Raw genomic sequence first — 62,507 nt, 5'->3', positions numbered from 1 at the left:
CTCTCTCCCTCTCCCTCCCTCTCACCCTCCCCCTCCCCCCCTCCTCTCCCTCTCCCCCTCCCCCCCTCTCCCCCTCTCCCTCCCTCTCCCCCTCTCTCTGCCCCCCCCCCCCCCCCACTGTTCGCTGCCTTCTCAGGGATGCCTTCCCTGGTCTGCCCAGACTCCGGCGGGCCGCTCACCTCCTCGTTCCTCTCTTCAGCCAGCACGACTGGCTGACAACTTTAAAAAGCAGGTGTGATAGCCGGCATCATAACCTGGCGTCACGACGTCGGGACTTCGGCCCATCCGGGCCGGAGAATAGCGGGGGGCCGGATGGTCGGCTGTTTGGCCGTATCGGGGTGTTTGACGAGGTTATCTGCGAGAAAACCGATGTATAAATTTTGCGCGTTTTGGAGAATAGCGGGAGTGAGTCGGACCGGCGTCGTAGAGAAAAACCGGCGCGGCCCGCTATTCTCCGAACCGGCGTGAGGTCGGAGAATCGTGCCCTATATGTCTACTAAAGCCGTGATTAATGGGTTAACAGCTAGGCAGGCTGTGATGTCACGTAGGGGAGGGGCTTTGTCTTGTTTTTAGTTTCATTTTCAGCCCTGCCCTGTGTCTGTTCTTTTTAGTTTCATGATAGAGTTCTGCTCTGGTTTCTGAGGAAAGGTGGTGTGTTTCTCAGACTGACTTCTGAAAGCTTCTCTCTCAAGGACTTTGTGCAGAAATCTGTAAGCCACTGAGTGTTAACTGTATTTAAAAAAAACATTTTATGAAGGCATTTATAATTTTATAACAATGAACGATACCGATACAAATGTAAACATAGTTCAGTGCGTAACCCATCCCTCCATCTCCCACTGTTCCCCCCTACTCTAAACACAAAATAGCCTAACTCCCCCCACCCCACCTTGTTGAATCTGCTGACAGTTTAGTTTTCTCTGAAGAAGTCGATAAACGGCTGCCACCTTTGAACGACCTCTAATGTTGATCCTCTCAGGGCGAACTTAATTTTCTCAAGCCTGAGAAATCCAGCCATGTCGTTAACCCATACCCTGATTTTGGGGGCTTCGAGTCCCTCCACACTAGCAATATCCATCTCTGAGCTACAAGGAGGCAAAGGCCAAAATATCAGCCTTGATCGCCCCCTGTACTCCCGGATCTTCCGACACTCAAAAGTCGCCACCTCTGGACTCGGGGCCACCCTTGTTTTTAGCACCGTGGACATGGCAAGCGCAAATCACTGACCCTAAGCTTCGGGCATGCCCAAAACATGTGGGCATGGTTTGCGGGCCCTCCCGCGCATCTCACACACCTGTCCTCCTCCGGGTCACTGTCATGTGTACCCGGTGAACCACCTTGAATTGAATCAGGCTGAGTCTGGCACATGGTGAGGACATGTTGACTCTGCTCAGGGCATCCTCCCACTGACCCGCCTCTACCTCCCCTCCCAGCTCATCTTCCCATTTATGCTCAAGCTCACCTGTCTGGGTTTCCTCCCACTCCATAAGTTCTTTATAGATTTCCAAAACCTCCCCCACCCCCGTTCTAGAAACTATATTGTCCTGTATCCCCTGTGGTGGTAGAAGCGGAAAGGTCGAAAGCTGCCTTCGCACAAAACCCCTTATCTGCAGATATCGAAATCTATTCGCTCCCGGCAAATCAAACTCCTCCTCCAAATCCTCTAAACAAGCAAAGCTCCCTTCAATAAACAGATCCCCGTGGGTCTCAATACCTGCTCTCTGCCACCTCCAAAACCCTCCATCCAGCCTCCCTGGCACAAACCAGTGATTGTCACAAATTGGAGCCCACACCAATGCTCCCTCCACTCCAATATGCTTCCGCCACTGCCCCCAAACTCTCAGAGCCGCCAGTACCACTGGGCTTGTGGAGTACCGGGCTGGTGAGAATGGCAGAGGAGCCGTTACCAATGCCCCCAAACTTGTACCCTTACCCTCTCCCACATCAACTCCTCCCCCACTACCCACTTCCTAATCATGGCTATATTTGCCACCCAGTAATAGTTGCTAAAGTTTGGCAATGCCAGCCCACCTCCCCCCACTTAGCTCTGCTCTGACAGCAATTTTTTTACTCACAGGGTTTTACCCGCCCACACAAAACCAGATGTCACCTTAATCACCCGCTTAAAAAAGGCCTTTGGGATAAAGATAGGGAGGCACTGGAAAACAAACTGAAATCTCGGGAGGACCGTCATTTTTACGGTCTGTACCTTCCCTGCCAGTGACAACAGGAGCATGTCCCATCTCTGAAAGTCCTCCTTCATTTGTTCAACTAACCGGGTCAAATTGAATTTAACTGCTCCCATTCCCGTGTCACCTGAATTCCTAAGTACCGAAAACTACCTCCCACCACTTTAAACGACAGCTCCCCCAGTCTCCTCTCCTGCCCCCTCGCCTGGATCACAAAAACCTTGCTCTTACCCATGTTCAATTTGTACCCCGAGAACCGGCCAAATTCCCCTATAATCTGCATAATCTCCCCCATCCCCCTAACGCAGGGGTGGGCAAACTTTTCCGTGCAAGGGCCACATTCAGAAATTCACAATTCACAAAGGGCCGCATAGTATATTAAGTAAAATAATTACTTCACCAGGTTATGATTCTGGGCGCCTCATATAGAACATCGAACAGTACAGCACAGAACAGGTCCTTCGGCCCTCGACGTTGTGCCGAGCAATGATCACCCTACTCAAGTCAACGTATCCACCCTATACCAGTAAGTAACCCAACAGCCCCCCCCCCCCATTAACCTTAAAAAAAAATTTTTTTTTTATAAAAAAAATTTAAAAAAAAAAAAATTTTTTTTTTTTTTTTAATGACTTGGTGGGCCGCAGACATACCTTTGGCGGGCCGCATGCGGCCCGCGGGCCGTAGTTTGCCCACCCCTGCCCTAACGGGTCAGAGATATATAGGAGTACGTCATCTACATATAACTAGACCCTGTGTTCCCCCCCCCCCCCCCCTCCCCAGACTAGCCCCTTCCAGTCCTTTGACGTTCTCAGTGCCATCGCCAATGGCACCAAAGCCAATGCAAACAACAATGGGGAGACGGGACATCCTTGCCTCATCCCCCAGTGCAGTCTAAAGTAGTCTGAACTCACCGGTTCGTCCGCACACTCGCCACCGGTGCCTGATACAGCAACCGAACCCAGTCAATAAAGCCCTGCCCAAACCCAAACTGTCCCAGGACCTCCCACAGATAATTCTATTCCCTCCAGTCGAGGGCCTTTTCCGCGTCCACAGCGACCACTACCTCCTCCTCCCTCCCCTCGGAGAGCATCATGATCACATTTAGGAGCCTTCTGACGGCCATTATCTGCCTACCTTTAACACACCCCGTCCGGTCTTCCCCTATCACCTCTGGGTCACAGTCTTCTATCCTTGAGGCCAGAAGTTTGGCCAGCATTTTGGCATCGACATTCAGTAGGGAAATTGGTCTGTATGACCCACATAGCTCTGGGTCCTTCTCCCGCGACAGGATCATTGAGATCGAGGCCGATGACATTGTTGGGGGAAGGACACCTCGCTCCCTTGCCTCTTAAATGCCCTCACCAGCAGTGGGCCCAACATCCCAGAAAACCTCGTGTAAACTTCCACAGGGTAGCCATCCAGTCCTGGGGCCTTGCCCGACTGCATGGCCTCCAATTACTCTACTACTTCTACAATCACGATTGGGGCTCCCAACCCCTCCATTGACCCTTCCTCCACCTTCGGAAGCTTCAACCCTTCCAAAAACCGCCTCATGCCCTCCGCCCCAGTTGGGGGCTCCGACTCATACAGCCGATTATAAAACTCCTTCAACACCCCATTCACCCCCGCTGGGTCCAAGACCGTGTTCCCCCCTCTGTCCTTCACTCTTCCTATTTCCCCTGCCGCCTCACTCTTACTGAGCTGGTGTGCTGGCATCCTACTGGCCTTCTCCCATACTCATACCGTCCCCCCTCGCCTTTCACAACTGCCCCACCGCCTTCCCTGTGGAAAACAGACCAAACTCCATCCGCAGCTTTGGCCGCTCCTTCAACAATCCCTCCTCCGGGACTTCAGAATACCTTCTGTCCACCTGGAGAATCTCCCTAACCAGCCTATCCATCTCTACCTGCTCCACCTTCTCCCTAGAAGGTCGTATCAAAATTAGCTCCCCCCTAACCACTGCCTTCAGTGCTTCCCATACCATTGCTGCCAAAACCTCCCCTGTATCATTTATCTCCAAATAATTCTGAATGGCCTCCCACTGCTCCCGCGCACCCCCCTACATCCATTCTCCGTTGCGGGCACTGAACCCCCTCCTTGCTCACCCGTAGATCCACCCAGTGTGGGGTATGGTCCAACACAACAATCGCCGAATACTCGGTATCCACTAAGCCCGCCAGTAGACTTGTTCAAAATGAAAAAATCAATCTGGGAGTACACTTTATGTACGTGGGAAAAAAAAGAAAACACCTTTGCTCTTGGCCGTCCGACCCTCCACGTATCTACACTCCCCCACCCCCCCCCCCCCCCCCCCCCCACCCCCATCTGTTCCATAAACCCATTTAGCTCCTTCGCCGCGGCTGGCACCCTTGCTGTCCTTGAACTCGACCAATCCAACCTTGGATCAATGACCGTATTGACGTCCCCTCCCCCCCATGATCAGCTTATATGAGTCCAGATCCGGAATCTTCCCTCACACCCGCCTCATAAACTCCGCGTTGTCCCAATTTGGTGCATAAATATTCACCAATACCATCGGCATCCCACCCCACCCCCTGCTGATCAACCATCACCCTTCTTAGGCCAGCCTCCAGCTCGCATCCCACGCCTCCGCAGGCCCGCTCTCGGGCGCTCACTGTCCTCGATCTCCAATTTGTCCCCCACGTTAGACCCTCCCCTGTCAGCAGAACAATTCCCCCCTCCCCCTCCTCGCCCCACCAATAACAAACAACGATCCCAACCCCCCATATCAAACTAGTCACCTGCTCACCCCCCACTGCGCTTCCGTGAGCTAGCCTGCCCAGCTAGCCTGGTAGCCCTTGCCCATGCACCAAGCATCCTACCACCCACTGATCTCCCTCCCTCCCGCTCAAATATACCTGTGCAAAACATCACAATCCCGAACAAACACGAGGAAGAAAATTCCACCCACCAAGAACAAAGTTAATCCTCATACAAAGCTGAGCATCTGCCTGAACAAATTTGGTACAAAAACAGTGCAAACACAGCCCATAAAGAAAATAAATTTAGCAGCATAGGTACAGAGTTACTTCCCCTAAGTTCAATGTCCTCCATCACCTGCCAGACCCTGTCCTCAACAAAGTTCATCGCCTCATCCGGCGATCCGAAAGACAGTTCTGGACCTTTGTAAGTGACCCACAAACGAGCTGGGTACAGCATGCCGAACTTTACCCCCTTCTTGGAGAGGGCCGATTTAACTTTGTTGAAGCTCGCCCTTCTTTTGGCCAGCTCCGCACCCAAGTCCTGATAAATACTCATCTTGTTGTTTTCCCTGTTGCAGCTTATCGTTTGCCTGGCCCACCTCAAGCTCTGTTCCTTATCCAGGAACCGGTGCATTGGTACCACCATCGCCCTCGGCAGCTCATTCACCAGCGGCTTCCTCGCAAGCGCTCGATGCGCCCTGTCCACTTCCAAGGGTCAAGCAAACACACCTTCCCCCAGCAGCTTCTCGAACATGCGCGCCACGTATGTCCCGTGTCCGATCTCTCGATGCCCACCGGGAGGCCAACAATCCTCAAATTCTGCCCGCGCAACCTGTTCTCCAGATCCTCCACCTTCGTCTGCAGCCTTTTCAGGTGGTTCCTCATCAGATCTATCTCCGCCGCCATCGCGGTTAGCTGGTCCTCGTGCTCAGCTACTTTCTCTTCCACCTTCTGGATCGCCAGTCCCTGGGCTTTCAATCTTTGCTCCACCAAATCAGCCCCCATTTTAATTGGGTCCAGGTACTCCTGTCTTTGCTTGGTGAAGCTCTCCTGAAGGAATTTCACCAGCAGCTCCGTTGATTACTGGGCCAGCAATCCCAGCTCCTGAGCCTCCGCCATGTTTTCCTGTGCTGCAGACTCCACTCCCTTCTTTGCAGACCACTTCTGGTGACAGGTCCCAAAAGTCCACCACGAGCGGGAGCTACCAAATAAGCGACCTCTCACTCCATGGCTGCCACCGGAAGTCGAGTATTAACTGTATTAAGTGCCATTTGACCCGTGTGTGTGGATTTTGCTTAATTAAAATTTTAGCCCTCCCGGAGGGCTGGTTTAGCTCAGGGCAGGGGCTGGTTTAGCACAGGGCTAAAGAGCTGGCTTTTAAAGCAGACTTAGGCAGGCCAGCAGCACGGTTCAATTCCCGTACCAGCCTCCCTGAACAGGCGCCGGTATGTGGCAAATAGGAGCTTTTCACAGTAACTTCATTTGAAGCCTACTTGTGACAATAAGCGATTTTCATTTTTCATAGTAGATGAGAAAGGAAGCTCAAAGGCCTTTAATTTTTTTTAGAGCTGTTTAACTGGTAATTGAAAAGCAATTTTTGTCCTTGGATATTAATGGGGTTAACCCTGTGTTAATAATAAAATTTGTTTTAATATAAAAGATCGCTAGTTAGCGGTATAATCGCTCCTGGAACAAAATATCTTTCCTGACAGTTTACAAATTGAAAATTTATAGTGGTCTTGTCCAGTTTCTTAATATAAAATGGAGTCTGGTTTTGATACCGTAACAATCGCCTCCCACATCATGGAAGAGGATGAGGTCCATGTCCGACAGCGTGACCCACCAGGATATCGTGACTCCCTCTGTGACCAGGGGTGAAGTTGCCGGAGATAGTGAACATCAGGGTGCTGGGACAAGGAGGCTTTGAATGCCTGCTGTCTGGTGAAGCAGGAGGGTGATGATGACTTGCAGTGAGGAAGGTCTGTAATGCTCCTCAGATATTCCTTATGTCTGACTCCTGTCTATCTGCTGCCAGGCCGCTGACTCCCTGGCTCATGTCTGAGTGAGGCTCTGCCCTAAATTCCTTTGTTCCTTTGCTCTGGAGGGGGATTGGGGTGAGGGCGTAGGGTTCCCTGAATCATGCCTGAGTTCTATCACTGAAACATTCACACTGAGTGGGCATAACTGTCTGGTGGGCATGAGGGCCAGTGGGACCAATTGTGTACCAATAGGAAGAAACGCCATGCCACTGGGAGGAGGGTTAAGGTTTTTTGAGGCATTAAGGGGGTGATCAACAATAATATTTAATTCAACAAATGATAATGCCCTCCAACTACATGTACCCAACTTCACCCATGCCCACATTGTGCCCCTACAATTCCTTGCACTCGTGTTGCCTCCCACTATGTCTAAATGTCTTCCCAGGATGCACATCAGAGGTGGGGCCTGCTGCTTTGCACACCCTGATGCCTGAGTGGCCCTTGGCGGACCTCTTCTAGATGAACAGGACCTGGAGGGCCCCAGCCTACCTTTGGGTGGCACTGGTGTTGTTGTGCACCCTGTTCTGCCCACTTTGCCTTAACTGGACCGATCTGAGGAAGGGGAGATTCAGATTGGCTGGTAACTCCCAGGGTCTCCTGGGTGGAAGGCCCCAGGATGGGCCCTGGTGGATCCTCTTCCTTTTGGGTGCTTGTGGACCCTTGGGTTACTCCATGCAATGGAGGGGCAGCTGGAGTGAGCTCCAGAAGCGTCAACACCAACTGGTGCTGCCGGTCCTGGAGACCCACCATTATTTAAACCATGCAGTTGAAGCCCTCAGCCATGGTCCTCAAGGACTGAGCTATGCTTCGGAGTTCTCCCATCATGGATCTGATAATAATAATTTTTATTGTCACAAGTAGGCTTACATTAACACTGCAATGAAGTTACTGTGAAAAGCCCCTAGTCGCCACATTCCGGCGCCTGTCCGGATACACAGAGGGAGAATTCAGAATGTTCAAATTACCTAACAGCACGTTTTTCGGGACTTGTGGGAGGAAACCGGAGCACCCGGAGGAAACCCACAGAGACACAGGGAGAATGTGCTGATTCCGCAGTGACCCAAGCTGGGAATCTCACCTGGGACCCTGGCACTGCGAAACAGCAGTGCTAACCACTGTGCTATTGTGCCTCCCTTACTTCTTGCCCCAGGCTTTCCTTTGCAGAGTCCAGCCTTGCAGTGTTGGCCTGGGTGTCATGCATCGCCGGCACCATCTCCTGTGACCAGAAGGCTGCGGGACTCTGCCATTTGGCCTTGCAGTCACAGGAATGTTGACACCCCCTCTTGTTATTCTTGGCTCTACCTTTACATGTCCAGCAGCAAAGGCATGGCACCTGGCTGGGGCACAGCTGAGTGCCTTTACATCTCCAGCAGCAAAGGCATGGCACCTGGCTGGGGCACAGCTGAGTGCCTTTACATCTCCAGCAGCAAAGGCATGGCACCTGGCTGGGGCACAGCTGAGTGCCTTTACATCTCCAGCAGCAAAGGCATGGCACCTGGCTGGGGCACAGCTGAGTGCCTTTACATGTCCAGCAGCAAAGGCATGGCACCTGGCTGGGGCACAGCTGAGTGCCTTTACATCTCCAGCAGCAAAGGCATGGCACCTGGCTGGGGCACAGCTGAGTGATTTTACATCTCCAGCAGCAAAGGCATGGCACCTGGCTGGGGCACAGCTCAGTGACTTTACATCTCCAGCAGACCTCCAAATGTCTGATCCCTGGGGCATTCCTGCTTCCAACTGATGTGCATCACATGCAGTGTGGTGCTCACCAGATAGTGACCCAGAAGCCTGTCTGCTATGTTCGCCCATGGAGGCGTGTGTCTCTGCGATGGAGGATGGTGTGGGTGCCCCACATTGGGATGATGTGGAGTTTATGAGATGAGTATTGGACCTGAACTAGCACCGGCTGATTATGGGGGGAGGGGGGGGGGGTACTTTAACATTGACCCGGGGATGGACCGGTCGAGTTCGAGTTCAAGATCGGGGAGAGTGTCAGCCATGACGAAGGAGCTGAAGGGGTTGATGGAGCATATGGAGGGGGGGGGGGGGGGGGGGGGGGGGGGGGAGTGGATCCATGGAGGTTTGGGAGGCCGAAGTTTCAGGAGTTTTCATACTTCTCGCATGTGCATAAGGTCTACTTGCGGATTTTTTGGGGTGGATAAGTCGCTGTTGGCGGAGGTGGTGGACTTGGGATATTCGGTGACCGTGGTCTCGGACCACACACCGCATTGGGTGGACTTGCGAGTGGATCAGGGGGGTAGGGGGTGCTCAGCACCCGCAGTGGAGGTTGGATGTGGGGCTGCTAGCGGAGGAGGAGGTGTGTGAGTGGGTGAGGGCTGCCATCCGGGGGTACGTGGAGGTAAACGACACAGTGTGAGGTCTCGGTCACCACGCTATGGGAGGCGATAAGGCAGTGGTCGGGGGTAGGGGGAGTTTATATCAAGTCAAGCCCACAGGGAGAAGGAGGAGCGGGCAGAGATGTCAAGGTTGGTGGACGAGATTATGTGTGTGGACAGAAGGTATGTGGAACCCCAGAGGTGGGATTGTTGAAGGAGACGTAGAAGCTTCAGATGGAGTTTAGGTTGGTGGCCACAGGGAAGGTCGTGGGGCAGTTGCGGAGGGCCAGAGGGTATGAGTACAGGGAGGAGGCTACCAGCTCAGGAAGCAGGATGTGGCGAGGGAAATTGGCAGGGTGAAGGATGGCAAGGGTGGATTGGTATTGGATCCGGTGGGGGTGAATGGGGTGTTTGAGGAGTTCTGTAGGAAAGTTTATGAATTGGAGCTCCTGGCTGGGTGGAGGAGGATCTGGTGGAGGGCCTGGGAGTTCCCATTGGAGGGTGGATGTGCTGCAGAGTATGGGGGCGATGCAGGCAGGGAAGGAACCGGGCCTGGACAGCTTCCCAGTAGAGTTTTAGAACATAGAACATAGAAAAATACAGCAAAGAACAGGCCCTTCAGCCCATGATGTTGTGCCGAACTTTTGTCCCAGATTAAGAACAAATTTATCTACACCCCATCATTCTACCGTAATCCATGTATCTATCCAATAGCCGCTTGAAGGTCCCTAATGTTTCCGACTCAGCTACTTCCACAGGCAGTGCATTCCATGCCCCCTCTACTCTCTGGGTAAAGAACCTACCTCTGACATCCCCCCATGTCTTCCACCATTCACCTTAAATTTACGGGCTGGTTTAGCTCACGAGGGGCTGGTTTAGCTCACTATGGGCTGGTTTAGCTCACTGGGCTAAATCGCTGTCTTTTAAAGCAGACCAAGCAGGCCAGCAGCACAGTTTGATTCCCGTACCAGCCTCCCTGGACAGGCGCGGAATGTGGTGACTAGAGGCTTTTCACAGTAACTTAATTGAAGCCTACTCGTGACAATAAGCGATTTTCATTTTCATTTTCATTTCATTTAATTTATGTCCCCTTGTAATGGTTTGTTCCACCCAGGGAAAAAGTCTCTGACTGTCTACTCTATCTATTCCCCTGATCATCTTATAAACCTCTATCAAGTCGCCCCTCATCCTTGTCTGTTCTAATGAAAAAACCTTTCCTTGTAAGACCTACTCTCCATTCCAGGCAACATCCTGGTAAATCTCCTTTGCACCTTTTCCAAAGCTTCCACATCCTTCCTAAAATGAGGTGACCAGAACTGCACACAGTACTCCAAATGTGGCCTCACCAAGGTTTTGTACAGATGCATCATCACCTCACGGCTCCTAAATTCAATCCCTCTGATAATGAACGCCAGCACACCATAGGCCTTCTTCACAGCTCTATCCACTTGAGTGGCAACTTTCAAAGATCTATGAACATAGACCCCAAGATCTCTCTGCTCCTCCACATTGCCAAGAACCCTACCGTTAACCCTGTATTCCGCATTCATATTTGTCCTTCCAAAATGGACAACCTCACACTTTTCAGGCTTAAACTCCATCTGCCACTTCTCAGCCCAGCTCTGCATCCTATGTCACTTTGCAGCCGACAACAGCCCTCCTCACTATCCACAAATCCACCAATCTTCGTATCGTCTGCAAATTTACTGACCCACCCTTCAACTCCCTCATCCAAGTCATTAATGAAAATCACAAACAGCAGAGGACCCATAACTGATCCCTGCAGTACGCCACTGGTAACTGGGCTCCAGGCTGAATATTTGCCATTCACCACCATTCTCTGACTTCTATCGGTTAGCCAGTTTGTTATCCAACTGGCCAAATTTCCCACTATCCCATGCCTCCTTACTTTCTGCATAAGCCTACCATGGGGAACCTTATCAAATGCCTTACTAAAATCCATGTACACCACATCCACTGCTTTACCTTCATCCATGTGCTTGGTCACCTGCTCAAATAATTCAATAAGACTTGTGAGGCAAGACCTACCCCGACAAATCCGTGCTGACTATCAATAATCAAGCAGTATCTTTCCAGATGCTCAGAAATCCTATTCCTCAGTACCTTTTCCATTACTTTGCCTACCACCGAAGTAAGACTAACTGGCCTGTAATTCTATGGGTTATCCCTATTCCCTTTTTTGAACAGGGGCACGACATTCGCCACTCTCCAATTCCCTGGTACCACCCCTGTTGAGAGTGAGGATGAAAAGATAATTGCCAACGGCTCTGCAATTTAATCTCTTGCTTCCCATAGAATCCTTGGATATATCCCGTCAGGCTTGGGGGACTTGTCTATCCTCAAGTTTTTCAAAATGCCCAACACATCTTCATTCCTAACAAGTGTCTCCTCGAGCTTACCAGTCTGTTTAACACTGTACTCTCCAACAATATGGCCCGTTCGTTTTCTTTCCCCAGACTGTAACCCAGCTACTCTTGTCCTGTACCTTGGGTGTGGCTATCTCCCTGTAACTCTTTTCTATTACCCCCTCTGCGTCCCAGATGATCCGAAGTTCATCCAGCTCCAGCTCCAGTTCCCTAACACGGTCTCTGAGGAGCTGGAGTTGGGTGCACTTCCCGCAGGTATAGTCAGCGGGGACACCGGTGGTATCCCTTACAACCCACATCCTACAGGAGGAGCATGCAACTGCCCTAGCCTCCATCCCCTCTTACCTTACAGAATATAGCTGCACTGTGGACCAACTGGAACTCCGCTCTCCGACTCTGCTCCCAGTCAGCTGTACTCTCTGTAAACTCTGGGCTCCCTTCACGCTCTTTGAGGAAATGTAGGAAATGAAATGAAAAGGTGCACCTTACTCACTCCCCACCTAACTCCCTCAGTCACCAAACTCTCACTATCGCACTCAAATGCACCCAAATTCAGCACTCAGTGCAAAGTCTGCACTGTAACCAGCTCAGATTTTTCTAGAAAGTTATTGGGTGACTTAGGGCCCCTGCTGTTGAGGGCATTTAATGAGGCGAGGGAGAAGGGTGAGCTCCCCCCCCCCCCCCCCCCCCCCCCCCCCCCCCCCCCCCAATGTTGTTGCAGGCCTCAATATCTCTGATCCCGAAGAAAGACAAGGATCCGGAGCAGTCTGGGTCCTACCATTCAATATCACTGTTGAATGTGGATGTCAAGTTGCTGGTTAGGATTCTGGGCTCGCAGATTGAGATTTAAGGGGGGACCAGACATGATTTGTAAAAGGGAGGCACATGACAGGCAATGTCAGGCACCTGCTAAATGTCATCATGATTTTGTCATCATGGATGAAAGGTGGAGGTGGCGGTCGTGATGGATACAGAGAAGGCCTTTGATTGGGCGGAGTGGAAGCATTTATTTATTTTTAAATAAATTTAGATTACCCAATTATTTTTTCCAATTAAGGGGCAATTTAGCGTGGCCAATCCACCTACACTGCACATTTTTGGGTTGTGGGGGCGAAACCCACGCAGACACGGGGAGAATGTGCAACCTCCACACGGACAGTGACCCAGAGCCGGGATTCGAACCTGGGACCTCAACGCCGTGAGGCGGTTGTGCTAACCACTAGGCCACCGTGCTGCCCGGAGTGGAAGTATTTATGTGAGGTATTGGGGCGGTTTGGGTTTGGGCAGGGGTGTGTGGATTCGGTTTGATTGTTGTACCCGGCGTCGGTGGTGTGTAAGAATGAATTGGGTGAGTTTGGGGTACTTACGTTGTACAGGGGGACGAGGCAGGGATGCCCACTCTCTGTGATTTTCGCCTTGGCGATAGAGCCACTGCCGATGGCGCCTAGAGCATCTAGGGGCTGGAAAGGGATTGTGCGGGGTTGGGGGGGTGAAGATGGAGTATAGGGTGTCCCTGTATGCTGACGACCTGCTGTTTTGGACCTGCTGTAAAACATAGAGAATAGTAAGGACATTTTGGTGAAATTTGGTTGGTTTTCAGGGTATAAATTAAACATGGGCAAGAGTAAGGTCTTCCTAATCCAGGCGAGGGGGCAGGATAGGAGGCCGGGCAAGCTGCTGTTTAAGGTAGTGGGGGTGGGTTTTAGGTATCTAGCTATCCAGGTGGTGTGGGGGTGGATGCGATTACACAAGTTGAATCTGGCTCAATTGGTGCAGCAAATGAAGGTCAAATTTAAAAGGTGGGATTTGTTTCCGTTGTCATTGGTGAGGTGGCTGCAGTCTGTGAAGATGATGGTGCTCCCGAGGTTTTTGTTTGCATTCCAGAACCTCCTGATATTTATCCCCAAGGCCTTTTTCAAGAAGGTTAACTTGTTGATATTGGGAACTGTGTGGGTGGGAAAGGCTCCTTGAGTAAAGAAGGTGCTGTTAGAGCAGAGACAAGAGGGTATGCGTTGGCCTTGCCAAATTTAATGAATTATTCTTGGATGACATAGCCATGGTAAGGAAGTGGGTAGTGGGGAAGGGGTCAATATGGGAGCAAATGGAGGCAGCGTGTATAAGGGTACTAGTTTGTGAGTGTTGTTGATGGCGCCTCTGCCATTCTCGCAGGTCAGTTACTCCACAAGTCCGACAGTAGTGGTGGCCCTGAGGCTGTGGGGACAATGGCAACAGCACTTGAGGCTTGAGAGCGGTTTGGGCTCCGATCTGTGGGAATCACAGGTTTGCTCCGGGGACGGGACCGGATGGGAGGGTTTCAGGGTTGGCGGCGGGCAGGGATTGAGCAGTTTGGAGATTTGTTCGTGGAGGGCAGCTTCTCGAGTTTGGAAAGACTGGTGGAGGCGTACGAGTTGCCCAGTGGAAACGGGTTCCGATACTTACAGGTGTGGAACTACGTGAGAAAGCAGGTGCCGTCCCTTCCTGATCTGCCACCACTGGGGTTGCAGGACAAGGTGCTGTCAAGAACAGGGGCTTAAGAGGGCAGGGTGTCAGAGATATACCCAATGGGAGTAGGTAGGTGAAAGTGGGAGGAGCTGGGGTGAGCGGGTGGCTGAGTTATGGGAGGAAGCTTTGAGGATGAATGAGTCCTCCTCATGCGCCAGGTTGAGTCTCATCCAATTTAAGGTAGTCCATAGGGGCATATGATGGTGGCTAGAATGAGTAGGTTCTCTGAGGGGGTGGAGAATAGGGGCGGGTAGTGTGCGGGGTGGGGGGTGTGGGGAATCATGTCCACGTGTTTTGGGCCTGTCCGAAGTTGCAGGATTTTGGCGGAGGTTTGCTGACGTGATGCCGGAGGTACTGGGGGTGAAGTTGGTCCTGAGTCCAGAATTGGCAGTGTTGGGAGTGTCAGAAGACCCAGGAGTCCAGGGGGTGAGAGAGACCGACGTTCTGGCCTTTACTTCTCTGGTAGCCCGAAGACGGATCCTGTTGGGATGGAGAGACTCGGAGCCTCCGAAGCCGGGGGGTATGGGTGAGCGACCTCATGGATTTCCTTAGGCTGGAGAAAATTAAATTCCCTTAAAGGGGTCGATGGAAGGGTTTGCCCGGAGATGGAAACCATTCATTGACTTCTTCCAGGACAGTTAAGACAGCAGAAGGAGGGGAATTAGGGTTCACGAGAAAAAGTGGAGGTAAAGAGGGTGGGGTATGGTACGGAGGCCAGGTTGCGGTTGTTGGCCATGGATTGAGTTATGCTGTGATCTCCTCTTTGTTATCTTTTGGTTATCTTGGCTGTGGTTTTATTTGATGTTTATTCCTGAATGCCTTAATAAAATATTTCTGATAAGAAAATAGCGGAATTCTTGATACAACGGATAATCCAATGTCGTCCAGCAAAGGGTGCCAATTCTGTTCCGATGCTTTGGTTCCCCCACAGGCAGTGGTATCGAGATTGACCCATTTCCATCCAATAATGGGCTGGGTACCAGATTCTCCAAGCCCACGTGATTCTCCAAGCCTCTGGGTGGGTATTCATGTGGGTGAGAATTGGTGCAGGTATTTCCCAGAGTGGCCCCGGCATGGTGTACTTTGTGGTGGGGCTAAGGGAGTAACTCTTGCAGGGAGTTGCCCCAAAATCCATCAGGAGGGTTCTCCTTCCTTTCACAATGCAAATCCTGCCCATTCCACCTCCACCAGGAAACCCCACCAGCAAACACCTCCATAAGTGAGACCACTACCAGAAACCCCCCTCCCCCTCCATTACAGATACCTTCCTACTCCAGAGACCCCCGCCTAGAAGCTAGAGAGCAGTCCAGAGATAGAGAAAAAAAAATCACTTATTTAAAACTCATCTGTGCAATACACTTACTGGCTCAGGCAGAGAAAGCAGCCGTTTTACATTCCTAGAAAGTGAAAACTATATCTTCAGGGTTTAAACCCCCTCAGATCTTTGATCGGCAAGGCTTTCATTAATATCAATGGGTATTGGTTTTACTGAGCTGTGATTGACAGCTTACAGACAACCAGTTTTCAGGATTATTTAATTTTGCTGCCCTTCACTCTTGAATGGATCTCACATTCACAACTGTGAAACTATCTGCAATGTTTAGAAACATCCAGCTATGATTGACAGCACTTGGACTACATCAAAGACAGTTAAGTGCTTTCTGCAGAGAAAAAGAGGCAGCAAGAGGTTCCTTGTGGGGGTCTCTGGAGGAGGATATCTCTTATTGGGGGGGTCTCTCTGATGAGTGATCTCGGATCACCATTGTGGGTGGGGGTGGTGACCCAGCAAAACCTGTGGTGGAGGTGAAGGGCAGAATTGTGTTGCTGGGGGAAAGGGGGACCAGCTGCTGGACTGCTAGCAGGCTGCCTGCTCAAAATGGTGTCTTGATAGTGGGATTTGCGTGGGAATCCCTTGTAAATTACAACTGTTGAGTCTCTTGTTTTACCTTCTTCGAATAAAAGCCGATTGGAGGTGTCAAAAATGCAACCTTTTCTGCTAATTATTCACTTTAATATACTCACATAAGAACGGAATCAGAACATGCCAAAAAAAGCATTAAACACAAAAGCATAAAGAAATCACTTTAAACACAAACAGATAGATAGGGGTTGGTTTAGCACAGTGGGCTAAACAGCTGGCTTGTAATGCAGAACAAGGCAGCAGCGCCGGTTCAATTCCCATACCGGCCTCCCCGAACAGGTGCAGAATATGGCGCCTAGGGGCTTTTCACAGTAACTTCATTGAAGCCTACTTGTGACAATAAGCGATTATTATTATTAGATGATGTACAAATTCAGGAAGTCAGGAATTCAGGAGCGATTCTCACTTACTCTCATTGGTTTCTAATCCTCAGCTGTGACCTCCTGATTTGTTCAAATGGATGGCTGTTACTTAGAGGATGATTTATTAATCAAACATTTAGCATAACTTTAAAATTGACTGGTGTCCAAAGTTAGTTCAGCATCTACGTGCACATGAAAATAGGTTTCTCACGCCACCGCTGGCCGTAGACCTTGCTGTAACTAATTAGTTGATAAATTCTTATTGCTAAATGCACTGAAATACAATAGTCAATTCATTGTATGAAACATTCACTGAAACAATGCTTAAATCTCCACAGTCAAGATGCTAGAGTTCAATAGTTAATTCATTATCTGAAACAATGACTGTATTCTCACCATAAAGACACTTTTAATAATTTCACTCTGTAGTTATGCATTCAATTAGCACCTCAAACCATGAATAAATCAATAACCTATCACCCAATTATAAATTTATATGGCAAGGGATAGTGAATCATCAGTGGATTCTCACTCCTAGCGCCAGGGCAAATCAAAGGTAATTCATCTCTGACAGGAGAACATATTCTCCATAATGGGAGAATTTAGCCCTATAAATTATGAATAAAATACACATTTTAAGAAATATATACTTTTCCTTTTTTAAAAACCCATTTTAGTTTAGCTTCCATCTTAATCTAATCATTTGTGGTTGAAAATGTTTTAAGTAGACGTGCTTTTGATGCCCTGGTTGGCTGTCTGTGAACATCTGAAGATTACTGGCTGCTTACATCACAGCTGTTGTATGCCAAGATATCCCCTAGACCTGGTGCCACATTTAAACTGTCATTGAGAGGGAAAACCATGCCAGAGGTAACTGGATTTATGTTGTCAGCTTCCTTTGAAGTCAGTAACTAGCACCCTTGTTTTGTTGTTGACTCTTAGATCTGGGGACAATGGGGGAGCACTCCCAACAATGCCCAAGCATTGCTAACCCAAGTGATGTTCGACCCTCAATTCATTCCTAAATGATGAAACTGTGAAACCAGAGATACATGTACTTTGGTTGATAAATGTTAAGAACCCTGCCGATGTTAAATGCTAGGATATTCCAAATACCAGAAGGGAAACTTGGACTGCTGGTTCCTAGTTTTGCAACTTGATATAGTATTAAGAAAGAGATGAAGACCAGTGAGGAATGTCACAATATTAGAGTAATAATTTAACAAAAGTAAATAGTAAAACACACAAGGGAGGCAACAATAAATGAAATAATTGCACAGAACTACAATGATGGTTACACACACATTATACTTAAATTGCCCCTTCGAAGTTCTTCTACTTTCCTAAATTAAAACACATACACCCCCGAAACAACATCCCATGGCTATGAGCCAAATCCAGCCGACAACCCCTCCCCATCACTGCTACCCCCCTCGCAGGCCCCCTTCCCCGCCCCCTTGCAGACCTCCTTCCCTGCTCGCCAGCTACCTTCCACCTCACAGATCCCACTTCCCTCCTTGCAGAACCCCCTCCCATCCCATGCCTCCTCACAGATCACTTACCCTTTGTAGACCCATCTTCCAATCCCTGTCCTCCCCTTGCCCTTCCCCCAATCTCTCGCAGACCCCCTCCCCTTCCATCCCCCTCACAGAACCTCCTTCCCAGCTGCCCACCCCTCCCCCTCCCTTTCCCTACACTGATGCCCACCGTCTGATCTATACAAATTTGTGTTTCATGCTGTTTCCAGCTCCAGAGCTCTCCAGAATCCAGCCTCGGATTGAACGAGTTGGAAACAGCACGAAACTTGCATTGTCAGATAGGCCTGAACTCCCGTAGACCCCCAGGGAGGCTCTTTCGGAACCCTGTTTGGGAACCCCTGGATTAGACTCGTACTCAGCCAACACTCGCAAACATTCAACACAGCCTGAATACATAAATGATCGATGTGTTTTTTCTTCAGTTTAACAGTTGTTACAGGTTCCGAACACAACCAGTCACCAAACATTCCTCGAGCACTCAGTTAGTTACAGAGTGTTCTTCCATGTGTTCAGTTAGATAATCTTGCATACTATGTTCTTCCGCCAGAGGTGAAATTACAGCTCAGCACTTCAACATCACTCGAGTGTGAAGATGGGGGTGGGGCGGGGGGAATTAGAATGAGCTTAACTCTCTTTTGATGTTTGTGAACATTATGGTTACAGCACTTAAGAGTTCCTCATCCATGAAGCAAGATTAATGAAGCAAGGCTGACACCTGTGTGTGGAAGCTGTCAATCACAGCCCATGAAGAGAAATGAATGAATGACTGGCAGCTAAAGGATCTGAGGGGTTTATACACAAGTCATTGTTTTTTTCTTTTCAGGAATGGGCACCGGGTGCTTCCTCTGTCTGAGCTAGCAGGTGTAGGCCCAGGTGAGTGTTACAATGTGATTCCTTTTCACTGCCCCTATCTGGTGTGCTCTGCAGATTCCAGACAGTGGTTTCTTTTCTGGGGAGTTCTGGTGTGGGGGTAGTCCCTTTATTTAAGGGGTGTCTCCCTATTTAGTGGATCCTGGGGGGGGGGGTTCTCTCTATTTGTGAGGTCTCTGTGTGATGACCGTATTTAGGGGTTCTGTAAGGGGGCGACATTGGAGGAGGGGGCGACATTGGAGGAGGGGGTCTGGTAGGGGAGGGTTGAGCAGGTCATGCATTATGGTTGGGTGGGGGGGGGGGGGGGGGAGGAGAAGGATGGCCCTCGGATGGATGTTTGGGGACACTCCCTCCAGGAGTTACCTCCTCGACCCACCGCGAGGTCCAGAATGTTAGGTACACGTTTGGTAATACTTGTCGCGAGTCCCGCCCATGTGCTTCCAAACCCAGAGAATCACTGGGACCTGCAGACTCTGGTGCCTAGCCCGCTAAGTAGCTGCAAATGGGTCATTAGGTCCATTAGCATCTTACCGCTGCTGCCCAGTGTGAACCTCAAACTTCGGCTACACGCCTGATTCTCCCCCCAAACGCTATCCCAGCGCTGCGGGGTGGAGAATGTATACAAGAGCTAGCATATTCTATGTGCCGAATGATCTCCCGCCGTGATGTAGTGACTTCACACAAAAATGAGTGAATTCCTTGCAGCTCCTGGATCGCTTGCTCGTCGATATTCCAACCATTTCGATTCATGAACAAAGAGCATGCAGTATAGATCCGTCAGCACCTCTCAAGTACCACACATACCAACGTTCACACTCCAGTAGAGAATCAGTCAGGACAATCATCAGGGTGTCCCCAAAGCCAATGGATCTCATGTTGAATCTGCAATTATGTATTTGATTTTCTTTCGTTTCATATATTTGAGTTGATGTAATATCATTGGCAGAACAATTATTACTAATAGAGCCACCAGAATAAAACTTAGCATTCTGGAGCAATCAAGTGGAGGGTTTGGCTTCAGGCTTGAATCTTCTGAAAGTAGAAATTTAAAAACAAAAATGGGAAAAAAAGTTTTAGTCATTGAATATAAAGGAATCATTAAAAATAAGAGAGACAAACTCCGTATGATTTTATCAGCTCTCATTTCAGCTTCTGAAGCAAAAGCAATTCATTGGCAAATTATTTAGTATTCTATCTTTTTAAATAATATATTTATTGAATTTCATAAACAAACATTAACCCTGTTAACAACAATGGTACAGCCAAGAAATAGAAATACAGAGTCAAAAAGTTATATATACACCTTTCCTTATAATTGTAACAATTGTAATAATGGTGTACAGCACAGTAGCATAGTGGTTAGCACAATTGCTTCACAGCTCCAGAGTCCCAGGTTCGATTCCCGGCTTGGGTCACTGTCTGTGCGGAGTCTGCACGTTCTCCCCGTGTCTGCGTGGGTTTCCTCCGGGTGCTCCGGTTTCCTCCCACAGTCCAAAGATGTGCAGGTTAGGTGGATTGGCCATGCTAAATTGCCCTTAGTGTCCAAAATTGCCCTTAGTGTTGGGTGGGGTTACTGGGTTATGGGGATAGGGTGGAGATGCGGGCCTGGGTAGGGTGCTCTTTCCAAGGGCCAGTGCAGGCTCGATGGGCCAAATGGCCTCCTTCTGTACTGTACATTCTATGATCTATGTAACAAACAAATTAGCCCCACTATTAGCTAACCCCCCCACCCCTAACAATTGACGGTATCTAGGTCTTTAAGAAATGAGATAAACGGTTGGCACTTCAGGCAGAATCTCTCCACTGATCCCCTGATGATAAACTTCACTTTCTCCAAGTGCAGAAATGAGATCAAATCGCCCAACCAGCTAAGCAATATTCACCTCCTGGAAACTAAAGTGGCAAAGGCAAGAATGCCCGCCCCTACCCCAGAGTGAAACGCCAGTGTGTCTGTGACCCCAAATATAGCTATTAAATGGACACAGTTCTAGGGCAACCCGCAGAATCATATTGAATTAAAAAGTAGCTAGCAATTTTGGGACAACACCAAAACATGAAGTGCGGTTAGCTGGCGCAAGCGAGCAACGGTCACACTTGTTTTCCACATCCTTGAAAAACCCACTCATCCTCGCCTTGGTCCAATGCATTTTGTGCAATACTTGCCGGGAGCAGGATGAAGTGGAGTTCACCCTGTAGAGCGCCTCCCTACAAGCAAGTACAGGACCTAGTTTCTTATCCCATCTTTCCCTCACTTCCTCCAAAGGGGCGGGATCCGGTGAGGGGATAACACCATACAAATCTTAAATAGATCCCCTGTCCGGTTGCGCCAATGACAAAACCATCCCCAACAGGGAGAGGGGGGGGGGGGGGGGGGGGGCTAAGGCCAGGGGAAAATAAAAACTTGAGAAGAGAAATCTCAAATTTTAAAATAACGAAACAGGTTAGAACAGGGCAACAGAAATGTGTCAGTGAGCTTCTCAAAGCTGGCAAATCTCCCCTCGGAGAATAGATGCCTGAAATGCACAAGTCCCTTTGTCCCCCTCAAGACCGGAACAATGGGTCCGTGCCGGAAGGCAAAAAGAAAAGGATTACCCCAAAAGTCAGGGCCAAAGTAGGCAGGGAGAGAAGGTTGCAATGCTGCTGAAACTATTTCTAAATCCTGAGGGAAGCAATGATCAGAGGACTTGAGGAAACTCCTGCGGGGGAGAAGGGGCAGCACTGCAGTAATGATGGCACAGAGAGAGGTGGAGGTGATGGTGTACGATCAAGCCTCCATATGTTCCAACTTGAGTCAGGGTCACTAAGCAATGCAGGATTTTCGGATTGTTGGCAGCCCAAAAATAAAACAAAAGATTTGGGCGGGGGGGGGGGGGGGGGGGGGGGGGGGGGGGGGGGCAGACCTCCCGATCCCCTGTCTCTCTGAAGCAGAGTGTTGTGGTCTCTGGAATACCTGGCCACCCAAATAAAAGCAGAAAGCCATTTATTGACCACAATAAAAAATTATTTGGGAAAAAAAAGGAGGGGGGGGTACATTGAAAGAAAAAAAAAAGAGAAATCTAGGAAACATATTCATTTTAATTGTTTGGATCCTACCTGCCAGGGACAAAGGGAGGCTACTCCACCTCGGCAGATCTGCTTTGACATGACTGAGGAGGCTTGAGTAATTCAATTTCTGAGGTGATCCCCAGTTATGGACTATACGGATCCCCAAGTAATGGAAACTAGAGTTAGAGAGGCAAAACGGCAATGAATTAAGTTGAGCCCCTCTCTAGCAGGTAGATCACAGGAATACACTCACTCTTCCTATATTTAGCCTGTAACCAGAAAAAGTACCAAACATAGTGGGCGGGATTTTCCATTCCACGGGATTATCGACTCCGATGCCCAAATCGGGGCCGGGGCCAGTTATCCATGCTCCACCCCCTCCGAAATGGCGACATCATGTGCACCATTGCAACAGCATTGGTGCGTCACCGGCAGGCCTCCTGCGATGCTCCGCCCCCGATGGGCCGAGTTCCCAGTCACGCGGGACATGTGTGATCTCAGCGGTCGGGAACTCGGTGAGGCGGCTGCAGGCTGTGTCCAGCGCCACCCCACTCGGCCGGGATCCATGCTGCTGCCCAGGAGGGCCTGTGGGGTCGCGGATGGGTGAGCTCGGGTCCACGCACGGCCAGCGCCATGTTGTACGGCGCGACCGCTGCAGGTCGTCACCGTGCGGATTCTCAGCCAGGGACCCGGCCATTTTCTGGCCGTTTTTGGCACGGGAGCCGGGAGTTTCATCCGGCGCCGCTGCTAGCCCTTCACCGGTCCCAGAATCGGTGAGGGGTCGTCAGCAATTATTTTATCTTAAAACACCTGCAAACACCTGTTTGCGTACATAAGGGGCCTTGTACAACAAATGAATCCAGGAGGTAAATTACGGGCCGAATCCATTAGTCCCTAGAATCTGAAGTAGATTGTTCCACTCCACCCTATCAAATGCCTTTTCCGCACCCAAAGACACTGTGACATAGGGTTCTGGAGCATTGGAAGGGGAGAGGACGATGTTGAAGAGGCGTCGAACATTGGTCAACAATCCTTCACGAAACCTATCTGATATTCAGATATTATAGCTGGCAGACAATGCTCCAGCTGTGATGCCAGGGCCTTAGCCAGCAGCTTAACGACCGTATTACCCCTGCCCTGCGGCAGAGATGGCCCTCCCGGTCAACGAGCTTCCCCGTTGTTCACACCCTCTGCCGCCTGAGGCAGTGAGTTGCCGTTGGCAGGACGGGAAGCTCCTGCTGGTGGGAAAGGCCGGAAAAATCCCCCCCCATATCTCATCCTGTTGAAGTCAGCCTTATCTAAATCTATAATTTTAGTAGCTGTTTCATGTCTCTACCTTTCAAACAATACATTGGACTTGATCATATTATGTCATATAAATACCCACGTGCTATTAAACTGTTAATTAAATCTTGCTCATTCCGAGAATTGAATATGGTCCATCTCCTTTTTGGTTCGAAGACCAATTTTTTGCAGAGAGGCAACTATCCCGGACATACTTGAATTTCATTACCTTTGACATGCACCAGTCTGCTTACCCCAATTTATCAAAAAATTAAAGTCCCCCATTAACCCTTCTTTGTGACGTCTTTGTCTAATTTCCACAATCAACCAATTCACAGCTGTTACCAGAATGCTTCTCTGCTGCAGTCTAAAAATGCCCTCGAATTTCTTAATTCTACCCATCAAGTTACCATTGCCTGTTTAGTTCTCATTATATCCTCCCTTTCAAAGTGGATTGATCTTTAGCTGCTGAGGCCACTGCTCTCCCTCTATCATTTTGCACACCTACAGGCAAGTGTTGAAGGTACATTTACTGACCTCACGCCAGACTTTTGGAACTTTTTTTCCAGCACTCCTCCTGTTTCTTGGGAGGACCAGACTCAGGGAAGTGACCAAGTGTTGATAGCGGCCTTGTGCCGGGAGGGACAGGAAATTGGTGAGAAAACAGCAAAGCTTACCTCCAACGAGCAACTTAAGTGTCCTGGAGATAGTTTGATTGACAGCGGCATTTCTTAAAACAAATGTATAGGTTGAACTTCTTCCTGTGACATTGATTTCCATTGTGCTTCGCACTGTGTACAGGCCATCAGCAGCTTGACAGTAGGAACAATTGGACAAAAAGGAAGCAACTAGGTTGCCTCCATTGTACCAAGAAATATCAGCCTTTGGGTAGCCGCTCGACTCAAACATTAAAATGGTGCCCAACAGTTTCTGTCTGATGGTTAGCACTGGTTCACTGTAGTATGCTGTGAAACAATAATAGTCATCAGTGAGTGTCATTGGTAAAGATTTTTGGTGCAAGCGATGCAGGCAAATGTCATGTTAACTACTAATTATAACAACCTTGGGCATCCTGAAGTTAGTGCAACACTCGCACTACTTAAAACGCGACTCCACTTCTAAGGTGTGGTGTATTCTGGCTGCAACAGGGTCTGAATGCATACACGCGATTCTACAGGCACGGCATCTCAAAAGGGAAATGTTACAAAACCACAAACATTCTCAGATAGCATGCAATTGCTGTCCGATCATGCACAGCACATCATGCTGGTACATGCCTACTGTCCCGGCAACAGTCATGAGAAGTTCACTCTGTACCAGGATCCGGAGAAATTCAGGGCAGCAGTCACCGTCAACAGTCCCTCACAGTGCCATCCTCGTACAGCCCGGAGGCTGTTGGGACTGGTTCCGGACTGGTCCCAAGTGAGAGGTAATGTTGATGTGGCCACCTTCTTAGTGAATCACAGGCAACAAAGACACTACGACCCACATGATAATAATAATAACTGCTTATTGTCACAAATAGGCTTCAATGATGTTACTGTGAAAAGCCCCTAGTCACCACATTCCAGTGCCTGTTGGGGAGGCTGGAACGGGAATTGAACCCGCGCTGCTAGTCTTGTTCTGCATTAGAAGCCAGCTGTTTTAGCCCACTGTGCTAAACCAGCTCCTAAGTGGAGGCAAGATTATTGTTTCCAGGAAATTAGAGGTAGATCAGACCCCCATGCTGATAAGCCTTCTCCCTACCGCTCCTCTCCCCCACACATAACCTATCTTTCTACCCCTGTGAGAAACTGGTCTTCTTATTTGCCACCAGTGCATCCTCTCCCTCTCATGCTGCAATCAAAGGAGGATGCTGGGAATGTAAATGCATAAAATGGCCTTAGCTTGGTTTGAGGCACTAGAGATTGATCAAGTTGCTGGACCTGATTGGCATCTGGGACATGCCAGAATCTTTACAGTCAAGTCACAACCAATGTCATTCCCATGTGCAGTACCACTTCTGGCGAAGCTCATCAACTCTAACCAGCTTTTCAAAGCACCCGACTCTACCTTGAACAAACAGAGCCAGTCAGAGGTGGAGTTACAGTTCATGGGGCCCAGTGCTTAGCTTCATTTCTGGGCCCCCACACTAACCCCAGGATCGGAAGACTGGAACTCACCGCTCGCACACAGTGTCTCTCCTTCTCCGCCTCTCACACACTCTCTCCCCCTCTTGCATACTGTCTTCCACTCCACCTCTTGCATACTTTCTCTTGTCCTCTGCACCCAGAGTACACACTCTTGTCCTCTCCACCCCTAGTACACACTTCATACTCTCTCTTCCTTCCCACTCCTCGCACATCTTTCCTCCTTTCACATTCTCTCTTTCTTCTTCTCCACTCCTCGTGCCCACAATCTTTTCCACCCAACCCTTTGCGCACTCCCACCACCTCACACTCGCTCTTCCCCGTCCTCACCACCACCACCAGCAGTGGTGTCAGGGGAAACTTTGAGGTCCATGAAGTGCGTTGGCCATATGATTTCTCAATACTCTTACATTGTTTCCTTATGTATTAATCATTGGAGTTGCCAAATGTCAGTAAACCATGCATTTTAAGTGAAAAATGTTCATGCCGATTGGCATTTTACTTCAAAGCATGAATCAATAATCTTTAGCAGAGCTAGAAATTAATTGTGGAACAGTTTAATTATGTAATTAAAAACATGAATTATAGAGTTTTAATAACAAGTATGGAACAAAACTGAATAGACTTAAGATGCAGGTCAGCCATAATTACAGAACAAGCTCAAAGGGCTGAAGGGCCTACTCTTGTATCTGCGTTCTTACCTAAATATTAATGAATGGGGCTTGGTACACCTGTGCAAGCATTCATGCATCAAGCTCGTTCTTAAGTAAATTCAAACTAAATCCAAGGCAAACGGTGGCGCAGTGGTTAGCACTGCTGCCTCACAACGCTGAGACCACTGCGCCACCGTTTGCCACCCTTCATTACTCATTGTCAATAAGTTAATAGAGAGGATGTTTTGCAGGTGATAGTACCCTTGTAAACCACTTTCATGCAAGATGATAATCTATGAAAAGAGAAGAATCATGTTAACTCTATTTACCTGCAGATGTGACAGAAATTATTCCTTTATCATTTCCAGCTGTGTTACTGACATAACACTGGTACTTTCCAATATCCTTTGTGTTTACACCCTCTAGTCTCAATGAAGCATTTCCAGTTTTAAACTCCTCTGGGAAGAGACTTGTCCTGTTTGAATATTGAGCATCCTGTTCACTGAACTGGTCTTTTCCATAGTAATAGCTGTGGACAACTTCATTTGACTCGACACGCTGCCAGGTGACCAGGATATTCTCAAAGGACAATTCTTCAGTTACAGTGAAATTACATCCCAGTACAACCGTTTGGTTAATGATTGCTGTTAGTTCTTTCTTAACCATTTGGACTCTGAATGCAGCTGTAAATCAAAAAGGAACAATACAATGTTGGAAATCTGAAACAAATACAGAAAATGGCAAAGTAATTTACATTTATATATAGTGTGTTCACAACAGAGAGGCACGGGGGCACTACTCACCCATGCTTTACTTAACAGCCACTTAAGAGCCTCTTCCTGACACCACTGGAATTATACCCGTGTCAAGTATCAGCTGCAGGGCTAGGGTGGGGTGCCTCCTGTTTGGGTTCCCTGTGGCCAATGGAGTTACTCCCTCCCTCCCCCCCATAGTACTCCCTCACCCTTATGATCCTGGCCGCCGACCTCAACACTCTGATGAAACACTGGACTTGCTTTGAAGTGCCACTCACTGCAGAGTTCACCAACTCTAATCAGCTCAATCCAACAAACCGAGCCCTTCCACAAACAGAGGCACTAAAGATTACTCAACAACAGAGCTACAAGTTATAGATGGGCTCAGGGAGAATTATTTCTCCTACTGAATTCAGGTTCAGAGCTAAATGCTGAAGAGAGAGTGTTAACTAGCACGATGAAGGCCAAAGTGGCAGTGCTGGTGTCAAATCCGTGTTAGACACTGACTGACACCTGGATCTGCTCACCCTGCAATACTTCTAACGCAGGTTCATAATTCTCTCACCAAGGTGGTGTTCTGGAGAGGTGGGAGTTTTTAGAACATACAGTGCAGAAGGACGCCATTTGGCCCATCGAGTCTGCACCGACCCATATTAAGCCCTCACTTCCATCCTACCCTCGTAACCCAATAATCCCTCCTAACCTTTTTTGACACTAAGGGCAATTTTGCATGTCCAATCCACCTAACCTGCACGTCTTTGGACTGTGGGAGGAAACCGGAGCACCCGGAGGAAACCCACCCAGACACGGGGAGAACGTGCAGACTCCGCACAGACAGTGACACAGCGGGGAATCAAACCTGGGACCCTGGCGCTATGAAGCCACAATTCTAAAAAACTGGTGCTCCCGTGCTGCCCACAAATGTCTCTCAGTATCTGCCCTGTCAATCCCCTTCATTATCTTTTTAAAAAAATTTAGAGTACCGAATTCATTTTTTTAAAATTAAGGGGCAATTTAGCATGGCCAATCCACCTAGCCTACACATCTTTTGGGTTGTGGGGACGAAACCCACACAAACACGGGGCGAATGCGTAAACTCCATGCGGACAGTGACCCAGAGCCTGGATCGAACCCGAGACCTCAGCGCCATGAGGCATCAGGGCTAACCCACTGCGCCACTGTGCTGCAGGCAATTATTTTTAAGTAATTCTAAAGAATTTCTGGTTCCTTCTCTTCAGGAAATGCCTGCAGATCCAGCAAGTTGTCACTACTCTTGGTGGCACTGTTAGGCATAGAGATCAGTTTGGCCATCTGATTGGCTGATTGCTCTTGGCAGTGAGACTTCCTCTCTCCAATAGGGATGGAGGTCCTGCCTCAAGCCAGTTTAACTGGGAGCCATGTCTAATTCAGACAAGCAGGATGATAAGACTGTGGTGGCCATATCTCAAACAACAACAAATCAGACTACAGAGGGGAGATAAATCACTTGGTTGCATGGCGTACCTCTCCCTAAATGCCAGAAAGACCAAGGAACTGGTCATCGACTTCAGGAAGCGTAACACAACACACACCTCTGTCTGTATCAATGGCTCCGAAGTGGAGATGGTCGATAGCTTTAAGTTCCTGGGGGTCACCATCACCAACAGTCTGTCCTGGTCCACTCACATTGATGCAACAGTCAAGAAAGCCCTACGGAAACTAAAGAAATTTAGCATATCTGCATCGACTCTCACAAACCTCTACAGATGTATGATAGAGAGCATCCTATCTGGCTGCATCACAGCTTGGTATGGCAACTGCTCAGCCCAAGACCGCAAGAAACTGCAGAGTGTGGTGAACTCAGCCCAACGCATCACACAAGCTTGCCATCCCTATTGATTCTGTATACACCTCCCGTTGCCTTAGGAAGGCAGACAGCAATATCAGAGGCCCCTCCTACCCAGGCATTGCCTTCCTCCAGACCCTTCCATTAGGCAGAAGGTACAGAAGTCTGACATAGGAACAGCTTGTTCCCCACAGCTACAAGACTCCTCAACGACTCTCCCTCGGACTGATGTTCCCTGTAAGAACACTATTCAGGATGCCCTATGCTGCTCTTGCTCATGTATTTGCTTTGTTTGGCCCCTTGTTCCACACTGTAACCAATCTCTGTTTGTGGATGTACCATTTGTCTATGTACTCTGTCAATTATTCTTTTTTTGTCTACTGTGTACGCACTGTGTATGTTCCCTCAGCCGCAGAAAAATACTTTTCACTGTACTTCGTCGCATGTGATAATAAATCAAATCAGGGGGGTTGGAATAATTGGTCCCTATCGGTCAGTTCTGAGAGGAGGGTAAAGTACTTTGAGTTTTTCACTTCACAACATGAATTGCCTTATATTTCTGATCTTAGGGGCAGCATTCTACATGAGAAACATCCAAACCATTTATCTTCACTGACTCACAGAAGGGGATCAAGGAGTGATGTTAGCCCCGGTTTTAATCAATACTCCCACTATTTTACAAATCTCTACAGCTGCACATAGAATGGTGGTTATAGTACAGGACGTCATTGATCCTTTGTGTTCATGCTAGCTCAGTCCAAATAGTGAGCAGTGACAAAGAAAAGAAAAGCTGAAAATCACACTGAATTCCTTGAAATTATTAAACCATTGATGACTTACCTGTGAGTAGTCCCCACAGAACAAGCAAACTGAACTGAGAATATCCTCTCATTGCCTTTTCGCCTTGCAGATAAACTCCTTAAAGAAACATAGGACGTGTGAGTAAACATAGTAAATTACTGAATGAGTCAATACACCGCACCAAACAGGAATTGTCCCAGGTGGTCATCCTGCATTCTGAACCCTGGAAGCATATGGCTATTTGGCAAAGGGAGGCGCCACAGCCTCGCCTCACTTGATGGGCGGAATATAATCTCCGTCAAGTGAACGTGGGGCTGACAGAGCAGCTCCTTGCACAGTGCAGCAACGTTTGCACTTGGGGAGAGGCGTTGGACGTCCTACAAATGGCAGTGTAATCAACGAGGTTAAAACAATTCCCGGCTATTCCTCGCTTTAGATAGTAGATGGGGGAAAGGGAGCCTCTCCACCATAAGCAGCAATCCCCTGCCAAGAGATTTCGCCCTGAGCAGGGACAGGAGAGAGTGTTCATGGCGTTCATCAATGCCCGGGACATCTCTGCAACTTTTAAACTGCTGCCGCTTCTTCTGCAGCAACCGGAATGTCCACGGTGCTGTCTGCCCCGCATCTTTCAGTTAGCAGCCCAGCCTGCAAATACCCAGCCAACAATACCTTGCACTCTCACTCTCTAGCCGGGCCTGGGAATAGGAACACTTTCCCGTGTGTCCTGATCAAGTTGCCACTCCGGAAATGCAGTGATTGGGACGAGCTGTTCCTTTTAGGTCTGTTTATTTCTGACGCACGGGTTTCTCGTAGGCAATGAGCTGTGCCCCCTGCCTGACAACCGGGAGTTACAACAAACTCACAACATGGCAACCACTTCATACAAATAACCAGAGTTTCAAAAACCGTAAAGCAACGACACCAAAACCAACCACTCTCCGGCAAAGGGTTAAAATCCTTATGTTATTCTCCAAGTCTGAATAAAGATTGGAGCCTTCCAGGTAACACAAATACTTTATTCAGAGGGTTCGTTCTGTTTCCAGAGCTCAATGAGATGCAATACAGTCAAGAGGTACGACCAGTGAAGCTGTTCACTGATGTGTAAGCTGGGTCTGCGAGGACTGCATTTACTGCAGTAGTTAGAGAGACAGGCTTCCAACACTTGAAGAAAGGCAACTCGATTTTATTGAACTCTTAACAATCGTACATACTTTAACTGTGGGTTGACACTATGCTGAGTTGACTGGAGACCTGAGTGATGCACAATCAATTGCACAAAGACTCAGTTTGGTACAACTGTGGCTTTATTACAGTCAGATGCGTGGCCTCCTGCTGCAGCTGGCAAAATGGCAGATCAATGGAGGACACGCATATTTATACTCCTCCTAGTGGGCGGAGCCAGCCGACAGGGGCTACCGGCGAACCTGTAGTACAGGTCCTACTTTGCATCCCCGAATACAGGTGTACACAGTGGTTCACCACATTCACCCCCTGTTAAAAATGAGTCCGGCGGGGGTGGTATGGAACTATATACAGTGTTGAGAATTATGTATAGTGCCTTAGAAAATGTGTGGGGAAGGAAAACAAAATGTCCATTTTGACATTCCGGTGCCCGTCAGAGGTTCAGTCGATCCGGTGCTTTGACGATTCGCTGGGAGCGACGTAACGGTGGCTGCGATGTCGGTGCTGGCGGTGCTGGTGCTGGCCAGTAATCGGATGACCCCGGGAGCGTGCCGAAATCTTCTTCGTCCTCTTGCGTGGGCAGGGGAAGGAGGGATGGACCTGATGGGGTTAATGTTGGGGAGGGGAGGGTGGCGCATGGGTGGGGAAGTGTGTTTGGTTGGAACCTGACGGTGCCAGGTCCCTGAGGAACTCCACGTAGGCATGCTGGGGGTTGGCGTGGAGCAAGTGTACCCTGTCCACCAAGGGGTCCGCCTTGTGGAGTCGGACGTGCCTACAGCGCAGGACCGGTCCTGGAGCTGCGAGCCGAGTCGGGAGAGACACCCCAGATGTGGACTTCCTAGGGAAGGTAAAAACACGTCCATGGGGTGTGTTATTCGTGGCGGTGCACAGTAGTGACCGGATGGAGTGTAGTGGATCAGGGGGAACCTCCTGCCAGCGAGAGGCTGGGAGGTTCCTGGACCGTCGGGCCAGCTGGATGGCCCTCCATACCGTCCCGTTCTCCCTCTCTACCTGCCCATTTCCCCGGGGGTTCTAGCTGGTCGTCCTGCTGGAGGCGATACCCCTGCTGAGCAGGAACTGACGCAGCTCATCACTCATGAATGAGGATCCTCTGTTGCTGTGGATGTAGGCGGGGAAACTGAACAGAGCGAAGATTGTGTTGAGGGCCTTGATGACGGCGGCAGACGTCGTATTGGGGCATGGGATGGCGAAGGGGAATCTGGAGTACTCGTCGACCACACTGAGAATATACGTGTTGCGGTCGGTTGAGGGGAGGGGCCCTTTGAAATCCACGCTGAGGCATTCAAAGGGGCGCGAGGCCTTCACCAGGCGCACCCGGCCCGGCTGGTAGAAGTGGGGCTTGCACTCCACACAGACCTGGTAATCCCTGGTGACTGTCCGTACTTCCTCGACGGAGTAGGGCAGGTTGCGAGCCTTGACGAGATGGTACAGTCGTGTGACCCCCGGTTGACAAAGGCTGTCCTGCAGGGACGGGAGTTGTTCTACTTGTGCGCTGGTGCATGTACCTCGGGAGAGGGCATCTGGGGGTTCGTTGAGCTTGCCGGGGTGATACAAAGTTTTGTAATTATAGGTGGAGAGCTCGATTCTCCACCGCAAGATTTTATCATTTTTGATCTTGCCTCGCTGTGTGTTATTGAACATGAAGGCTACCGACCGTTGGTCAGTGAGGAGAGTGAATCTCCTGCCGGCCAGGTAATGCCTCCAATGCCGCACAGCTTCAACGATGGTCTGGGCCTCTTTTTCGATGGGTGAGTGCCGAATTTCAGAGGCATGAAGGGTGCGGGAAAAGAATGCCACGGGTTTGCCTGCCTGGTTTAGAGTGGCGGCAAGGGTGACATCTGAAGCGTCGCTTTCTACTTGAAAGGGCAGTGTCTCATCTACTGCGTGCATCCCGGCCTTGGCTCTGATAGGGGCGAAGGCCTGTTGTGCTTCGGCCGCGTGGGGAAATTGAGTGGACTGTATGAGTGGGCGGGCCTTGTGCACATAGTTTGGGACCCACTGGGCGTAGTACGAAAAGATACCCAGGCAGCGTTTGAGGGCCGTGGGGGAGGGGAGCTCCATGAGGGGCCACATGCAGTCGGGATTGGGCCCCAAAAGTCCTTTCTGGCGTTGGACGTGTGCGGATCCAGCTGCAGGCGATCTGGTTTGATTCTGATATCCATTTTGTTGAAAATCTGACTGCAATAAATTGATGCACAATCAATTGCACAAAGACTAAGGTTGGGTACAACTGTGGCTTTATTGCAGTCAGATGTGTGACTTCCTGCTGCAGCTGGTGAAATGGCAGATCGATGGAGGACACACATATTTATACAGCTCCTAGTGGGCGGAGCTAGCCGGCAGGGGCTACCGGCGAACCTGTAGTACAGGTCCTACCTTACATCCCCTAATACAGGTGTACACAGTGGTTCACCACACTGTGGCTAACCTGACCAGACTATCTTACTACCACATGGTGTATGTGTAGTTGTTGCTCACGGGCTCTGACTGTCTCAGAGGCTGCAGTGGTTCTTTGCACTGTGCGGGTTGATGTCTTTGACAGGTGTCGCATGTCATGATCATGTCCGTTATGTCTTGATTCATGCCGGGCCAGTACACAGCCTGTCGTGCTTTCCTTTTGCATTTCTCAATGCCGAGGTGGCCTTCATGAATCTTACGTAGCATCTCGGCGCGGAGTGTGGCCGGAATCTCAATCTGCGCATTGCGTAGCAGGAGGCCATCAACTTCAATCAATTCTGACTTGACATTCTGAAATTGTGGACATTGTCCCCTCGTCGAACTGTGCTGGAGTAGGTGCAGTACTCTCCGTAAGGTTGCATCTTTCTGCGTCTCCTGTCAGATTAGGCGAAGCTTCTCATCCGAAGCAGGCAAATTATCCATGCATAACTGTGTGTGGGCCTCGATTTCTCTGACGGGGGCTGGTGGTGCGCTGTCAGTGCCAATTGATCGGGACAGTGCGTCGGCAATGGCAAGGTCTCTTCCCGGGGTGTATACTAGGGTGAAATCAAACCTTCGCAGCTTCATCATGATGCGCTGCAGACGAGGTGTCATGTCATTCAGATCCTTGTCTCTGATATGGACCAACGGTCTGTGGTCTGTTTCCACTATGAACGTGGGCAGGCCGTACACGTAGTTGTGGAACTTCAGAATCCCAGTGAGGGGTCCGAGACATTCTCTCGATTTGTGCATATCTGCATTCAGTTGGGGTCATGGCCCTGGATGTGTATGCCACCGGGACCCAGTCAGACTGGTCGTCCTGTTGGAGGAGAACGGCGCCAATCCTGTCCTGGCTGGCATCAGTGGAGATCTTGTTGGGTCTGGTTGCGTCAAAGAAAGCAAGGGTCAGTGCCCTCATCAGTTGCTGTTTGAGATCCATCCATTCATTCTGTTGACATTGTGTCCACTCAAACTCATGTGGTCTTTCGTAGGAGATTGCGTAAAGCTGCTGTCCGTGCGGACAGGTTTGTGATGAACCTGCCGAGGAAATTGACGAAGCCCAGAAATCCTAGCACCGCCTTCTTGTCATGTGGCGTCTTCATGGTCCATATCGCAGCGATTTTTGCCTCCTCAGGGCTGACACCCCGAGATGATATGGTGTCACCCAAAAAGGTTACAGACTCCTGCGCAAATGTGCATTTTGCCTGGTTCAGTTTCAAACCGTATTTATGAATCCTCTGAAACACCTTCTTCAGACGACAGAGGTTCTTCTTCAGTGGTGGACCATACGATGATGTCATCCACATAGACTCTGACACCCTCGGTCATTTGTTCCATTATCCTGGGGAGGATCTCTGACGCAGAGATAATGCCAAAGGGCATGCGATTGAAGCAGAAACGTCCAAATGGCATGTTGAACGTATCCAGTAATCTGCTCGAATCATCAAGCTGTATCTGCCAAAACCCCTGCGAGGCGTCGTGTTTAGTGAAGATACGAGCATTCGCCATCTCAGATGTGATCTCTTCACGCTTGGGGATGGGGTAGTGTTCCCGGCGAATGTTCTGGTTCAGGTCCTTCGGGTCTATACATATGCGAAGATCTCCAGAAGGTTTCTTAACACAGACAATAGAGCTGACCCAGTCAGTCGGCTGCGTGACTCGCGATATTACGCCTTGTGACTGCAGTCTGTCGAATTCCGCTTTCAACTTCTCCCACAGTGGAGCTGGAACCCTCCTGGGCGGCTGAATGACGGGTTTGGTGTCTGTTTTCAGCATGATTTAGTATTGGCAGGGTAGGGTGCCTTTAAATACGTTGGGGTATTCTTGTAGCATGCTGTGAATTTTAGCTTCCAGGCTTGATGGATCCTGGGTGTGCAGTAGATGCGTTGAACCAGCCACAAGTCTTTGCAGGCCTGAGCACCTAACAGTGGTGATTTATTGTTGTCTACAATCTTGAATCGTAGCTGCTTGCGTATCGTCTTGTCCACCCGGAGATGGCACGATCCCTTTGAGGCGATCTGATTGCCGTTGTAGTCCTTCAGCCGACATGCAGCGGGTATTATTTCATGGTCTCCTGGAATCGAATGGAGATCCTTGCTGGTGAGGAGGTTAGCTGAGGCCCCAGTGTCAAGCTTGAAGACTAATGGAAAGTCATTGACTTGCACAGTCGCAGTCCATTTACTGCTGGAATCAATGCTGTTGATCGGCTGAGGCGTGGCAATTGTTGCACCAGGTTCCTCAATTGTCTCGATTATGTCCACGACAAGCGAGTTGTCGCAAGCGAGGTTGTCCTCATCTGAGGAATACTCATCATTGGTTTTTTTGTGCTCCGTTGAGTCTATGCTTTTTATGTTGAAGTTCATGTGTTTCTGTCTTGTGGTCTTCATTTGCAGTGCAGCTCTGCACTTTGAGGCAAAGTGGTTGTATTTGCCACACTTTAAACATTGTTTGCCAGGAGCTGGACATTGCCCTTTTCACGTCATGACACTGTCCCTCCACGCTTGCACATGCGCAGTAGGCCTTTCTTCCGTGTCGAATCTTCGGGAGAGCTGCGCATGTGTGTGGCCTGCATCCAGGTTTGCGCGTGCGGAATTGCCACTGGAGGAGAGCCTTTGGAAGCCTGAGCCACCATTTTGACGGGCTCGACCTCGAGGTGAGCCTTTGGAAGCCTGGGCCACCATTTTGACGGGCTCGACCTCGAGGTGAGCCTTTGGAAGCCTGGGCCACCATTTTGACGGGCTCGACCTCGAGGTGAGCCTTTGGAAGCCTGGGCCACCATTTTGACGGGCTCGACCTCGAGGAGAGCATTTGGAAGCCTGGGCCACCATTTTGACGGGCTCGACCTCGTCGTGAAGGCCTTGGTCCTGGTAAGTAAATTCCTCACATTCTTCTTTACTTTTTTCATGAGTAGAGCATCTTTGCATGGCCGTTTCTAGGGTTCGGACTTTTCGTTTTAATAAAGATTTTCTGAGATCCTCATCATATGCGATTGACTATCTGGCCTCTGATGAGGGAGTCACGGAGGTTTTCAAAGTTGCAGGATTGAGCTAGTAATTTTAAATCAGTCACAAAACTGCTGAAAGATTCTCCCGGTTTTTGCAAGCGCCTGGTGAACTTGAATCTTTCAAATATCTCATTGACTTCAGATTGACAGTGGTTTCACATTTTTTGATGATTATTTCCAGCTTGCCCTTGTCCTTCCCTTCCAGGTAGGTAAAGGAATTATATATTTCTAATGCCTGCGGCCCTGCCAGGGATAAGAGCAAGGCTATCTTCCTGGCATCAGACGCGGAGGTCAGATCCTTAGCTTCTAGATATAGATTGAACTGTTGTATAAAAAGTTTCTAATTGGAATGCATATTACCAGTGGTCTTGAGCAGGCTTGGAGCTTGGATTGGGTCCATCATGCTGATTGGTATACGAAGGGTCCTAATGCTGCGAGGCCTTCCTTGGTCGAATGTCCGGTTTAAGTTATCTTCTCTTGCTGGTGTCCAGCTCGCTTGCTGAAATCACTCTTGGTGCCATATGTTATTCTCTAAGTCTGAATAAAGATTGTAGACTTCCAGTTAACACAAATACTTTATTCAGAGGGTTTGTTCTGTTGCCAGAGCTCAACTAGATGTAAAACAGTCAAGAGGTATGACCAGTGAAGCTGAGGTAAGCTGCCTATGCTGAGCTGTCTCTGTCTGCTGCTGCTCACTAGCCCTGTGCTTCTGAAAGAGGCGGATCCTCCCTTGGGTCGGTCCCTTTATACCCATCTCTGATGCTGCCCTCTAGTGGTGCTGTGGCTGTTACATCTGTCTGTAGTCCCTGGTGTATGTGCAGATGTACAGATCACTACAATTGTGATCGACTCTTTTGCCTCAAGAATTGTGTTTGAGATCTTTCCCTCGGAGATCTTGCAGTATTCCTCTCTTAGCTGCCACACTCACTCACACCAAATATGTGCTGTTGTTTTCTTTTCTCATTTCTCTCAGGGATTGCACACATACTGCACGTTGTGACCAGGGCCAGCCAGGGAAATCCTGGGCCCCAATACTTCCCCAGTGCTCCCTCTATTTCTGGGCCCCTTAGTCCCCCCCACAATAGTCCTGGCAAATACCAATCAATACAAATCAATATAAATGCAGCATGTGTTATTAATTTTAAACGCACAAAAGATATAATGCAGTGTTAGTCACCAACCACACCTATTTAAACATATTGGAGCTTACAGATTGTAGTTTAACAGCATTGTGCAATATTCCTTTTTGAAACATTTTATTGGCATTTTTCCAGTTTTTGCACAATAACAACTTAACATATAATGGAGTTGCTATTTGCATGTTGTAACATTTCTTATTTCCAAATTTTATACGCATTTTCTCTGTCCCTCCCCCCGCCCCTGCGTTGGTCGTCTGGTTCTTTCCCAGATACCAACCTTTGCCCTGGGTGTCCTATTACTTTCCTCTCTTCTGCAGTTCCAGTTGTTGTCTTTGCGACTTTGGTGGTGGTGCTGGTAGTTGTGGGGCCTGTTCCCTCCCTCCCCATGTCTGTCTCTGCTTCTCCCCTGGGCTCCCTCCTTGCCTCCCCAACCCCCTGCTCCACTTCATTACATGTGTTCTTATCTGCTCTCCTCAGTCACCCCTCCCCCCTCTCTCTTCCTGGTCACTGTTGGCCTTAAAAAGGCCTTGGAACCGGCTGGTGAATAGCCCTCACGTTCTGTGGAAACCCTCATCCGACCCTCGGATGGTGGATTTGATCTTCTCCAGGTGGATACATTCTGCCAGGTCTGCCGGCCAGTCCGTGCAGCTGTGGGTGGTGCTGCTGATCGCCAGCTGAGCAGGATTCTCCAGCATGAAATTAAGGAAGCAAAAACCAGGATGTCAGCCCTCTTCCCATGTGTAGTTCTAGCTCAGGGGTGGGCAGACTACGGCCCACGGGCTGCATGCGGCCCGCCAAAGGTCTTTATGCGGCCCACCAAATCATTAAACAAAAATAAAAATTAAAATTTTTTTTTTTGTTTTTTAATTTTTTATTATTTTTTTAAAAGATTAATGGGGGGTTGTTGGGTTACTTACTGGTATAGGGTGGATACGTTGACTTGAGTAGGGTGATCATTGCTCGGCACAACGTCGAGGGCCGAAGGGCCTGTTCTGTGCTGTACTGTTCTATGTTCTATATGAGGCGCCCAGAATCATAACCGGGTGAAGTAATTATTTTACTTAATATACTATGCGGCCCTTTAAAATTGTGAATTTCTGAATGTGGCCCTTGCACGGAAAAGTTTGCCCACCCCTGTTCTAGCTGGTCCGATACCCCGAACACCCACAACCAACATTCAGGCATGGCTCCACCCTCACACCCACAACCTTGGACATTGCCTCGAAGAAGGCTGTCCAGAACCCGACAAGTCTGGGGTAGGCCCAGAACATGTGGGTATGGTTGTCTGGACGTCCCTGGCATCATTCTCCCTTATTGTCCACTTCTGGGAAGAACCTGTTCATTCAGGTTCTGGTTAGGTGAGCTCTGTGCACCATTGTAAACTGCATGAGGCTTAGCCTGGCACAGGAGGAGGTGGAGTTGGCCCTACTCAGTGCTTCACTCCAGAGTCCCCAACCCACTTCCGTCCCGAATTCACCCCTGATTTGTACCTGGCTCTATCCAGTAGTGTCTTTGTCCTTTCCAGCAGTCGTGCATAGATGTCCCCACAATTTCCCCTCTCCTTACTGTCCTCCAGTTCCTCCAGTAAAATGTCTCTCAAGGTTCTAAGGTACCTCACCGTCTCCTTACGTAGAAAGTGTTTGATTTGAAGATGCCAGAGTTCCTATCCTGTCCGTAGCTCCAGATCTTCCGTTAGTTCATCCACGGTCACGAGGCTGTCCCCCATGTAAAAGTCCCTGACCACTAGTGCCCGCACTCCTGTCTCCATTTTTTGAAGGTGGCGTCCAGCCTGACTGGTGGGAACTTGTGGTTACTGCAGATGGGGCCATGGTGGACATCTTGGTTAAACCAAAATGCTGTCTCATTTGGTTCCATGTCCTCAATGTGGCGACCACCACTGGGCAGGATGTGTACTTTGTCGGGCAGGGCTGGGAGCGCTGTGGTAGTGAGGGCTCGGAGGGTCATTCCTTTGCAGGAGGACTCCTCCGTTCTCACCCATTCCATGGTGGGTTCACGTATCCATCCCCCCACTCTCTCGGCTGTGGCTGCCCAGTGATAGTATTGCAGGTTGGGTAGGGCCAGGCCGCCCATGTTTTTCCTCCCTTGCAGTGGAACATAGAACATAGAACACTACAGCGCAGTACGGGCCCTTCGGCCCTCGATGTTGCGCCGACCTGTGAAACCATCTGAAGCCTATCTGACCTACACTATTCCATTTTCATCCATGTCTATCCAGTGACCACTTAAATGCCCTTAAAGTTGGCGAGTCTACTACTGTTGCAGGCAGGGCGTTCCACACCCCTACTACTCTCTGAGTAAAGAAACTGCCTCTGACATCTGTCCTATATCTATCACCCCTCAATTTAAAGCTATGTCCCCTCGTGTTGGTCATCACCATCCGAGGAAAAAAACTCTCACTGTCCACCCTATCTAACCCTCTGACTATCTTATATGTCTCTATTAAGTCACCTCTCAGCCTTCTCCTCTCTAACGAAAACAACCTCAAGTACCTGAGCCTTTCCTCGTAAGACCTTCCCTCCATACCAGGCAACATCCTAGTAAATCTCCTCTGAACCCTTTCCAAAGCTTCCACATCCTTCCTATAATGTGGTGACCAGAACTGCACGCAGTACTCCAGGTGCGGCCGCATCAGAGTTATGTACAGCTGCAGCATGACCTTGTGGCTCCGAAACTCAATCCCCCTGCTGATAAAGGCTAGCACACCATATGCCTTCTTAACAGCCCTATTAACCTGGGTGGCAACTTTCAGGGATTTATGTACCTGGATGCCGAGATCTCTCTGTTCATCTACACTACCAAGAATCTTGCCATTAGCCCAGTACTCTGCATTCCTGTTACTCCTTCCAAAGTGAACCACCTCACACTTTTCTGCAGTAAACTCCATCTGCCACCACTCAGCCCAGCTCTGCAGCTTATCTATGTCCCTCTGTATCCTATAACATCCTTCAGCACTATCCACAACTCCACCGACCTTCGTGTCATCTGCAAATTTACTAATCCAGCCTTCTACACCCTCTTCCAGGTCATTTATAAAAATGACAAACAGCAGTGGCCCCAAAACAGATCCTTGCGGTACACCACTAGTAACTGAACTCCAGGATGAACATTTGCCATCAACCACCACCCTCTGTCTTCTTTCAACTAGCCAATTACTGATCCAAACCGCTAAATCACCTTCAATCCCATACTTCCTTATTTTCTGCAATAGCCTACCGTGGGGAACCTTATCAAACACCTTACCGAAATCCATATACACCACATCAACCGCTTTACCCTGATCCACCTGTTTGGTCACCTTCTCAAAAAACTCAATAAGGTTTGTGAGGCATGACCTACCCTTCACAAAACCGTGTTGACTATCGCTAATCAACTTGTTCTTTTCAAGATGATTATAAACCCTATCTCTTATAACCTTTTCCAACATTTTACCACAACCGAAGTAAGGCTCACAGGTCTATAATTACCAGGGTTGTCTCTACTCCCCTTCTTGAACAAGGGGACAACATTTGCTATCCTCCAGTCTTCCGGCACTATTCCTGTCGACAAAGACGACATAAAGATCAAGGACAAAGGCTCTGCAATCTCCTCCCTGGCTTCCCAGAGTATCCTAGGATAAATCCCATCTGGCCCAGGGGACTTATCTATTTTGACATTTTCCAAAATTGCTAACACCTCCTCCTTTTGAACCTCAATTCCATCTAGCCTGGTCGACTGAACCTGAATGTTCTCCTCGACAACATTGTCTTTCTCCAGTGTAAACACTGATGAAAAATATCCATTTAACGCTTCCCCTATCTCCTCTGATTCCACACACAACTTTCCACTACTATCCTTGATTGGCCCTAATCTTACTCTAATCATTCTTTTGTTCCTGATATACCTATAGAAAGCCTTAGGGTTTTCCTTGATCCTATCCGCCAACGACTTTTCGTGTCCTCTCCTCGCTCTTCTTAACTCTCCCTTTAGGTCCTTCCTGGCTAACTTGTAACTCTCAAGTGCCCTAACTGAGCCTTCATGTCTCATCCTAACATAAGCCTTCTTCTTCCTCTTGACAAGTGCTTCAACTTCCTTAGTAAACCACGGTTCCCTTGCTCGACAACTTCCTCCCTGCCTGACAGGTACATACTTATCAAGGGCACGCAGTAGCTGTTCCTTGAAAAAGCTCCACATTTCGATTGTACCCATCCCCTGCAGTTTCCTTCCCCATCCTATACATCCTAAATCTTGCCGAATAGCATCATAATTGCCTTTCCCCAGCTATAATTCTTGCCTTGCGGTATATACCTATCCCTGCCCATTGCTAAAGTAAACATAACCAAGTTGTGATCACTATCACCAAAGTGCTCACCTACATCTAAATCTAACACCTGGCCGGGTTCATTACCCAGTACCAAATCCAATGTGGCCTCGCCCCTTGTTGGCCTGTCTACATACTGTGTCAGAAAACCCTCCTGCACACACTGCACAAAAACTAACCCATCTATAGTACTCGAACTATAGTATTTCCAGGAGATGTGGGGATCCTTGGGTTCTTTCCCCCTCCACACAAGCGACATTAACATTTTTTCTATCCCATGGAAAAAGGCCTTGGGGATGAAGATCGGTCATCTGAGCGTTTGAACCAACACCGCCAGCTTTGAATACTTCCAGCTTCTCAGAGACACAGGGCAGGGATGGCCACTGTTCCCGTTCTTGCTCGTCCTCGCAATCGAACCCCTGGTGATTGCTCTGCGTGACACGAAAGGTTAGACGGGCAGGAAGAGGAACCCTTGGCAGTACGTTCATCCTGATAATCTACACCCTCCCTGCCAGGAAAAGCAAGAGAACAACCCATCTCTGTAGGTCCTTTTTTTTAATCCATTACTTTATCCGAGTGACAAAGCCAGGGCTCAGAGTGTGGACAGGAGCGAACCCCTAATCCAGCTCCTTGCCTGCTCCAAAAACCAACTCAAGTTGAATCCAATTCATGGTCTCCACAAGAGAGGCATACCAGATCCCGGTGTAACACCTGATCCCATGCTCATCTTAGCCAAAAAACCAAGAAGCGCTACGCTTGATCTTAGCCAAAGGCCGAGAAGCGATCTGTAGGTCCTTATTAACCTCCTCCGCCATACTAGTCAGATTCCACTTGTGGAGTCCAGCCATGGGCTCTCTGGATCCCCAGGTAGCGGAACTTGCATTGGGCTAGTTTGAATGGTAGGCCTCCCAGCTCTGTCCCTTCCCCGCTTTGGTTCAGTGGGATTGCCTCACTCTTGCCCAGGTTGAGTTGGTAGCCCGAGAAGGCCCCAAACTCTTCCAGGAGATTCATGATTACTTTCAGGCCATTCTGTGTGTCCAAGACATAGAGGAGCAGGCCATCTGTATAGAGTAAAATTCTGTGTTCTCTGCCTCCTCTTCGGATACCCCTTTCGTTTTTCACGTCTCGCAGGGCAATCTCCAGGGGTTTGATGGCTAGCGCGGACAAGAGTGGGGACAGTGGCCATCCCTGCCTTGTGTTTCTGTGCAGCTGGAACTATTCAGAGCTGGTGGTGTTGGTTCGAATGCTCACCTTGGGGGTGTTGTACATGAGCTGAACCCCGTCCCTAGCTCAAACCGCTCCAGTACCTCAATGAGGTACTTCCATTCGACTCTGTTGAAGGTCTTTTCTGCATCCAGGGAGACAATTACCTCTGGTGTTCTCTCCCCGGATTGGGTCATTGGTACATTCAGCAGCCACCTGATGTTCGCAGTTAGCTGTCTATCCTTGACAAAGCCAGTCTGGTCCTCTGTGACCACCTCTAATACGCAGTTCTCCAGTTTGTTAGCCAGGACTTTTGCGAGTATCCTCACGTCCACATTGAGCAGCGAGATGGTCCATATGATCTGCATTCTGATTCGTCTTTGACTTTTTGGGTATCAGTGATATCGTGGCCTATGTTAGCATTGGAGGCAGGGTACCCCTTGCTAGCGAGTCTGCGAGCATGTCCCATAGGTGCGGGGCCAGAGCTGGTGCAAATTTTCCCACCGTCGCCCATGACTGGCATGTCCAGTTCATTGAGGAACTATTTCATCCCTGCGTCCCTGTCGGGGGTTTGGAGGCAAACAGTCCTCGTAGAATGTCTCGAATGCTCGATTGACCTCTTTTTGTTCTGCTACCAGTCTGCCTCTGCTGTCCTTCACTTGCACTATCACCATCGTGGCTGCCTGCTTTCTCAGTTGGTGAGCCAGTAGGCGGCCAACCTTCTCTCCGTGTTTGTAGAAGGTCTGGCGGAGTTGATGCACTGCCTTCCTGTTGGATAGCAGGTTAAAGTTCATTTGCAGCTTTTTCCTTAAAGCTCTACGGTCGGGGCCTCGGAGTATTTTCTGTTGACCTCCAGGATGGAGTCATCATAGAATTTACAGTGCAGAAGGAGGCCACTCGGCCCATCGAGACTGCACCGGCTCTTGGAAAGAGCACCCTGCCCGAGGTCAACACCTCCACCCTATCCCCATAACCCAGTAACCCCACTCAACACTAAGGGCAATTTATCATGGCCAATCCACCTAACCTGCACATCTTTGGACTGTGGGAAGAAACCGGAGCACCCGGAGGAAACCCACGCACACACAGGGAGGATGTGCAGACTCCGCACAGACAGTGACCCAAGCCGGAATTGAACCTGGGGCCCTGGAACTGTGAAGCAATTGTGCTATCCACAATGCTATCATGCTGTTGATCAGTTGTTGCCTGGCCGCCCTCCCTTCCCTGTCTCTACGAACGTTGTAGGCTATAATTGCTCCCCTAATCACCACCTTCAGTGCCTCCCAGAACGTGGTGGGTGAGACCTCCCCGTTCCAGTTGTTAGTGGTGAACTCACCTATAGTCTGTGATATGTTTTGGCAGAGGGCCCTATCGGCCAAATGGCCCGTCTCCAACCTCACATCCATGTAATGTGGAGCGTGGTCAGAGATTACTATTGCGGAGTTTCTGCCCTTATCATTTCTGGAAGCACCGATTTCCCCATTGAGAAGAAGTTTACCCTGGTGTATATTTGTGCACCAGCAAAAAGTACGAGAATTCCTTCTCACCAGGGTGTAGGACCTCCCCCCCCCGCCCCCAATGATCAGTCGGTGTGTGTCCATGTAAGGGGATTTCCACCAAGGTCTTTTTAATGAAAACTGTGTCATCCCAGTTGGATGCGTACACGTTTACCAGCACTACCGGTGCCCCGCCCAGGACATCACTGACCATGAAGTACTGTCCTCCTGGGTCCGTAACCGTCCATATCACCATACACATTGCCCTCTTGCTAATCAGTATAGCTACCCTGCGAAGCCCTCGTTTCATACTACAAGTGATATGTCAGTCCCACCCAGCCTTTCCCTCAGGTGTGTGTTTTGCAGGAAGACTGTCAGCTTTCAAACTTCTCAAAGGGGTGAAGAATCTGGATCTTTTCACTGGGCTGTTTAATCCCCTGACATTCCAGGTGATAATCTGATGGGGAGCCTCTGTCTCCCCCCTTCCTGCGGGATTAACCATAATTACCTGGTGGACGTGCCCCGGCACTCCGGGGTTTCCCTTTGTTAGGGTGCCGTCCAAAATGGCTGCAGTCACCGTTCTCACCAGGAGGTCAGGTCCCTGCGCTCCAGGGTTTCACTTTGTCCAGGGAGCACCCAACATGGCTGCCAACTGCATGTACTCTACTTGGATGCGCCCCTGCACTCCGGGGTCTCCCTTTGTTTAGGGACCCTCCAAAGCGGCTGCTTGCGGCTCCACCCTTTTCATTTAGCCTGCACCTTACCTGCCGAAGCCAATCTGAAAACCAATCCTTTCTTCCCTTTGTGTTCCTCTTGTGTTCCTTTCCCCCTGCCCCGCCCACCATCCCTCCTCTTCCCTGTGTCGACCCACTCCCGTCTCTCCCTGTCTTCCCCCTCCCTGTCCTAGTGTACCCTCCCCTCTCAGCCAGGTGCTCCTTCCCTACAGGGAGGCGCGCCGCGGTTCCCCTTGCTGTCTTTCTTCCTGTGCTAGCTATCCCTGCTGATGTGGTGGGGCTGATCTTATCCTTAACTTATGCCCGCCGTCTAACCGCTCCCTCTGCCTGTACCTCACCCTCACCTGCATTCCTCTGCCCTTGCCAGTCCCTGTGACCCAGTCGTTTTGATCAGTGCAAGGCAGCACAGTCCCGTGCCATCATATCAAGTATCCAGGAAGTCTCTATCTCTTTCGCTTTCCGCCTCTGTTCCGCCTTCATTGCTGTCTTGCTTGCCCCTTGTCCAGGCTGTTTGACCACACAAATTCGTCAGCCTCTGCCAGGATGTTAAAGTAATACTCCTTGTTCTGGAACGTGTCCCAGAGCCTGGCTGGGAACTGCATTCTGTAACCTTGTCTCATTTTTGTACAGGACCGATTTTGCCTGATTAAATTTGGCCCTGCGTTTTGCCAAGTCTGACCCTGAGAGACCCGGATTTTGTGTCTTTCCCAGGTGCTCGCCTTGATATGTCTTGCCCACCTCAGGATCCTCTCACAATCCTGGTATCGATGTAGCTTTCTGATGACTGCCCTCGGTTATTCCCCCGCCTTGGGTTTCGGCCGGAGCGACCTGTGCGCTCTGTTGAACTTTGTGGGGGTTGGAGAAGCTGTCTCTCCCGACTAGGTTGCCCAGCATTTAGGCGACATAGCCCATAGCCCGTACTCAATACCCTCTGGCAGGCCCACAATGTTCTGTCGTCGGGACCCGTTTCGTTGATCCTCGACTTACCCATTTAAGTTCCCTTGGGACGTCACCAACCTTTTAACTTCTGCCTCCAGGGCGATGATCCTGTCGCTCTGGTCCATTGAGGCTTTCTCTAATTCGTGGATTGTTTTTTTCCTGTGCTTCCACCTTCTTCCCCAATCCGTCGATGATTTTCTGCACGGTGACCATCGCCTCTGTAACGGCCACTTGACCGGCACCTGGATTTCGACGCTTATTATTATCGCTTCTTTCATGGCGGCCAGCTCCTTCATGAGGAAAGTCTTCCATCCGTCTCCAGGGGGCGGTGGGGAGTTTGGTGACCGGGTTGTTGGTCTCCCCCTCTCTTGGGTGGCCGGGGCCCCCTCACCTCGTGGGTCCGCCGGCTCATCCATCCTGCTGCTTGTGGCACTTTCTGCCACTTCTACCGTCCCTTCGGCCCCTCGAGCTTCCGTTCCCTGGCAGTCTGGTTCTATTGTTTTCTTTTCTCAGTTGAGGTTAAGTTGCTTTCGAATTTTCAGGTAGAATTCGCCTAAAAGTGTCTATTTGGTTCTGGTCTGGAGGAGAGCTACCTGATGTGCGTCCACTCAGCACATCACCGTCACCGGAAGTCACGCGTTGTGTAATATTGTTAACTTGACAATTAGTGATTGCAATGTTTTTCCAGTAACTGCCTCATTATGTGCATTGCACCGCGTGTGTACACAGTAACAGTCAATTCATATCTGGGGGAAAGGTCCAGAATGCAAGAAAACCTCCTTTTACGTTTGTCGACTATCTGTTCTCTGCAGAGAAGAAAGACTGTCTCCATGCTGTAGCTCACATTGTTTTATTGTTGGAGAGATGTGTAAGGGGAGGGAGGGGAAGAGGAGAGAGGCAGGTCCCATTCACTTGCTGGGGTCCCTCCTCTCCTGGACACACTGACATAGTGCTCACTTGCCTCGCTCAAGATAACTCTATCACTAAACCATAAAACCATAAGACGTAATGGTAGAAGTAGGCCATTTAGCCCATCGGGTCAGCTCCGCCATTCAGTGAGATCATGACTGATCTGATATGATAACCCCCACCTCCACTTCCCTGCCTGATCCCCATAGCCCTTGATTACCTCTAGAAAATGTCCGTGGGAATGGCTCGTGCTGTGGACATGGATGACATCCAGGTTCAGCCTATCATGAGCTGCTGAGAGACAGCTCCCCTTGGTCTGCTCCCCTTTGTCCTACTCCCCATGGCCTGCCATCTTTGGCCTTGCTCCCCTGGGCCTGCTTCCTTGGATCTGCTGCCTCTGGTCTGCTCCATGGTCCTGCTATCCTGGGCCTGCTTTGGTGGGCCTGCTTCCCCGGTCTTGCTTCCCCCGGTCTTGCTTCCTCAGGCCTGCAGGCTCCCGGGGCCTGCTCCCAAAGATCTGCTGCCCAAGCCTGCTCCCATTAGCCTGTTCTTCTGATCCTGCTCTAGCCGTGTTACCAGTGAAGACTCCTTGTTGTTCTTTTATTTCCTGGTTCCTCTCCTTGGACTTATGGAAGACTTGGACATTCTGAATTCTCCCTCTGTGTACCGAAACAGGTGCTGGAATATGGCGACTAGGGGCTTTTCACAGTAACTTCATTGCAGTGTTAATGTAAGCCTACTTGTGACAATAAAGATTGTATATAAAACATTTTTTGCCACAATTGTTCAGTGCAGCCCAATGACTCCTACATGGTGCCCTTAACCTTTTAGGCCCATGAATTTGATGCGGTTGAAAATCCTAATAATTTATCATGGTGTACAAACAATTACTTAAGCTAACAGTAAAACACCGTTCTGTGGATCTCCCCTGGTGCTAATCCCTCAAGAAAATTATTTTAATGTAATTTTAAGTTCCAAAATGCATTACAAATAGCCCTCGGAACTATGTCACAACTGGTTCCTGGAAACCAATTCATCAGTCAAAGTGTCGTAAGTCAACTTCCCTGGGCTTGTTCAAAATATATCAAATTTATAAATCATATTTATAAAGATATAAACCATGGGCTGATGTGGCTTTGTGGTGGGGGCGGGGGGGTGGGGGGTGGGGGGGGTGGGGGGGTTGGGGGGTGGGGGGGGGGGTGGGGGGGGGCGCAGAGGGGGAGGCATGAGAAACAATCCAGTTCCTGAATTAAGGCTGAAGTGGATTTTTGTACCATGCATCATTCTTCTTTGGAAAACATAGATCGTCAATTGAATCTACATTTTTCACAAGCTGCTGGTAGATTTCTGATTGACAAATCCTGGGCATAGTATCATGAGCATAAATGGGGAAGATGCCATTTCTGAAATATTGTGGGTGGTGCCAGATATCTCAGAACAGTCATGTTGTATTATTTACAGAGTTGAATTGTTGTGTAAATTTAGAGATGTCTTTGTAGTATTACGATCCCGGACCAGACCCCAACATTGGCTACGATACAGGACAGAAACACCAATATTTTATTGATATTTTGCAAGACTGTGAGGAAAGGATACCTCCTCACTGCGCAAAAATCCATTCTCCGCCCAATCGCCGAACACGATTACAGCGTCGGGCTACGGAGACATCAGCCCAATGTCTCGAATGAACTATTCCATAGGGAATCCTCTTAATCCGAACAGAAATCCATTAGCCTGAGCTTTTACAATGCCTTAATTGCACCTCTGGCTCCCAAAAAGTCTAATTGTCTTGCAAACCAGGAGTTTTGAAAACACCGCTGCAGCAGTCATTCACATGCTAACTCAGGATTGAACCCTTACTGTATCAATACATATATTACAATATATCTGAAATTCCTACATTCATCACAGTAACCACTTTCCCAACACCATGTGATTGCTCTGCCATTAATTACCCGTAGAAAATCAGCATTGGGCCTCCAATTGCACCATTGTAACAGCCACTCCTCCTACTGCATGCAGGTGCAATTGAAGAAAGACAAAACCTACATCTATGTTGCACCTTTCACAATGTTTCAAATTGCTTTACAGCTGATTAAATACCTTGGGGTTGTAGTCACTGGTGCAATGTAGGCAGGGTAATCAAAAGGTAGAGCAGGCTCAAATGACCTACTCCTTCTCCCAACGTCCGTTTATCATTCAGGGATGGATAAGATAAGCTGTGCGAGATGACCTTTGTCACCCATAATTATCTTGTGAACAAGGGGTGGAGTGATGGCATTATGAGGTGAAATTGCGTAATGGGTTCATAGAGAATCAGTAACCTGTTTTACACTGCACATTACTCTTTTCCATTGACTTCAATCTTGTCCTTTTGTCTACCTATCTATCATCCCACTTTAACTTTTATGAGTTCTTTGAGGATGAAATATTGTGATGAGGTTTTATGGCACGCACTGAAGTTTTACTTTAGTGAGAAGCAGCAATTAGCTTGGACTTGCTGATCAAGAAAACACAGATACAATTGTGAATCATTCAGTCTTTGTCCTCTGGCCTCTTAAAAGTTGTGTTACACAGAGTCACACGAAGGCTCCAATGTTTCTTACTGACAGTGAAGATCTGTATTGTTAAATTATTCCGCTTTGTTGCTCAGGAGTTATTTGATCTTTCCACCCTATGGGATTACTGATAAATTTACACCTGTTCTATCAAATAATTATAGTGAAGAATATCATGTACCCAGTGTAGCCACCTAAAATGGACGCTGAGCTACAAAATAAGCCAAGCGCTAAGACTGCTGGGAAACAGACAGTTTAGCCAGACCAGCAGTCTGCAAAGAGAGCATTTTGCATTCTGCAAGCAGCAGAAACCAGTTTGGGCTCAGGTGAGAAGACCTTAGCTAGGTGCAAATGGCAAAACGCTTTGCATGCTAATGAGGCAATCAGACCTGAACACCCACACAATAGATACATTTGATTCTGAATGGACACATTTGAATCAAGGCCCAGACATCGAGGCACCAGAAACCTCCAAACAAAAGGGCATAAGAAACGCCCCCCCCCATCACGGAGACCCCCTCGCATTGGGGAATTAAAACAGTATCAATGAGGAATTGACCCAATAGGTAAAGCCCGCCCAAGAAGAGGGAAGGACAATGGGATCCCTATAAAAGACAGGGACCTCGTGTTGTCCGGTCTGTTTTTCCGTGCTCCGGCCCTGACCAAGAACTTGAAGATCCAATCTGACTCCAGCCGTCGAGCACCAGCCGCCGAACCGTAAGTGCCAGTACGACGCTCGCTACGCGAACTAAGCCCGCTAGAACCCCCAGTGACCAGAACGCTTGCTGAAGGTTGCAGCCCAAGACCAGGACGAAGGCCTCGCTCCCTGACCTTGCCTGTTCCTGTTAGATAAGTATTCTGATTACTTTAGTTTAGTCATAGCTTAGTCTCTTAGTGTGTGCATGAGTATTGATTATAACTGTATAATAAATATTATCGTTTGGACCTTACTAATCGGTGTATCGTCTTTATTACTTTGAACTTGACCTTGGAATACTCGTGACGGTGTCTATATGGCACCTGGCGACTCCTAAGCTGAATAAATACATAGAACAGAGCCTAGTGGTGTTAAGCATTTGGAAGTTAATACACCCCAATAAACGCGTTTTACGCTCATAGTAAAACGGGCAACATTTAGTGGCGACTTCCTGACGGGACACGGTTGTAAGTGGAAACCCCACACCGTCCAGGACCCTGAAATTTGAATTAGAACTCCAAATTACAGAGAAAGTAAGAAAGTAAAGAAATTCACGAGTATTCAAGGTGTTCAAACTAATAAGCGTAATTCGGAAGTGTGTTTAGTGCATGCGTACTAACAGGGCTGTAAGGTAAAACTGAAAGCATTTTTGTTGCGACAAACTTTCGGTAGTTTTGTGAACGGAACATAGCGTAAGCCGTACCCGTTTCTTGAAACACAACCCCAGCAACCCCCTGTTCCAAATTAACTAAAAGAGAGTCAGAGAAAATGGCCATGCAGACAATGGAACGTCTGATGGATCCAGAAAGGTTTGTGGTCGCAGCGACCAGCAGCAGTAGCAGGGTAGGCCAGTGTCCCACGTGGGAGCTGGAACTCCGCAAATATTTACAAGGAAAGGGATGGCCCCTTTGGAAAGAGTTTTGTTTGAATGAGGAGACAGGTCCCGGAAGTATAGGACATACTTGGTGGGAGAACCTCTCTCAAATTCACAAAAAGAACCTTAGTAAAGCACGTAAGCCGATGGCGATTGTGTCCTGTTTGGCACAATTGCGAGGCACAGAGGAGGTCGTCAGGACGCTCCGGGCAGAATTAGAAGAAAGGAACCAAATGAGTAAGGTCGATGTCAGGGACATTGAGAAGGAAAATCTGGATCTAAGAGGGAAGTTGGTAGAGAAAGGTAGAGAGGTGGATGATGCCAAGAGGGCACATCAGTCTTGTCTAGCCCATCTCAGCAGTTCCCAGACCCAGTACGAAAAGGCTTATCAGGACGTGCAACGTGCCGTTCTGATAAGAGAGGAATCAGACAAGCAGGTGGAGGCGTTGCAGAGGCAATGCTCTGATCTCAAAGCAGCTTTGAGAGCACTCCATGCTGCAACCACAGAACAAAGGCAAAGTACTGTGGATCACGCGAAATGCAGGAAGCAGATTGCAGAGCTGCAATCGCTGCTTTTGGTGCAAAATGGGTTTCAAAGCACCTTTGGAACCCAGTTAGATGGAGAAAATGCCCCAGATTGGCAAGAATTAAGTGAGACAGCGCAGCGATATGTTCAGGGAACATGTGCGCCAGCAGCGCAACAGAAAAGGCAGGCACCCCCACCCCCCACAGATCAGATCATAACCGCACCCATGAATCCCGTAACCACGCAGAGAAAAGCTATAACAGAAGGCGCACCAGATATAACCTACACCACCCCCTTAACTGTAACCCAGCTCAGGGACGCATGTGAGAAGATCACTCCGTTCCTCCCCACCGCAGACCCCCACCAGTTCTTCGCTAAAGTAAAGCAGCAGGCTACCATGTACGGCCTGGATGAGAGAGAGCAGGTTAAGCTCACCGTGCTGAGCTTAGACCAGTCAGTAGTAGCAGCCCTCCCCGACCCACAGAACGTTGCAGGAGGCACCCTAGAGGAGATGCACACCTCCATTTTAGATGCCATAGGGTATAATCGAGGTGACCCCGTGGAAGGACTTAATAAGTGCCGGCAGAAAAGATCCGAACACCCCACAGCATTCGCAGGAAGGCTGTGGATTCATTTCAACGCAGTTTGCGGCGAGTTAAATAGAGCGCATTTGAACCAGGAAAATATGGTCAAATGGACGCGCACCATTATCTCACACGCAACAGAAGCAGGACAGAGCGCTTGCAACAGTTATGACCCCTCAGAAGAGGCCCATAATGAGAAATGGGTCCTGAAAAGGTTGTCCCGCGCTTGGGAGCAATCAATTCAGGGAAAGAGTAAGGTTCAATCCCCAGAAGAGGCTCAAGCTGCCGCAGATATTCAGGCAGTGAGAGAACATCAGAAACCCGCATGGGTAAATGAAGGGTAGAGGCATTCCCCTCTAGAACAAATACAGCTAAGACAGCTGCAAAGATCCTGACCCACCACATCTTCACGAGATGGGGTTTACCCCGAAGTATTGATTCGGACCAGGGATCTCACTTCACAGGACGGGTCATGAAGAACGTCCTGACAATATTCGGCATAAAACAAAATTTCCACATTGCGTATCATCCACAGTCCAGCGGGATTGTGGAGCGCATGAATCGGACTCTAAAAACTACCCTTAGAAAAATGGTTCAGGAGAATAACTCCACATGGGATTCAGTGCTCCCATTTGCACTCATGTTCATAAGGAACACTGTTTCCACTTCCACAGGCTACACACCACACACACTCATGACCGGACGCCCTATGAAAGGTACAGAATTCCTTTTAGGACTGGACATGACCAGCCCCGAGGTGACAGCCCTCACACACGAAAAGACGGTTAAAGACTTGGTTGAGACTGTGAGGTCTGCACAGATTGCAGCCGCAGTTCAGCTAGGGAAACGCCGTCAACAACGCACAGCTTGTTTTAATAAGACCGTACACCCCACAGAATTCCAGGTTGGGCAACAGGTAATGTTATCTGTTTACAACCCCAGCAGTTTTTTGGCTCCAAAATATTCCGGCCCATACTCAATTTCGGATAAAATTAGCCCCTCAGTTTACAGGGTAAAATATCCTAATGGGAAGACCGCGTGGTTCCATATTAACCAGCTTAAAGCATATGGAACACAGTCTAACCATGCTCATCATGTACTGCTAGATGCAGCAGAACACTTCACCCCGCCCACTAGAGACACTTTTCCACCATCCCCCTCACAGACCAGTCCATCATCGGACTCGCCCACGACTCCGCCCACCGACCACGACAGACCACGCCCCGAAACGCCCACAAGCTGCCACAGCAGAGACAGCAGGACTGACACTGACTCTGAAGACAGCGACAGCACACAGCCATACAGCCCACACTGCACCAACTACGACCCCGATTCCAGTGACCCCATGGAAGTCACTTACCTTAAAAACCCAGAACCACCACCCGACCCCGACTACCCCGACAACACACTTGACACAACACTATGGCACAGGGACAATTCATACAGACTTGTCCGCAATGATGAAAGTGACCCCCGGTCACACAATTCGAAAATAGCATGCCTGATCCACACAAGGGTGTGGGATCCGGGAGAGCAGGACGACACGGTGTCTGACTCCCGATACGGCAACCCCTTTGTGACCCTGTTCACAGAGACAGAGGAAAAGTGAGGTGTCCAGATGATGTAAAATAGGAATCGTTTGAGGGAAACGATGTCCTTTCTGATGGAACCTGCACGTATGTTTGTCTATTGTTTTATGTTTGTTTGTCTTTCAGTACTGTAAATGGTTCAGCTGGAGGATGGACATCTTCTTTTCAGCTGAAAAGATTGTGACCACCTCACATACACGTTAGTTTCTCTGCCGAAACCTCTGAGAACTTCTATGGTGAGCAGCTCACCTTATCAGCTAAATTGTCTGAAGCCCAGCTCAATTTTCAGACGGAGCATCTTGGCTCCCTTGTTTTTAGGTGCCCCTCTATTCGGTGAATAGAGGCTGCAAGTCACGGTTAACACATTCGTACCCGTTTTAATCCAGGTTACTCAGGCAGTGGACAAACGGCACTGAGGACCCGCCCTGTCTGAGAACCCACTTTGGTCAGCCAAAGCTCGGGTATGGCACAGCACGCCCTACCCGGGGATCCCATCCAACTCGTACCCGTAGCGGCCCATACGCAACTCATTCGGACGTTTCTTTCAAAATTTTGTTTTCATTTTTCGTTAGGCAGCCCTTAGGCCGCCACCCCACATGCTATTTACATCCAGGAACATTCGGATGGTAAACTAGCAAAGCCTGCGAGACGGCTCGCAGGAGAAGGATTGTTAGGTGTATTCTGGTCTTCAAATTCGCTTTTGAAAAAAAAAAAATGAGGGGAGTCACAGGGTGTGACTTGGCCAGTCATTTTTAAAGGGTCATTCGGAATATAAAAGACAGATGCACTAACAGGTAAAGATCTTAAGCTGTGTATTGACAGATACTGTGCTTGATCCCATAGCTTTCGAAGGAAGAGACAGGGATCGAAGCAAGGATTGTCCATACAGTAGGAAGAAAGAAGGAAAACCAAGATAAAGATGATGGAAGCTCACCTATTGTTGTTAACTGTTATATCTGTTTGTGTGGAAACAAGACACGTTTCCCCCACAACCCCCACCGTAAATGTTTCCCTTACAACCACTCCCCAGTGCTCAGCTCTGATCAGTGAGGTTCAGACCTGGTGCACTAAATTTATGATGTGGAGATGCCGGCGTTGGACTGGGGTGAGCACAGTAAGAAGTCTTACAACACCAGGTTAAAGTCCAACAGGTTTGTTTCAAACACGAGCTTTCGGAGCACGGCTCCTTCTTCACCTGAAGAAGGAGCCGTGCTCCGAAAGCTCGTGTTTGAAACAAACCTGTTGGACTTTAACCTGGTGTTGTAAGACTTCTTACTGCACTAAATTTATGACATGGTACTCCATGTCATACGTAATCGAATCACTACTGGTGATTGCGATCCTCGTTATCCTTGTACAGACCCTCAGGTTGAGGAAGTGGAAGAGGAGAGCCTCCCGTTCTTGCCCTTCCGTCTATGGAGTTCGATCTCCAATTTTCCGATTTCATCAATCCCCTTTGCCCCATGATGAATAAAGCACTCTGTAATTAAAAATTCGACCCTGTATTGTATTGTCCTATACTCGACTGCCGAGTTAGGAAATGTGATGTTGTGGTGTGAATGGTTAAGGTTTTAGAGTGTGAGGAAATGTTTAAGTTAAGTTAAGGATAATTGTGATAGGTAGAGGTTCCCAGTTTATGGTAATGCATGTCCCCTTTGACATAGCGTCAAGTAGAAATGTAAGGTAAAAATTTTCTTCCCATAGTTTAAGATAGAGTAGCCCAGGAACTGGCAAGAGGTCAGGGGACACAAAGAAGGCAACCCAGATGCACTCAAGGCGACGTACATTGTGATCCTTCACAATATTTTGATTGTGAGGATCACAAGGAGGGAATGTAGCCACCTAAAATGGACGCTGAGCTACAAAATAAGCCAAGCGCTAAGACTGCTGGGAAACAGACAGTTTAGCCAGACCAGCAGTCTGCAAAGAGAGCATTTTGCATTCTGCAAGCAGCAGAAACCAGTTTGGGCTCAGGTGAGAAGACCTTAGCTAGGTGCAAATGGCAAAACGCTTTGCATGCTAATGAGGCAATCAGACCTGAACACCCACACAATAGATACATTTGATTCTGAATGGACACATTTGAATCAAGGCCCAGACATCGAGGCACCAGAAACCTCCAAACAAAAGGGCATAAGAAACGCCCCCCCCCATCACAGAGACCCCCTCGCATTGGGGAATTAAAACAGTATCGATGAGGAATTGACCCAATAGGTAAAGCCCGCCCAAGAAGAGGGAAGGACAATGGGATCCCTATAAAAGACAGGGACCTCGTGTTGTCCGGTCTGTTTTTCTGTGCTCCGGCCCTGACCAAGAACTTGAAGATCCAATCTGACTCCAGCCGTTGAGCACCAGCCGCCGAACCGTAAGTGCCAGTACGACGCTCGCTACGCGAACTAAGCCCGCTAGAACCCCCAGTGACCAGAACGCTTGCTGAAGGTTGCAGCCCAAGACCAGGACGAAGGCCTCGCTCCCTGACCTTGCCTGTTCCTGTTAGATAAGTATTCTGATTACTTTAGTTTAGTCATAGCTTAGTCTCTTAGTGTGTGCATGAATATTTATTATTACTGTATAATAAATATTATCGTTTGGACCTTACTAATCGGTGTATCGTCTTTATTACTTTGAACGTGACCTTGGAATACTCGTGACGGTGTCTATACGGCACCTGGCGACTCCTAAGCTGAATAAATACATAGAACAGAGCCTAGTGGTGTTAAGCACTTGGAAGTTAATACACCCCAATAAACGCGTTTTACGCTCATAGTAAAACGTGCAACACCAGGCAGAAGAAACTCTTCTACAGAATGGAAAAGATCTTCTGCAGTGTGTCTGGTTGCAAGTCTTGAGTATTTCCCACAAATGTAAATTTCTGTCACTGTATTCATATGGTGCAATGTGTAGAACATGTTAATGAGGGCGAAGGCAATCACAAAATCAGTGTTATCGACTGCACGTTTCTATAAGTAAAATAATGCAATTTTTCCTGTCACACTAACAATATTGCATGATGCTGCTAAAGTGTAAATTTTGTTCTCTGGTTTCTGGATGGGTAGTCGCATTGGGATCATCTAGAGGGCGCACATAAACTAACACTGAATATTATTACAGCTTGTAATATTAATGACCCAGGCTTGCTACGCGAGGGAGATAAGAGCAAATTGGGTCCAGAAATGAGATCCCAATGTAGCAGGGAATTTAGGTGTTGAACAGACTGAGGGGGGAAAGATCTGCTAGCACAGAGTTTGAGGGATATGCCCAATCTAGCCAAGTTAATTTGTCCCAGTCAGACATAAACTCGTTAGTGGGAATACACACGCTACCCCACTGTTCTATGGGACACTCCTGTCTGACCAGCTATAAGCCCATTATAGAGTCTGATGGCCTCTTGGTCCATCATGCGAGGTTAGTTGCATTTCAGTAGCATGGATCTGTTCTTTTGTATAAATGGGAGTGGGCAATCAAACAGCCAAGATGGGTTCAAGACTGAAAACACCAGAAGAGAACCTTTGTTTCAGGAGCTGTGTGGAATTAGAGAGATAGAGAGAGGCCATGAAAGTTACAGGGGAGAAGGTTTTGGAAATCGACTGAGAGAGGTCATGAAAGTTACAGAAGAGAAGGCTTTGGAAATTGACCGAGAAAGGTCATGAAAGTTACAGAGAAGAATTTGGAAATCGACAGAGAGAGGTCATGAAAGCTGCCATCAAGGCAGGCTTTGGAAAAGGGTTCTGAACGAAGGTCCCTAACAGAAGAAAAATTACTTCGTAAATGCAAGTATTGCCTTTGTCTGTCGGTGTAAGTGGCATGAGGGCTGCATGTTCTGTAAAGTACTGTTTAATGGGAACTAGTGTGCTAAGGTTATGGAACTACCTGTAATCTATTAGTGTTAGAGTTGACATTTAAATGTTTAAATATTGTTTTCTTTTGTTTGAATAATGTTTGTTTATAAAATAACCAAGCCCTATTTCTTATATTATCACTCCTGGAATGAATCGATCTTTCTTCACCGTCTTAAAACTTCTTTAAAAATGTTTTGACTCTGGGTCGAGCATCCTAGCTGCTGTTGCGATCTGACTAGGTGTCCGTAACACGCTACATATTTTGCAGAATATTTGTAACCAAATGCCAACAAAGCGAGTTACCAGGACCTTTCTGTGATTCGTGAATTGATTGGTGAACCTTGAAAGGGGAAAATGTGCCGTGCATGATTATCGGGGTAGGTCAGGGTGGGGTGGGGAGGGAATAAGGGGCCCAGACAGAGGGAAAGAACCGGGGCCCATGATTTCACTCCTTTGAACTGCTTAGTGTTCCAGATTTTAATAATTGTATTTACCAGTTGCTGTGTTGAGATTTAAACCTGTTCCCCCAGATGGTTAGTGTAGGCCTCTGGATTGTGGGTGTAGTACCACCGCACCGGCCCCTTCCCAGCACACTGACCTCCCCCCCAACTGGGTTCAGGGGTGTTGGTAAATCACTGCAACCCATGCAATTGCCATGAGGAGGATCGAGAATTATATTCAAACTGAGATAAATGGATCTGTTTTTATATTACTCACGACAAACATATATTTTAAGGTTTGGTAAGTGTAAATGTACTACCAGTTTTTTCTTTTATTCTGGATAGATTACATTCCAATTGCTTTTGTTTCACAAGACTTTTAATCGGCTGGGTGGAGCCCAAAGAGAAAGCCAAATCGACTGGCTAAACCAGCAAGCCCGAACCTTGTTTCTGACTGGAGCAGCCTCAGATGGCTTGGCCGGTTTTTGCACAACTCTCGCCACCAGGGCTGAAAGTGTGTGGCAAGACCGCGTGGGTGGAGTTTCACCTGGGATTTCTTTTTCGCTCATGGGATGTCGACATCGCTGGCTGGGTACTGAAAACCGAAGCACCCGAAGGAAACCCAAGTAGACACGGGGAGAACGTACAAACTCCACGTTGACCCAATGTCGGAATCAAACCTGGGTCCCTGGTGCTGTGAGGCAGCAGTGCTAACCACTGTGCCACCATGTTTCCGTATTCAGTGATACCTCCCTCGAAGATTCTCCTCCAGACTTGTTTCGCCGAGACGGCAGGCAGAGATCAGTGTGGCAGACCAAACCTGGCCTGAATGGAAGTTGCAGATGTTGGTCAGCAGCTTTGTGGTTGACCTGTCCCTCATACCTGACTGCAGTGTTGAAAAAGAGTCAATGACCCAATGGGGGTCTATAAGATTATGAGTGGCATGGATAGAGTAGATGGGCAGGCACTCTTTCCCAGGGTGGAGGTGTCAGTCACCAGGGGGCATAGGTTTAAGGTCCACGGAGCAAAGTTTAGAGGAGATGTGCGAGGCATTTCTTTACACAGAGGGTGGTGAGTTCCCTGGAATGTGCGGCCAGGGGAGGTTGTGGAAGCAGATACATTAACAGCATGCAAAAGGCATCTTGACAATTACATGGATAGGATGGGTATAGAGCGATACAGCACTAGGAAATGCTGAAAGTTTTGGCCAATGGTTGTGTCATGACTGGTACAGGCTTGGGAGGGCTGAAGGGTCTGTTCCTGAGCTGTATTGTTCTTTGATCTTTGGGCCCGGCGAGGTGAGTGCAGCTGACATTCTTAAATGTGACTGAAAATGAGTAAGAAATGCAGGAAAAGTGGGTGCTCCCTTCTCCGGCCCTGTTACTGGAGATGACCAGGTATCAGCACTGACTGTCAAGTACATGACAGTCTCAATGTGGGGGAAACCACTGAGGCAGAGGGTGACACCTGCACAAGCAGTGCTGATTGGTGACACGCAGAAGGCATGCCTATGGTACTGCATTGGGTAGTAGGGTTGTCACTGATTGTGGGTGTCAGAATGGGTGAGTAATCTACCAGTATGTGCAGAAACCATGACATTTAACCAGAATCATTCCTGACAGTGTGTAGATTTTGAAATTCCAATGTCACTAATTGGGCCAGCGGCAAGTTCAATATCGCACTGATGACATCAAGTGTATCCAGGAGAAGACTTCTGGTGATGGTGATGTGCTGAGCAGATGCACATCAGGTGGCTCTCCTCCAGAACATAGCCAAATAGGCACCTTTAGTCGAAATTACCCAGAAAATCTGGTAGCATCTCACCCACAATTAAGAAAGGGAAAGGACAGAATCATCATGCCCGCAAACGGGAGTTTGAGAGGCTGCAGGAACAGCAGGAGTGGAGAGAAAGGCCACGAGCAGTGGGTAGATGAGCTGGCGGACCCACGAGGCGAGGGGTCCCCGGTCACCCTGGAGAGAGGGTGACCGACACCCTGAACAACGACATCCCCCTCCACCTGAAGATGGATGGAAGACATTCCTGACGAAGGAACTGACAGTGATGAGGGAGGCGATAAAGGTGGAAATCCAGATGATGGTCAAGGTGGCAGGAGCGGAGGCGTTGGTCGCCATGCAGGGGAAGACTTTCCTCGAGCTGGAGAAGGCGCTGACGGACCAGAGCAACAGGATTGTTGTGTTGAAGGCCGAGATCAAATGGTTGGTGGCAACCCAGGGGAGCGTGAAGGGGAAAGTCGAGGACCAGAATAGGTCCCGACGCTAGAACATCCGGATCGTGGGCGTGCCAGAGGGGATCGAGGGCAGGGACCGGATGGGCTATGTGATCCAGATGCTAAGCAACCTAGTCAGGAATGACAGCTTTCCCAACCCGCCGGAGGTCAACAGAGCCCACAGATCGCTCTGGCTGAAGCCCAAAGCGGGAAACAACCAAGGACGATAATTGTGAAACTGCATCGTTATCAGGATCGTGAGAGGATGCTGCAGTGGGCAAGGCAGACAAAGGTGAGTGCGACAATATGTGTATTGTAAGAATAATGACGAGTTGACAATTTACTGTAACTACATCCATCCACTAGATGGCAATTAAGACATACACATGGATCACATGATACTCTTGATTCGTAGAGTAGGTTGTTAGGCGCGATAGTGAATAGTCGTATCAGGAGCTCTGTAGTTAGAATTCGTAAATCTGTAATCTTTTATATTTTAGCACGCAAGGCAAGTCTATTTATTGTAGTGTGAATAAATTTGCCTTGTTTAATACATCGCTTGATGTTCTTTGTGAGACACTACACTTCGAAGCCATCCTCATTTAGAAATCAAAGAACATCACAGCGAGCATCTGGGAAGGACATAGAATCCGGATCTATCAGGACATCAGGGCGGACTTGGCAAAGCACAGGGCTGAGTTCAATCAGGCAAAATCGGCCCTGTACAAGACCAGAGTGAGATTTGGAATGGTGTCGCCAAACAAAGGGAAACCCGGAGCGCAGGGGCGCACCCGTGTGGCTCATACATAGTTGGCGGCCATGTTGTGTGCCCCCTGGATAAAGGGAAACCCCAGAGTGCAGGGATCTGGCTTCATGGTGAGAATGGCGACCGTGGCCATCTTGCATGGCCCCCTAACAAAGGGAAACCCCAGAGTGCAGGGGTGGGTCCACGAGGTAAGTATGGTTGATCCCGCAGGACCGGGGAGGGGGGGTTCAAAACCCCCCCATCAGGATTATCACCTGGAACATTAGGGACTTAACGGCCCAGTGCAATGATCCAAAGTCTTCGCCCATTTTAGAAATTTGAAAGGCAACATAGTCTGCCTTCAAGAGACGCACCTGAGGGAGAAGGGGCGACTGTGGGTAAGAGTAAGGGCTGGTGGGAAAGACGTAACATTCATGTTACGAGACAAGGGCTAGCGGTAGTAGCAATGCTGATTAGTAAGAGGGTGGTGTTTACATCGACAAGGATGGTCAGGGACCCAGGGGGATGATACGTCATGGTCAGCGGTGTCCTGGACGGGGCACTGGTAGTCCTGGTAAATGTGTACGCACCCAACTGGGATGACACGGATTTCATAAAGTGGTGGAAATCCCCGACATCGACACACACCCACTGATCGGGGGGGGGGGGGGGGGGGGGGGCCTTTAACTGTGTACAGGACTCATTGACAGACCGTTCGAACCCCAGAATGGGGAAAAAGACAGGCATGGCTAGGGAACTGGGAACATTCATGAAGCAGATGGGGGCACTGGACCCGTGATGGTTCCTACACACTGGTGAGAAGAAATTCTCGTTCTTTTCACCGGTACACAAGGTATATTCCCATATCGACCTCTTTGAAATGGGGAAATCGGTGCTTCCCGAAATTGTAAGAGTGGAATACTCCGCGAGAGTCATCTCCGACCACGCTCCACATTACATGGACGTGAGGTGGGAGACGGGCCGTTCCCAATGTCCCCTTGAAGCTGGATAGGGACATGTTGGCCAACAAGGCTTTCTGCCAGAAAACATCACAGACCATCGGCAACTACATCACTAACAACCAGAATGGGGAAGTCATAGAATCATAGAATTTACAGTGTAGAAGGAGGCCACTCGGCCCATCGAGTCTGCACCGGCTCTTGGAAAGAGCACCCCACTTAAGCCCACACCTCCACCCTATCCCCATAACACAGTACCCCACCTAACCTAAGCGCAATTTAGCATGGCCAATCCACCTAACCTGCACAGCTTTGGACTGTGGGAGGAAACTGGAGCACCCGGAGGAAACCTACGCAGACACGGGGAGAACATGCAGACAGTGACTCAAGCCGGAAATCGAACCTGGGACCCTGGAGCTACGAAGCAACTGTGCTAACCACTGTGCTACCGTGCCCACCCCATGTCTCACCTTCCACGTTCTGGGAGGCACTGAAGGCTACGATTAGGGAAGAGATTACAGCCTACAAGGCTCCTAGAGATAGGGAAGAGAGGGCGGCTAGGCAGCAACTGATCAACTCCACCCTGGAGGTTGACAGAATATATTCTGAGGCCCCGACCGTAGAGCTTCTGGCGGAGAGGAAAAGGCTGCAAATGGACTTTGGTAAAGGACAGCAGAGGCCGACCCAAAAAAGATCACCCAAGCATTTGAGGCCTTCTGCCGGGGACT

The 62,507-nt window shown here is 48.9% G+C and overlaps 1 protein-coding gene across 4 annotated transcripts; it reads right to left on the bottom strand.

Annotated features, from left to right (window-relative positions):
- Positions 1-19,114: 19,114 nt before the first annotated feature.
- Positions 19,115-30,148, bottom strand: LOC119966109 (CD276 antigen-like). 4 transcript variants are annotated; one of them, XR_005460681.1, is made up of 6 exons: positions 30,029-30,148; positions 29,399-29,476; positions 26,308-26,661; positions 23,874-24,161; positions 21,961-22,088; positions 19,787-19,899 (listed from the first exon to the last, which is right to left on the bottom strand). XR_005460681.1 is itself a non-coding variant. In XM_038797335.1 (5 exons), the coding sequence occupies exons 2-5, from the start codon at positions 29,448-29,450 to the stop codon at positions 19,739-19,741; spliced, it is 855 nt and encodes a 284-aa protein (XP_038653263.1). In that variant the 5' UTR covers positions 29,451-29,476; positions 30,029-30,147; the 3' UTR covers positions 19,115-19,738. The 4 variants fall into 4 exon arrangements, 3 of the variants coding, with proteins under 3 accessions (XP_038653263.1, XP_038653283.1, XP_038653274.1); XM_038797335.1 differs by lacking the exon at positions 21,961-22,088 and having other exon boundaries at positions 19,115-19,899; positions 30,029-30,147; XM_038797355.1 differs by lacking the exons at positions 21,961-22,088; positions 29,399-29,476; positions 30,029-30,148 and adding an exon at positions 28,237-28,315 and having other exon boundaries at positions 19,115-19,899.
- Positions 30,149-62,507: the final 32,359 nt, after the last annotated feature.

This window comes from Scyliorhinus canicula, chromosome 1, assembly GCF_902713615.1.
Source record: "Scyliorhinus canicula chromosome 1, sScyCan1.1, whole genome shotgun sequence".
NCBI classification, from domain to species: Eukaryota; Metazoa; Chordata; class Chondrichthyes; order Carcharhiniformes; family Scyliorhinidae; genus Scyliorhinus; species Scyliorhinus canicula.
Note: the sequence above shows the minus strand (reverse complement) of the source record. Positions and strands in the feature narration are given on the sequence as shown.

What these genes read in the sequence shown, in the direction of transcription:
- LOC119966109 (XM_038797335.1), bottom strand. Translation starts at nt 29,450, where the DNA reads ATGAGAGGATATTCTCAGTTCAGTTTGCTTGTTCTGTGGGGACTACTC. An exon ending in TCTGTGGGGACTACTCACAG is followed by an intron (nt 26,662 to 29,398) that starts GTAAGTCATCAA and finishes TTTGATTTACAG; the next exon opens with CTGCATTCAGAGTCCAAATG. An exon ending in AATTTCTGTCACATCTGCAG is followed by an intron (nt 24,162 to 26,307) that starts GTAAATAGAGTT and finishes ATTGTTTCACAG; the next exon opens with CATACTACAGTGAACCAGTG.